At 48.2% G+C, this 71009-nt stretch overlaps 2 protein-coding genes and 1 pseudogene across 2 annotated transcripts; 2 read left to right on the top strand and 1 right to left on the bottom strand.

The window, feature by feature from the left end:
* Positions 1-24629: 24629 nt before the first annotated feature.
* LOC127214752 (G1/S-specific cyclin-D3) lies at positions 24630-30703 on the top strand. The gene is made up of 5 exons (XM_051175036.1): positions 24630-25025; positions 25883-26098; positions 28471-28630; positions 29056-29192; positions 29578-30703. Exons 1-5 carry the CDS (start codon positions 24828-24830, stop codon positions 29743-29745), a joined length of 879 nt encoding a protein of 292 aa, XP_051030993.1. The 5' UTR covers positions 24630-24827; the 3' UTR covers positions 29746-30703.
* A 1253-nt stretch (positions 30704-31956) lies between these two features.
* On the bottom strand, positions 31957-41780 carry LOC127214742 (bystin-like; annotated as a pseudogene).
* Positions 41781-42085: 305 nt separating this feature from the next.
* On the top strand, positions 42086-53520 carry LOC127214730 (mediator of RNA polymerase II transcription subunit 20-like). The gene is given in 6 exon segments (XM_051175030.1): positions 42086-42156; positions 45059-45213; positions 49867-49910; positions 49912-50121; positions 52121-52214; positions 52217-53520. Coding segments are annotated over 6 exon segments (636 nt in total). The 5' UTR covers positions 42086-42142; the 3' UTR covers positions 52336-53520.
* Positions 53521-71009: the final 17489 nt, after the last annotated feature.

Below are 71009 nucleotides of genomic sequence, written 5' to 3'. Positions count from 1 at the left end.
ATCTATTAAGACATGGCTTCTACAGTAGTCTCTGCTGTGGAATAATCCCTTTGTACACTGAGAAGACGTGTTGTTCTCGTTGTTAACAAGAAGCTGATTGGCTAATGGCTAGGCAGGATTTTCAGGGCCAAGAGAATCCTGGGGAGGAGAGAGTCAGAGAGACCCCATGAGACCCAGAGTGAGCAGGTTGGGAAGTACGGACATGATCAGCAGCAGGCAGCACATGGGTTAATAGAAATGGGTTAATTTAAGTCATAAGACTTAAGTTTAAGCTACCGGCAGAGCGTTTATAATTAATAGTAAGACTCTGTGGTTATTTGGGAACTGGCTGATGGGACAGAAAAGTCTGCCTCCGGGGCATTTCATCATGTTGATTTAATGATTCTCTTTCCCTTCAGTAGCTCACAGGGAACCTAGACATGGTCTTAGATTCCCAGCCACCAACAGTCCTGGCTCACAGGAGCAGCTCTGCATGGAAGCCACTGCATGGCATGGTCCTTGTCCTCCTTTCTCCACTCAGCAGTTAACTCATGCTTATAGGCTGCAGTGGACAGTCCCATTCTACAGACGAACCAACTGAGGCTCAGATTCCTATCTAAGTTCAAAAGTGGTGAGGCTGGCAATCAATCTTAGGGCATCCATGACAAACAAGCATTCCATTGGGTCTCTGAAAATGCTGAGTTGCTTATGTACTGAATTTCTTATAAGAAGTTGTTAATACCATTGTTTTTTGTCTTGTGCATATGGGTGTTTGGCCCGCATACATTTCTATGCACTGTGCATCATGTGTGTTTTCCTGATGCTTGAGATCAGAAGAAGTCACAGATGGCTGTGAATGCCATGTGGATGCTGGGGAACCTGACCTTGGTCCTCTGCAAGGGTAATAAGTGCTCTTAAGCCTTCTCTCCAGCCTCTGATGTCGTCATTTGCTTTTGATGAGCTGCACCGAGAATGAGGAAGCTAGGCAGTGGAAGTCACTGCTTCCTGGTCAGAAAGAGGAGCTGTGTGGAGACTTCCAGGGCAGAAAGCCCCCCTCCCCCCTAACCCAGCTGGGCTGAGACGCATGCGCGCACGCATACATACACACACACACACACACACACACACACACACACACACACGGCTACGTACACACACACACATACACGGCTACCCTGGCATGCACACACACACATACACACACATACACACACACACACACGGCTACGTACACACACACACATACACGGCTACCCTGGCATGCACACGCACACACACGCACACACACACACACACGGCTACCCTGGCATGCACACACACACATACACACACATACACACAGACACACACGGCTACGTACACACACACACACACGCACACGCACACACACACGGCTACCCTGGCATGCACACACACACACACACAGACACACACATGGCTACATACACACACACACACACATGGCTACCCTGGCATGCACACACACACACACACACACACAGCTCCCCATCTTGTCTCTTTCAAGATGTCCCCTGTGATTCAAGGAAGATACCAAGAGTCTGAAATCAGAGATGACCAAGAAAAACACAAATTCCTCAAAAATGTGTTCTTTTTCTGGAGGAATTTCCCCTTCCCATGACTTTCATTCTGTGCCAGGGAGTCTCTGCAGTCTGCAGGCCGTGGTGGTCAGCTCTGTGCCTCAGCCTGGGTTCCTGGGACTCTTTCGTCTCCCCTCTGACCCTCACTGGGCCTAAGAATAACAGCAAGCGTCCTTCTTCCTGTCCCTGATTCTGGCTGCTGCCAGCTCTGATCCACTTAGCTTGATCATTAAGTCCTTATCTTGGATCCCTAGGACCTGAGTTCAGATGCTATCTCCACCGCTTACAGGCTGTGTGACCTGGAGAGTTTGGTTGACTTCTCTGTGCTTTGGTGTACTCACCTGTAAAGTGAGGATAACAAAACAATACCTTTGAGCGTTAAAAGTCTTCTAGGGGCTGAGTTTGCTGAGAAAGATCCAATCTAGACTAAACTTATTTTCTGTTTAAATATGTTAGTATTCTTTTAGTCAACTTTAAATTATATATATTAAAGTAGGCGAGCAGTGGTGGCTCATGCCTTTAATTCTAGCACTTGGGAGGCAGAGGCAGGTGGATCTCTGTGAGTTTGAGGCCAGCCTGGTCTACAGAGCTATACAGAGAAACCCTGTCTGAAACACACACACACACACACACACACACACACACACACACACACGTAATATATGAAATACATTTTAAATATAGTATTTACATGTACATACCTCTATGGGTTCTGGGGATCGAACTTGGGTCCTTATGTTATAAGTCAAGCTCTTTACTTTCTCCCTGACCCAACAAATGAAGGCTGGAACAGGCACCCATGCGCACAGTTTTCCTAGTTGTGTTCTCACTAAGTAGAGCAGGCTAACATGAAGCTCATTGTGTAGACCCAGCTGGTCCCTCTGCGTCCTCATTTCTGGGACTAAAGACATGTGCCACCGTGGTCAACCTACGGTTTATTTTATTTTCATCTGTGTGTGTATACATGTGCACATTCATATGCATGCAGATACCATGTAAAGAGGCCAGCAGAAGGTGCTGGACCCACTGGAACTGGAGGCGCAGGTGCTTGCTGGCTTCCATGTGGGTGCCGGGACCTTCACTCTGACCCTAATGGCTGCAAATGCTCGGCCACTGAGTCGCCTCCTCAGTCCCCTTTTCTGTTTTCTCTCCTCTCCCTCTTCTCTTCAAGTCTTACTCTGCGGCCTAGGCTGGGACATGGGATACTCCTATGGCCGCAGTCACCTGAGTGATGGGACTACAGGTCTTTTTTCCTTTTGGAGACGGGGTCTCATGTGTCCCAGGCTGGCCCTAACACCTGCCCAGCTGGGGATGGTCTTGAACTGGTGAACTTCAGATGGCATCTCATAGGCATGAGTCACTATGCTTGGCTCCCTTCTCTTTTCATCTGTCCTAGCCCAATCCCAGAATTTTGTGAATTCTCGATTATTCATGCTGTGGAGAGCTTGGGGGACGACTGCAAAAGGGAGAATATATTAATAAATTAGGAAGCTGCAGCCGCCCTCGGATAATAAGATTATTGTTATGGACGCCAAGAGACTTGACTCAATAGATTGTTGACTCGAGAATAACGATGGCCAGTTTAGGAGGGAGCTACCCCTCTGGGAATTTCTGAGATGGGATGGATACATAGAACATCCCACCAAGAGGCAGTTTACTGATCCAGTAGATTGTGGGTGTGTTTGTTTGTTTTTGAGACAGGGTCTTGCTATGCATCTCTGAAACTCACCGTGTAGACCTGGCTGGCCTTGATCCTCCAGATATATATATCTGAGGATGACCCTAACTAAATCTCTGGTCTTTCTGCCCCTTAATGCTTAAGGGGCATCCATCACCGTGCCCAGTTGTATAAGATAAATACTTTATACAGAGCTACAAGAAAAAAGAGGGGTTTTTGCCTAGAAAAAGTCCTGTAGCTCTCAGCTCAGTTTCAGAATCTGACCTGGTGGTAGCACGTACCCATAATCCTACCACTTGGATTTCAAGACCAGCTTGGAATACCTAATAACAACATCATTACACACACACACACGCGCACGCGCGCGCACACACACACACACACACACACACGCATGCGCACACAAGCGTAGAGAGTTCAAGGCCAGCCTGAGCTACAAGAGACCCTGTCCTCGTCTCAAAATTACAAAAAAGGGAAAGACAGAAAAATAATCCCAATAGGGCTGGGGACATGGCTCACTGGTTAAGAGCGCTTGCTATGCCAGTATGAGAACCCGAGTTTGAATGCCTAGGACACATATAAAAGCTGGGCAAAGAGTCAGTTGGTGACTCACGCCTTTAATCCCAGCACTTGGCAGGCAGAGGCAGGTGGATCTCTGTAAGTTCGAAGCCAACCTAGTCTACAGCGTCCCAAAACAGCCAGTGTGACACAGAGAAACTCTGGCTTGAAAAACCTAAACTAGGCAAAGCATGGCTGTTACCCCAGAATTGAGGGGCAGAGATAAGGTGCTGTGGGGTGCTCATGACCAGCAATCCTAGCCAAAATGGTAAGCTGCAGGTTTGAGGAGAAACCCATCACAAGGGAATAAAGCAGGGACAGGGAGAGGCCCAGCATCCTTCTCTGACCTCCCCCATTCACACATATGGATGCAAAACTCAGGCTCATACACATGCATACATAAGCATACCCCCCATCACAAAACACATACCAATTCCAAAAAACAGTAATAGCCTTTGTAGAGCTAAAAGACTGGCTCTTGCGATAGAATGCTCTCTAGCATGTAAGACACCTAGTATGGGAAACCAGTCAGTCAATCCACGCTTCTGGATGTGAACTGAATTCTACCTCTTTCCCTTCCTACTGCAGGGTCTCACTGTGTAGGCCAGGGCTGCCGCAGCTTCTTCCTTTTCCTGCTCAGCCTTCATGACCTGTATCTCACCATAGCTTTGGAACAGGGCATGAGGCAGGAAAGGTAACTGCACATACTATGAACTGGACATTCTAGACCACCTCTACCTACCAGGCAGTTTAGATTACCCTGCTGTATAGACAAGAACAACATGCACCAAGACCAGCGTGCCCCGCACAGCCCCTACTTGACCCCAGCCCAGAGTCTACTTGGCATGTAAACGTGGTCACAACGCACGTCATCATGGGAAGTCAGTGCGGAGCCCTCTTCCCAGAAACTGAAATGGAGGTAGCTCACGTGTGTGTCCACACATAATGGGCCAGAGCAAAGATATTCGACAGATTGAGAGAGACACAAAGGCTGTGAGGCTGAGCAAGCCTCGACCTTTACCCTTTGACCTCTGTTAGCATATCTAAAGGAGGAATGTGTCCTGGGGTGGGCCTCTGAAGGGCAAGTTAGTCCAGCCTCTACTTGGAGATGTATCAGAAGGAGGGGTCCTGGCCCAGCCGCTCTGGAGGCCTTGTGTACCTTTGCCTCTGACCTCCTAGGCTGTCTGTGTCCTTCGATGGCCGCTTCTCCACCCCCTCTTTAAATGTAGACATTCCCTGCTGTCCACTCTCCCCCATTCCTTACAGGACAGCATCTCCCCTGGACTCAGCTTCCTGTGCCCAAGACTTCAGAGGCCCTGACTATGTAAGAACCAGAGAGAAATGTGCCCACACAGGATGACTTCATCTCCCAGCCCCCTCCGGTCTTAGTAATTTTCTGACCTGACACCTGGCAAGTTGGCTCAGTTGGTTAGGGCTCAGTTAGTAAGGGCACAGGCAGGTGTTTGAACCCCGAAACCCGTGTAATGGAAGGGGGAGAGTACCCACTCCTTCAAGTTGTCCTGACTGCCACACATCCAGTGAAGCGAATACACTCCCTTCCCCACACACAACGCGCAGCCCCTTTACACATGCACAAATGGACTCTGAAAAGAGAAGTTTCGCTGGGCTGTGATGGCTGGCGTGTGCCCGTACGCCTTTAGTCCCAACACTCTGGAAGCAGAGACAGGCGGATCTCTGAATTCCAGGCCAGCCTGGTCTTCAGGCTGAGTTCTAGGACTGCTAGGGCTACACAGAGAAACCCTGTCTCAAAACAAGGAAATGAGAGAGAGAAGGGGGAGCAGGGGCGGGGCGGGGCGGGGGCGGGGCTGGGCGGGGGGGATTCCTGGGGTGGGAGGAGGGGGGGGTCCCTGTTACTTGTTTTGAGATAGTGTTTTGCTGTGCACCCTGAACTATCAATTCTGTTTTAGCCTCCAAATAATTGGGAGCGTGGAGCCTTGGGAGCCATGGCGACTGCACTCGAATTCTTCAGGGTTTTATTTACTAGACCTTTTAATGGCTCTCCACTTATGTGTTCCCAGACCCTCAATGCTTAGAACTCCGTTTCTGGTTTTGATTTAAACCCTTTAACAAGTTTGCAATGTACAATAAATTACTGTTAACCCTTACCTGCTTGTGCTGTTGCATAGAGTGCTAGAACTGGAATATACATGTGGTGATATTGTACTGCAATTCGTATATGTTGTTTGTGTATTTTGAGACAAGGACTAACTCTATAGCCCTGACTGACCTGGAATTCCCTATGTAGTCCAGGCTGGCCATAGCCCTGCCTGACATGAAACCTCCTATGTAGCCCAAGCTGGCCTCTAACTCACAAATCTCTGCCTGCCTCTGCCTCCTGAGTGCTGAGACTGAGGGCATGTGTCCTTCGTTATACCTGGCCCAAAAGTGTCATTTTTTTGAAGTACTTGGGAGGTGGAGGCAGGAAGTCCCATAGTTTGCTGTCAGCATATGGGTTACCGTCTCAAAAGTCAAAATACATAATTTGCTTGTAGGCAGAGTACGGTGGTTTCCCTGGAACTTTAGCTTGGGTGGCTGATGAAGGAGGATTGTTGGATGGCCATCCTAAGATATGTAGCGGGTTCAAGGCCAAGCTGGGCCACACAGTGAGACTCTGACCCGAAACAAAAGTGTTCTGTTGCCTTTGGGTGTTGTTCAAATCCTCCTGCGGCCACAGCCCCCTCAGGATTGGTCCTGCCTTCCTGTCCCACCTCTGCCTGTGCCTCTCTCTCGTCTTGGAACTTGGAAGCTCGCCACCTTACCACGGTGTTGGGGTTTGGCCTCTGTCGTGAAGGCGAGCATAGGCGAGTTGCCTGGTAGGATTTGGTTCACTTGGTAGGTCTGACTTTGCTGCCGTGTTTCTGTGACCTTTATTAGAAACGGTTGGCGCCTGTCCTCCAGGCAGTCACAAAGAGCAAGCTTCTGTCAGGACTGAGCACAGGGCCCTGAAATACAGGCACTTGGCTGAGCCAGGGTCCTCTTCCTTCACCGGCCAGTCTCCATGGCGGCCCAGGTGTCACACCTCACCTTCCCTTCACATCTTAGCAGGGAGCTGATGTTCCTTGCAGGTGGCATTTCAGCTGGCCTTGAAGGAAGGGTACAGGGGCACTTCGAGAGGGAAGGGCTTTACACAGACAAAGTCTGTGAGCTAAGCAAACACATGAGCACTGGGCACATTCAGTGGCCCCAAGTCTAGATGCTTCTGCGTTAGGGAGGAGAATACAAGGCTGGAGAGAGAATTTGTAGCACAGCAGGCTGTTACCACCCCCACCCCACCCCCGCCCTTTTTTTTTTCTTCTAATGGCCTGCCTGCCATATTTCAAGCCAGCCCTCAGTGGGTCTGAAATTTAGGGAGCTCTGGACTTTATCCTGCCGTGGAAAGGGGTTTGGGGTTTTTAAGAAGTGAAGAAGGTTTTGAAAGACTGCTTTGGGGGGGGGCTGTGGGGACCACAGGTAGAGATGGTGATTGGAGACCGAGAGACGACTCCCAGACCAGGCGTTAGATAGGAGTGCCTGAGTATCAAGGGGAAAGACCAGATTCCAGAAGCATTTTGGAAGCAGTGGCGACAGGATTCGCTTGCAGACTGTTGTATCCACTGGTTCAGGAGCAGTTGAGAAAGAAGATTCCGGTTGATGGGTGCACAGAACAAAAGAGATAGGGCAGTGGGCTTTGAGGATCTAGGACATAGAGCATCAGTGTGATGTCTGCTGGGGATGGAGCTTGGAGCTTGAGAAATACGAGAGCTGGCTAATCGAATTGAACAGACAACTCGTTGAGGTGTACCCTACAGTACCCGAGGAGAGAGAGAGAAGCTGGGGCTTCGGCTTCATCTGGAAGCCAGTGGAGGAAGAGCCAGTGAAAGACTGGCTGAAGAATAGAGTGACAGGGTACAGTGGTGTGTGCCTGGCATTCCAGTTCTTAGGAGGTCGGGGCAGGAGGATCAGAAGTTCGGGGTTACCCTCAGCTACACACAGTTCAACACCAGCCTGGGCTCCACAAAACTATCTCCAGGGTGGCGGTGAAGAATGTGTTGCTCCTGGGCAAGCCTCGGCCATGGCCACTGCCTATCGGGGAGAGTAGAGCTGACCTTTCTCTTATCTGCTCAGAGACCAGATGCTTGTGCTCGGCCTGAGCTTGCTTCCATAGGCTTTCTTCCTGCCATGTGCTCAACCCTCTTCTGCCCAAAGGAAACTCATAAAAGTGGAGGTGCTCCAGCCTGGTCTACAGCGCGAATTCCAGGACAGCCAGGGCTACTCAGAAGAGCCCCGTCTCTAACAAACCAAACAAAAATGTGGGGCGGCTGACCCTGTAGTGAGATGGGCACCCCGCCTGCACCCAATGCACCGACCAGCCATCTTACTTCAGAGACACACAAGGAGCTCGCCACATGAGCACACAGCCTGAATGACCAAGCAGAATGAACAGCCGTGTGACCTCAGTCCCCTGCTTTGCCCGGAGTGTGCAGCTGCTCCAGTAGGGAACCATCCCACCTTTAGGCGTGGGTAGAAATTGCTCTGAATTTTGAGTTGTTTAGACTTCCTCATCCCTCATTCCATACATCTGTCTATCTGCTCATGCGTCTTGTATTCTGCCTAAAAGTTTATTTGGTTACCCTTACTGATCTGAGTGTGCAAGCACACGTCTGGGTGCCGTGTTGGCCTGTAGACATCAGAGGACAGTTGTGGAATTGCCTTTCTTCTCCTATCATGTGGGGCCCAGGGATTGAACTTGGGTCTTCCGTCTTGGTGGCAGGCGCCTTCACCCAATGAACCATCTGCTGCTTCTAAAATGTCATTTACACGTAGTCACACTTACTGTGGTGTGGATGGCATGTGTAGGGATGGGGTGTACACGCGCCATGGCACTTGCTGGAAAGAAGCTCCCACCCTTCCCTGGCTTTGAGGCTCAAGGTCAGGTTGTCAGGCTTGGACGGCCAGAGCCTTTACCTGCCAAGCCGTCTCACTGGCATGGCTCGGCACGGCTGCTGGGGCCCTGGCACCCTGTGCTGTCCCTAGTGTGTAGATGAAGAATCAGCTGATGTCCAGGTCACACTTGGGTGAGCAAGTGTCGGGTGGGAGGAGGGTCAGACCCAGGCTAGCCCCCTTGTCCTGCCAGTCACTCAAAGTAACCCCATGGAAAGGAAGTGACCCCTCCATTTGTCACCCAGACGGAAACATTCACTTTGCTTCGTTCTCTCTGTGTGGATGTGTGAGTGTGTGTTCGAGGGTGCACAGGCACTCACACACTTGGGGGCCAGAGCGGGTGTTGCTTGTTCTCTTTGAGACAGGGTCTCTCGTTACACTTGGCGCTTCCGTTCTTTGGCTAGGCTGGCTGGTGGGCCAGTGAATCCCAACATTCCTGCTGTGTCTATGCTTTGTCTCTACAGATGTTTAACTTTTTCTTTAGATGGGATCCCCCCCACACGCCCCCCCCCCTGTGTATCCCCGGTTGTCCCGGAACTCTCTGTGTAGCTGAGATTGATCTTAAAACCCTGGCCTTCCTGGCTCCTCCTCTCCAGTGCTGGGACAACTCGGCATGCGCATCAGCCCTCCAGCTCTGCAGACTTGCCTGTTCTGTTTGCTTCACATACATGGAATCCTACAGCATGTATTCTTTTGGGGCTCTGCCCTCTATCCTTAGGATAGTGTTTTCAGAGTCCATGCAGGAGGGAGCAGGGATTGGGGCTGTATTGTACGCTTGGGGCTGTTTGTGGGCCATGCTAAGGATTGGACTTGGGGCCTTGTGTATGCTAGGTAAGCATTCCAGTGCTAAACTAAATGCCCAGATCCTCTTTTTAACATTTAATTTTGAGATGCTCCTATAGTCATTTTAAAAACGTTTTAAATTTAATTACCTTCATTATAAAAACAAAACAACCAGGTGTATTGGCGCAAGCCTTTAATCCCAGCACTTGGGAGGCAGAGGCAGACAGATCTCTGAATTCCAGGCCAGCCTGGTCTACTGAGAGAGTTTTAGGACAGCCAGGGCTACATGGAGAAATCCTGTCCCATCCACACTCCCACCCCCATCCCCCCACACTCAAAAGCCAGGCATAGTGCATGTCTTTGATCCCAGCACTCTGGAGGCAGAGACAGGCAGATCTCTGAGTTGAAAGCCACCTGGCCTATATAGAAAGTTCCCAGACATCTAAGGCTACACAGACAGGTATCAAAAAATACAATAAAGCCACATATGGGAAGGCAGCTGAAAAAGACTTGCCTACAGTAAAATTTGTAACAGCAAAATAGCTAATAGAACACTGCTACTTCATTGAAACAGTATCTGATGTGTTGCTTTTCTGGCCCTCCCTAGTGAGGATTCCCCACACACACACACACATAGTAGGGATGTGTATATTCAGAGCTCACCAGTGTACCCCATCTGTCCAGTGGTGCCGTGAGTCAAATCACCACCCGGCTTATCAAATATATTTTTATGTACTTATTTACCACCAAAAATTAAAACTCCATAACAGAACTAGAAAAACAATCCTCTTTCATAACTTGTGTCCATTACCAGCTTTAGGTTTTAGAAAAAACAGTTTACTTTGGGCGGTGGTGGCACACACCTTTAATCCCTGATCTCGGGAGGCAGAGGCAGTTGTGTCTCTGTGAGTTCGAGGCCAGAAACCATAGTGGAAGGAGAAACCTGATTCCTCCAAAGTTGTCCCTTGACGTCAGTCAGTACCCATGCTGCACTCGGAGACACTTCCCTGTGTCTCATACATACAATAATCAGTACTTTTTAAAGATTAAAAGAAGGAAATGAAGGCTGGACATGGTAGCCATACCTGTAATCGCAGTTGGATGAGTCAGGAGGACCGGCCTGGGCAATGTAGTCTCACTCTCAAAGGAAGGATGGGGGAGGGAGACATGAACTGATAAAGACACTTGCTGCCAAACGTGAAGGCCTGAGGGCAACCCAGGACCCCCATGGAGGAAGGAAGAACTGATTACCACAGGCTGTCCTCTGACCTCCATCTAAAGTGTCTCTTAATCCAGGCAGGGCAGGCTTTTTGTCCTTTAAGATAAACCTGAGCTGGATGTGGTGGGATACCTCAGATCCAGAGCAGGAGTACTGTCCCTGCCCAGCGAGAGTTTGGGGTCTTCAGGTCAACTTGGATGACAGTGAAATGACTCAGCACAGAACACACATGGGCACACACATATACATCCACACAAATACACAGACATACTTATATACATACAAGTACACAGACACATAAACACACACACAAATACACATACACACACATACATAAACACACACACACAAGTACACATATACACACATATAGAGACACACAAATACACATATACACACATATATAAACACACACACAAATACACATATACACACATACATAAACACACACACAAATACACATACACACACATACATAAACACACACACAAGTACACATATACACACATATAGAGACACACACACAAATACACATATACACACATATATAAACACATACACAAATACACATATACACACATATATAGACACACACACACACACACACCCCACACGCACACACACCGTTGGTCATGGTGGCACACTTGGGAGTCATAGGCAGGAATGAGATCAGGATTTTAGGGTTATTCCTTTTTTTCTTTCTTTTTTTTTTTTTTTTTTTTTTTTTTTTTTTTTTTTTTTTTGAGACTGAGTTTCTCTGTAGCTCTGTAGACCAGGCTGGCCTCGAACTCATAGGGATCCTCCTGGCTCCGCCTCCCAAGTGCTGGAATTGCAGGTGTGTGCCACCACTGCCCTGCTGGGGTCATTCTTGATTGGGTAGAGCCTAGACTACATGAGACTTTCTTTAAAACACAAAAAGGTAAAAGAGCTCTTGTCCTATACATTTTTCATGGCTCCGAGATATTTTTAGGTTCAGTGGGGTCTCTATAAAGACTTGCCCAATGAGTCTAAGAATAAATAATACACCTTCCTGAATGAGAATGGGCTGCTTGCAGAGGTTAGTGAGTTTCAGGGAAGGTGTTAAAATTGATCGATCGGTTGATTAATTAGCTAATTAATTAAAATTAAGTCTTACTGTGTAGCCCTGACTGGTCTGAAACTTGCTATGTAGACCAGACTGGCCTTGAACCCACCTGCTTCTTCCTAAGTGCTGGGATTAAAAGCCTGAGCCACCTTACCCTCCCCTTTTAAATTTAAGTTGCATTTTTATTTTCTGCATATAGCTGTGTGTGGGTTCACCATTTCTACAGCATAGATGTGAAGGTCACAGGAGATCAGTTTGTTGGGTTCTCTCGCTCCACCATGTGAGTCCCAGGCATTGAACTCAGGTAATCAAGCTTGGTAGAAAACCCCTTTACCCACTGAGCTACCCATTTTTTTTCCCTTCTGTACAGCTTTGGAGCCGGTCCTGACACTAGCTCTGTAGACCAGGCTGGCCTCGAACTCACAAAGAGCCGCCTGCCTCTGCCTCCCAAGTGCCGATTAAAGGCGTGCGCCACCACTGCCCAGCTCTGACTAGTGTTGTAGCACACTAATAACTAATTTTAAATTGGATCTAAGGGAACGCTAAGTTAGACTGTGCAAGTATGAATGATGCCTGGCTTGGACCAGATAAGAGGGACTGTGTGTGTGGGGTATTACCTGAGCATCCATCTTCAGGCTCTTCCGACAGGCTAGCCAATTTTGCAACTACTCTCACCCCCACACAAGTTCCAGACCTTTGAGGACAAAGGATTTATTTATAGGAAACAATGAGAATACTTAGAAGAGCTATTAACTTGTTGTCCCTGATCTTTTGTCCTGCAGCCCTGAGCCCTGAAAGCGTCTGGAAGCCGTGGACCAGCCAGACCTTCAGGAGGAGAAAGGAGCATGGCAGTGGTGAGTGATAAGGCCCTAGGTGGGCTGAGTGCTGCAGAGGAGATAACATTGGATAGGGCAGCTGAGGCCTCGCAGAGGAGAACTTTAGAAGCCGCTGGCTGACTTATAAATTGACCCGATAAGCAGGTCCTTGGACTGGGATGAAAGAGGTGTCACAGAGAGATTAATCTGATGGCCTTGGGCCACCAGTTCACGATCTTTCTGGGAGCACTGTGACAGTGGGGTGCTCGGAGACTTTGGCAATAGCAACAGGGCCTAGCCTTTCAGAGGTGGATGTAACCCCCCCAGTGAAACCCCTCTGCCGCTTAAATGACAGGTGGCTTCCTTGGAGTTCATCTTCCTTAACCATAAGAATCCCAAGGCTTAGGGAGATGGCTCTGTGGATAAGGGTAGATGCTGTCAAAGCCAGCGGACCGGAGTTCAACCCTGGGACCCACACGAACATTGTGACATGTATGTCTTCCCAATAAATAAATAAATAAAAAAATAAACAGAATGAAAACATTTTAAAAAGAAGTAAAAAGACGTATTTATTTTTCTATTAGGAGCTGTTATTTATATATTGCAATTATTAGGGCTTTATCCTGGACCAAAATACAAAAATGTGCACTTCTCTTTTTCTTTTTTAAATTTTGTTTTATTTTTCGAGAACAGTCCTGACTGTCCTGGAACTCACTTTATAGATCAGGCTGGCCTTGAACTCACAGAGATCCTTCTGCCTCCGACTCTGCCTCCTGAGCGCTGGGGATTAAAGGTATGTGCCACCACTGCCCAGCTAAATGTGTACTTTTCTGATGAAATACCAGCTTTGCATGGGGCATGATCAGACCATGGGCTTGAGTTCTTAACGTCTTCTCTCTGCTGTGAAGGAGTTTACGGGGTGGCAGGTTTGGAGACATTGCAGTCTGTCAGGCGCTGGGATGGATAGCGTCACCCCAGCACTTGGGTGGATGCAAGAGGATCAGGTACTCACTCAGCTGCGGGAGATCCTGTCAAAACAAGCGAATAAACAAGCAGGAGTGGAGGTGCAGGAAAAGTAGGATCTAAGAGATTTAAGGGAGCTGTCTGGTTCTTGCTCTCACCAGGCAACCTTTGGGTCAGGAAATCAAAGCAAGGAAGAAATCCAAGATGGTACCAAGGCTTAAAAGCGAGGCCCTTGTGGGGCATAGTGGTGACTCCCACCATTAACCCCAGCAGAGGCAGGCAGAGCTCTGTGAGTTCCAGGCCAGCCAAGGTTCCACAGTGAGACTCCATGTCTCAGACTTACAACAAATAAATAATAAATGCAAAAATAAATAAACCCAGAAGTATAACGACAGGATTTCATGCTAGTTCCAGTTTAAAAAAAAAAAAAAAAAAAAGAAAAAACAATAAATCAACTTGTAGTCAACTTAATCACCATGTATTACTCTTTTTATTCATTTATTTAATTTTTACTTTTTGGAGGGGATGTTTGTTTGTTTTGCTTTTGAGACAAAGTCTCACTATGTAGCCCTGGCTGGAACTCTGTAATGTAGACCAGACTGGCTTTGAATTCATGGATATCCCCCTGCCTCTTCAGTACTGGAATTGTAGGCTTAAATTGCATTAATTAGTTAGCTAATTAGTTAGTGTGTGGGTGGGTGCCTTGATGTGAGTGTGTGGAGGTCAGAGGATAACTTGAGATTTGGTTCTCTCCCTCTACCATGGGTCCCAGGGATCGAACTCAGGTCCTTAGGCTTGGCAGCAAGGGTCCTAACTGCTAAGCTGTCTCAGCATCCCCAATGGCTACAGCTTTTCTATATCACCGGCATTCATTTGCTGGCATCTTGTTTAGGGCTTGCATCCGTGCTCTTACATGTACTTTTCTTTCCATATGCAGCTCTTGCCTCTTTCCCTCTGTGCTGTGGGGCTGATTTTGGAGCTCATAGGTAGGCTGGACTGGCTGGCCAGCAAGCTCTCTTGTCTCCGCCTCCCCCGGGGTTGGGATTCCAGTCATGTGCTACAGCATCTGCCTTTTACGTGTGCTAGGGATCCAAACTCATGAGCTCATGCTTGCATGGCAAGTACTTTGCTGACAAGACAAAGCCACCTCCCTACCCCAAAATGACCCCTTCCCCCCTGATTTCCCTGATCTTTCCCTCTCTCTCTCTCTCTCTCTCTCTCTCTCTCTCTCTCTCTCTCTTTGTGTATATTCTCAAACTCCCTACATAGACAACAACCTTGGGAACCTTGAATTTCTTCTTAAATTTTTTTAAAAATTATTTTTAGTGTGTGTGTGTGTGTGTGTGTGTGTGTGTGTGTGCGCGCGCGCGTGTGTGCGCGCGCACATGAGCGCAGGTGTTTGAAGAGGCCGGAGGAGTTGGATCCTCAAGGAGCTGGAGTTAAGGTGGTTGATAACTACTTGGTGTGGGTCTTGGGACTGGAACTCAGGTCCTCTAACTCCTGAGCCATCTCTTTAGCCCTTAAATTTATTTTCCTTTCTTTTAAAAAGATTTTTATTTTATTTTGAGACAGGGTCTCATTATGTAGCTGTGGATGGCTTGGAACTCAATAGTTGAGGCATGCTGGTCCCAGACTCCCAGAGATCCTTCTGCTCCTGGCCCCTGAGTGCTGGGGTTAAAAGTGTGCACCACCACGCCTAACTTATTCTCACTTGAGTGGAGGGGGTGTGTGTGTGTGCATGTGGGTATGTGCACAGGGATGCAGGCACCTGTGCCTACCAGACTTTCAGAGCTGGAGTTGTAGACGGTCGTGAGCCACTCGATCATGGATTCTCCTGGGAGAGCAGCACAGGCTTTTTACTGTTGAGCCATCTCTGCAGACCACAACCTTGCCTTTCTGATCTTCCTGCCTCTATATCCAAAGTGCTAAGATTATGTCAACATACCGTCATGCTTGTTTTACGTAGTGCTGGGAATCCACCTGGTTTCCTTCCTGCTAGGCAAGTGTTCTATCAACTGAACTAAATGCCCAGCCCTAACATGGCCATCATTTAAATTTTTCCTTTGCGTTTTTAAAGAAATTTATTTTTTACATTCCAGTCCCAGTTCCCCCTCCCTCCCTCCTCCCGACCCCCTACTTCCTCCCTACCCTCCTCTCATCTGCTCCCTCAGAGAGGGTAAAGGCCTCCCCCTCGGAAGTCTACTAGGTCTGTCCCATCACCTCGGTCGAGGCAGGACCAAGGCATCTGTCCACCCCCACACCCCCTGTGTCTAGGCTAGGCATGGTATAGAATGGGCTCCACTAAGTCAGTTTGTGCATTGGTGTTAGATCTTGGGTCCACTGCCAATGGCCTGTTTAATTATTTTTTAAGATTTACTTTTATTATTTTGATTATGTGCATGTGTGTGAGGCGTGTAGGTACAAGTGAGTGTAGGCGCCCTTGGAGGCCAGAGGTATTGGCTGCTTCTGGAGCTTGGATTACAGGTGGCTGGGAGCTGTATCATGTGGCTGCTGGGAACCAAACTCAGGATCTTGGAAGAGCAGGAGGTGCTCCTAACCACTGAGCTCTCTCCCCAGTCCCATCCCCATGCCCCCCCCTTGAGACAAGATTTCACTATGTACCCTTGTCTGGCCTGGAACTTACTATATAGACCAGGCTGGTCACAAACCCACAGAGATCCATCTGGCTCTGACTTCTGGGCTGAGATTAAAGGTGTTCACTACCATCTACAGACCCAAATAAATAAAAGTTAATAAAGCAAAATAAAATTAGTAGAGAAGTCGCCCCTCTTGATATTCTCTGAGTTGGTGATTACACCTTTCTTAAATGCTTGTGAGACTGCCTGTTTGCTGCTGAAGGCTAGCCCAATGTGCAGGTGAAGGCTAGCCCGGTGAATCAAACTTTTACTTGAAGAGAAAGTGGTTTAAAAATAAGGAAGAGGCATTACTCCACTCATCACAGGAAGTCCAGAGGCAGCCTCAGGACTGCTCAGTCAGGAGCTCAACAATGACACCCAGGAGGGAGATCCATTCTGGTAATCTACTAGGCCCCATTATTCACTGCAAGATGGCAGAGATTCCCCCAGCATCGCAGCCCAGTGGTTAGGAATGTAGCGCTGCGGTAGCATTTATCTGTGACCTCTCTGCTGAAGCAAGAGCATTGGCAGCCCAGGGTACATAGTGAGTACCTGGTAAGTCAGAGCACACAGCAGAATCCTGTCTGAAAAAGGTACAAACAAGACAAAAAGTGGGCCATGCATAAATGTGGCCTGATTGCTACAGTGCTTACCTATTTGCCTAGCATGTGAGAAGCCCCAGGTTCCATCCCTAGCAATACATAAACTGGCAATGACCTACTATTCCTGCACCGGGAGGCAAAGGCAGAAGGAGCAGAGGTTCCAGGCTGGGTCAAGTTTAAGTCTAGCCTGAGCTACATGATACCTTGCCTCAAAAGAAAAAGAAGTTCAAGGTTATCCTCAACTATCCACCAAGTTAGAGGCCAGGTTGGGCTCCATGGGATGCTATCTGAAGAAAAAAAGGGCAAGCCAGGCGGCTCAGTGAGATTGCTCAGCAGTGGGAAGCACTTACTGGACAAGCTTAACGACCTAGGTTTGAGCTGGGTGTGGTGACGCCTTTAATCCCAGCACTCTGGGAGGCAGAGGCAGGCGGACCTCTGTGAGGTCGAGGCCAGCCTGGTCTACAAAGTGAGTTCTGGGACAGCCAGGGTTGCTACACAGAGATTCCCTGTCTCAAACAAAAGACCTGGATTTGATTCCTGGAACTCACAGTGGAAGAAGAGGCACACCAGAAAATGTCCTCAGGTGTAAACACACACACACACACACACACACACACACACACACCAAATGTAATTTGAAAATTTAATTGAGCATAGTAGTTCATGCCTTAATCCCAGCACTCAGGAGTCAAAGACAGGTAGACCTTTGTTAATTTGAGGCCAGCCTGGTCTACCTAGTGAGTTCTAGGAGATCCAGGGCTACATAGTAAGGCCTTGTCTATAAATAAGTAAATAAAGTAAATAAATCATAACACCATATAATGGGGCCTGTAATATGGCCAGCAAGCAAAGACTCTTGCTGCCAAGCCTGGTGACCCGAACCTACGTAATAAAAAAAAAAAAAAAAAAAAAAAAAAAAGAGAGAACTAATTCTCTCATGCTGTCCACTGACTCCTACATATGCTGTAGTATGCACATGCATGTCAGAATACACATACATTTAAAATAAAACATAACCGTTTTAACATGGAGGTAGGTAGGAGGCCCTGAGTTAGTCCCCAGCACTGACTGAACTGGTCACAGTGGCATGTGCCTGTAATCCTAGAATTCAGGACATAGGGTCAAGGGGGATCAGAGGTTCTTGGGCATCTTCATCTACAAAGTGAGTACGTGGCTGGCCTGGACTATAGGAGACACTGTCTGAAATACACCTATGGGTATAGATATCTTTGCTTTACAGCGGGCACATGGTAGTACATACCTGTAACCCCAGCCCTGGGAGGGCAGAGGCAGGGTGGCCATAGGCTTGAGACCAAATGTGTTCACAGTGAGTCTAAGCAGGTAGACCTTGCCTTAGAAGCATGAACAAAAAGACAACACCAGTTTTTATTTATTTGAGACACAGTCTTTCACTAAAACTAAAGCTTGTTGTTTAGACTAGGCTAACTAGCCAGGAAGCCCCACCTGTCCTGAATTCTACCCCATCTTTGCCATGCTGGGGTTATAGACACCTGCAACTGTGCCCAGCGTTTATGTGGGCTAATCAGATCTTCCTGATTTCCAAACAAGTGCTCTTAGCCACTGACCCCAGGCTAGAATTAGTTTGTAGTCATTCTTTCTTTCTTCTCTTTTGTTTATCTCAAGTCAGGGTCTTACTATAAATAGCTCTGGGTGTCCTGAACTCACAAGATAGATCAGGCTATCCTGGAACTCACAGAGATCTGCCTGCCTCTGCCTCCTGAGTGCTGGGATTAAAGGCGTGTGTCACTATACCCAACCTTCCTTTCTTCTTCAAATTACATTTTATCTATTCATTGTACTCTCCCCCTCTCTCTCTCTCTCTCTCTCTCTCTCTCTCTCTCTCTCTCTCTCTCTCTCTGTGTGTGTGTGTGTGTGTGTGTGTGTGAACACTCGGGGACCCTGGGGATTGAACTCAAATGGTCAGTTATTGTATTAAGTGTCTTTACTTCCAGAGTCATATCACTAGCTCCAGAGTTTCTTGATCAATAGGGAAGCCTGCCTGGAGGCTGGATGATAGTCTTTGTCATTTAAGATTGGGGTGGGAAGAAACATTCCTGTGTGGTTTTGTCTTGTTCTTTTAATATTATGTTACATGGTACATTGTGTGTGTATGTCCTAAGAACAATATAGGCGTAGTTTGTTTACTTATCTTTTGAGACAGGGTCTCACTATGTATTCCTGGGTGGCCTGGAACTCACTCTATACCCTCTTCTGTTTTTGGAGTGCTGAGATTAAAGTCATGCACTACCATGACTGGCCAGAATGTATTTTTTTTTTAATTAGCAAAAATATCAGTATTACCAAAAGCTTCTGGAGTATTGCCTCTTTGTAATTCTAGAGTCGTTTTGCTATGAAAATCTCCAAAGTATCTGTCATTGAACTTTGTCCATAGCCATTCCAATCCCCTCAACCTCCACCCTGCCTTCCTCCCAAGATTTCCATGTTTTCTTATCTTCTGTCTTTCCCTCCCTCCCTTTGAGATAGGGTTTCATGTAGTCCAGTCCGGCTTCAAGCTCACTAATTAGCTGAGTGTTCATGTGCTCATGGAAGCCAGAAACATTGGATCCCCATGAAGCTTGGTCCTGAGAACCAAACTTTGGTCCACAAGAACTCTTTGTTGTTTGTTTGTTTTGAGACAGGGTTTTTCTGTGTAGCCCTGGCTGTCCTGGAACTGCAGACCAGGCTGGCCTGGAACTCAGAGATCCACCTGCCTCTGCCTCCTGAGTGCCGGGATTAAAGTTGCCTTTGTTTTTAAAGGCTCAGTAACTATTTTTGTTTAATGGATTATTCTAGCTCATGTTGGCTGGGAATTCTATAGCCCAGGTTGTCCTTGAACTTTGGGAGATTCTCCTAGTAGGATTTTATGTCTGTGCCCAGCTTATGGCATAGTGTTTATTTCTCAATTAAAAAAAAACTCTATTTTTATTTTATGCATAGGAATGTTTTGCCTGTATGTATCTATGTGTATCACATGCATGCCAGGTGCCTGTGGACACTAGAAGACAGCATTAGATCTCCTAGAACTAAGATCACAGATGGCCATACAGGTGCTGGGAATTAACCTGGGACCTCTGGAATAGCAGCCAGCGCTTTTAACCACTGAGCTATCTTTTCAGCCCCCCCCCCCCCCATTTCTCAATTGTAATTAACGTTTGTAAAAACAGTTATAGAAATGGGCCATAAGGAACACATGTTCTTCCACACAGGAAGTCCTGGGTTCAGTTCTAGCCGCTAGTATTTGTTGATGGTTGTAAATATCCGTGAACAAGTTTGACTTTTTAAGTACCATAATCACAACTAACTTTTTTTTTTCTTCCTGTGGGTCTGTGGATTGATCCTAGGGACCTTATAAATTCTGGGTAAGTGCTTTACCCCTGAGCTAAACCAGCTCAGAGAAGGGAAACTTTAGAAAGAAAGAGAGGGAAAAGGAGAGAGGGAGAGAGAGAGGAGAGAAGGAGGGAGGGAGAGAGAGAGAGGAGAGAAGGAGGGAGGGAGAGAGAGAAGGAGGGAGGGAGAGAGAGGATTGTTATTACAGAAACAACTTTTTTTTTTTTTTTTTTTTTTTTTTGGTTTTTGTTTTTGAGAGGAATTAAGAGGACAGGCTACTGTCCTTGAACTTGCTGGCCTTGAACTCGCAGCAATCCTCCTGCCTCAGACTCGGTAAGAGCTAGGATTATAGGTGTGGGCCACCACAGTTAGTCTAGTAACTACTGCCTTTGCACGTTCACTTCACCCCAGTTGTCTGCAAGATACTTTCGGCCCTTTGGTCTTCAAAGCACCCCTGTAGGGGAGGGACCAGAGTTACCACCCACCCGGAGGAAAGAGGAGCGCATGGAGGAGGACAGTCTTGCCTCTGAGTCCCGGGTGTGGACCCAGATTTTGAACTGAGTGCAGCCTTTGTCCCCTTCCTGTTTGGGGTGGTGTCCCCTCATCGGCTTGTCTCTCTCCTCATCAGTTCAGTGATCTGAAGCTACTGAGATGATTGGCCTCACCTGTCATCTGGTTGCCCCTTCTGGGTCTCAAATGGAGACATTCCGGTGATAAAGAGGCGTGGGGGTGTGAGGAGGAAGGAGCCATGGTGTCCCTCTTCCTTGGGGCTTTGCCTCTGGCCTGTGACATTTCATTCCAGTTCTCCACTAATTTGCCATTTCATTGAGTAACTTTTTGTAATTGGATGCACCTGGCCCGGAGCTCCTCCATTTACCCCCCCCCCCCCCCGGTCATCTGCCATCTACCTTCTTATCTTTTCTCTTTGTGAGACAAGCTCTCCTGTAGCCCAGGATAGGTTTGAATTTGGATCTTCCTGCTTCTGCCTCCAGAGTGTTGAGATTACCAGTGTGTGGCATTACGCCCCGGTTTACCCTGTCTTTTTCTTCCTTTCTGGGTTAAGGGATCAACAAGGGATAAATCAATACACACCCTTTGGGACGGCACAGGAGACCTGGGGATGAGGTGGGCAAGAACTGGGGATGGGGGGAGGTGCTCTCCAGCTTCGACTGCTAAGCGCCCACCGACCTTCCTAATTAAAAATGTTTAACTTTTTCTTTCCCTTCCTTCCCTTTCCCAGATTCTTAAGCACGTTTGCCCTGGCACTCTGGGATTGCTCCTTGTTTTATTTCTTTTGGCTTTGTTTTCTGATTTCTCCCACCCCATTTCTACAGTTGCTTACAGATCTTCTCCATTGCTGATGCTAACTCAAAAGGCATGGCTTTCTCTCTTCAGTCCATCTCCTCTTCCTGGCAGCTACCTTCCTTGTTTTTGTTTTTCAAACAATGTTCCTCAAGCTTGAAATTAAAAAGAAGCTTGGGGGGGGGGGGTTAGAGATGTAGCTCAGTGGTGCACTGTACCTACACTGGTACAGTGCAAACTCCCGGCTTTGAACCCCAGTGTCTCTCTCTCCCTGTCTCCCTCCTGCCCCCAACCCTGCTGCAAGGGCATGAGCTCAGGAGCAGACTGGACGGCAGCCTGCCTCCATCACTTGATAGCTATGCTACCTTCCCTGGTTATTTTGTCACTCAGTCTGAGTATTAGCACCCAGCCCTGGCTGAAAGGGGCAAAATAGCCAGGCACTGGTGGTGTGTTTGGTTCTGGAACATAGTACATGGACCCCTTACCGTGGTTGGTGTTTTCAGGGAGGTGGTGAATCCAGAGGACAGGCAGCCACACAGGACTTTGTCTTTGCCCTTAAGGACAGGAAGTTTGGTGTGCATGCCTGTAATCCCAGAATTTGAATGGAGCAGGCAGTAGGACTGTTGCAAGCTGGAGGCTATTCTGCTCTTCATAGGTCAGAGCTAGATAGCAAGACCCTATCTCAAAAAGCTAACAGGGGCATGCAATTGGAAGGTAACGACAGATCAAATCCAGCGTTGATTATATAGTAAATTCAAAGTCAGCCAGGGTTACCTATGACCCTGTCTCAAAAAAGTGTCCACTTACCAGTTGTTTTTTTTAATTATTTACTTATTTACTTATTTTTAAAATTTTGTGTGCATTGGTGTTTTGTATTTGTCTGTATGAGGCTGTCAGATTTTAGCGTTACAGACAGTCGTGAGCTGCCATGTGGGTGCTGGGAATGAGCCTAGGTCCTCTGGAAGAGCAGCCCATGCCCCTAACTGCTGAGCCTCTCTCCAGCCCCCACTTCCCAGTTTTTTAAGTGTACAGTTGGTAATATAAGCATGGTGGTACACACTTGGGAAACGGAGACAAGGAGCTGGAAAGTTCAAGGTCAGTGTGGGGCTATACGTACAGTCAGACAAGGAAACCACTCAACAAAGAGATGACCTTCAGTGAGCTAATCCCATAGTGCCTCATTAGGGTGGATTCTGAGCCCTTGCTGGGTGCCCAGCAGGAAGATGGCCTCCTGCGTATCCATTGTCCTCCCTCAGGGATCAATCCCTGTCTTCTCTCTTCCCCTCCTTTTCTCTCTCCCTTCTCCTTTTCTTCTATTTTTGAGAGTCTCACTGTATAGCTCTGGCTGGCCTAGAAATCTCTACTTGGACCAGGATGGCTTTGAACTCACAGAAATAGACCCGCCTCTGTCTCCAAAGTGCTGGGATTAAAGGTGTGCACCACCACACCACACCCCTGCCTTTTATTAAGTTCTCTCTCTCTCTCTCTCTCTCTCTCTCTCTCTCTCTCTCTCTCTCTCTCTCTCTTTCTCTCCTTCTTCTTGAGTCTTCCAGGCTCTGGCCGGCCTGGAATTGTCCACAGACCTCCTCGGCATGTGCTGTCATGTCCAACTCTGCAATATGATGATTTTTTGTTTGTTTGTTTGTTTTTGTTTTTTGCCTTTGTTGTTGTTCAGAGACAGGGTCTCATTCTAGTCCAGGCTGGTCTGAAAATTTTATTGTAGTTTTCGCAACCTTTGAAGTCCTTTGTAGCCCTGGCTCTCCTGGAACTCATAGGTCAGGTTGGCCTCAAACTCAAGAGCTGTGCCTGCTTCTGTCTCCTGAGTGCTGGGATTACAGTTGTTTGCCATCACTGACCAGTGACCTTGAATTTCTGATCCTCCTGTTTCCACCTCCCAAGTGCTGGACTTACAGGTGTGGTGTAGGACACCATTCCTGGTTCTACAGTGCTGGTGATTGAACCCTGAGACTTGAGCATGCTAAGCAGGCACTCTACGAACTGGATGTATCCTCAGCTTCTCCCCCCCTTTCTCCCACTCCCTCTGTCTCCCCTATCTGGCTCTGTGTGGGGGTGGGGAGTGGCAGTCTCATCAAACCCAGGCTGGTCTGAAGTGTCTGTGTACTGAATCCTGCCACCATTTTAATGCTTCTGGAATCACAGGCTTGCACCATCACATTCGGCTCCATTTGGCTTTTTGTTGTTGCTGTTCCTTGAGACGGGGTTTCTCTGGGTGTCTTGGCTGTCCTGGAACTCACACTGTAGACCCACCTGGTCTGTAACTCAGAGATCTGCCTGCCTCTGTAGTGCTGGGATTGAAGTGTTGATTTCGATCAACACTGCTTACACTTCAATTGTTTCACAAATCTGCAAACAATGCAGTGCCTCATTCAGCAGACCTGAGAAACTGCCTTTGTTCTTACATTTTTCATTTATTATTTGTGTGTGTGTGTGTATGTGTGTGTGTGCGCGGGCCTGTTGCAGCGTTAGTGTGGAAGTCAGAGGACAATTTATGGGAGTTGATTCTTTTCTTCCACCATGTGGTTCACAGGGATCACACTCTGGTTGTCAGACTTGGTGACATGACCCTTTACCTTCTGAGCCATCGAATCGGCCAGAAACTACATTTCTGCTCAGCTGCCAGATGCTGCTGCTGCTGCTGCTCAGGTCAATGGAATTCATTTTAAGAAGACAAAATTCTGGGGGCCAGGTTTCCCTGGACTGACAATGAGATCTCTTCAACTACTACTGTGCTTCAGTTTCATGGTCTGCAGAATAAATCCCTGGAATGCACCTTGAGGTGGGAATGACCCAGATATGCAGCTCCTAACACATTCCCTTAAAGCCACGAAGTAGGGTGCAAACGTGAATGAATGAATAACTTTGGGCGACTGATTCTTTCCTGGGTGGCTAGAGTCAAGACAGGGCCCATTGATGGGGAAGAGGGCACTCTCCCAGAAAGTTCTCTCCACCCTCTTTGGTCAGGAGGGCCCCGAGGGCCCGGAAGCCTGCCGAAGCCGGCGCCCAGCGAACCAATGGGGCTGTAGGGAAGGAGGGGATTATGCCCGCCAGCCCTTTCCGCCTGCGGCCCCGCCCCTTGGAACGTTGTGACGTCGGAGCATTCCACGGTTGCTACATCGTCGCGAGGGGCGGGGCGCCTGTCAGGGAAGCGGTGCGCGCGGGTGGCGGGCGGGCTGGGGCTTCTCCGTACAGTGCCAGCGCCAGCGCCAGACCCGCCCGCACCCCGCGCTCTCCCTCGTGCTCGTCGCCTCTCCAAGCACTTGCGAGCCCGCACTCCTGCTCTCGCCCGTGAGCCGTCCCAGGATGGAGTTGCTGTGTTGCGAGGGCACCCGGCACGCGCCCCGGGCCGGGCCCGACCCAAGGCTGCTGGGGGACCAGCGTGTCCTGCAGAGCTTGCTCCGCCTGGAGGAGCGCTACGTGCCGCGAGCCTCCTACTTCCAGTGCGTGCAAAAGGAGATCAAGCCGCACATGCGGAAGATGCTGGCGTACTGGATGTTGGAGGTACGGCCCGGACCGGTCCCCTCTCCTTACCCCACCCCCACCCCCCGGCTCTGGGCTAATCGAAGTTGCCCCGTCGGGGCATCATGAATCCGGACCACAATCTTCAAGATGCTTTGGCGGCCCCGACTTGAGGGGCCTGGCTTTTCACACAGGCACCCTAGCCAGCTGCCTGCGTTTTGTCCCTTTCCCTTCCCCAACCCCGATCAGCTTCTTCTGTGGCTGCCAGTCACTTGGCACTGCAACTAAACTTCGCTTCAGGCCGGGAAAGAGGGCTAAGGGCCGCTGTTTGCCCTCTGGCTTCTTTCGGTGTCTCCTGCTTCCTTCCTCGCCCGGTGTTCTCGGAGAGCGTGTTTGGAAAACGCTGGGCTCGACCGCCTTCGCCCCAGAACTGGTTCCTGTGTCTGTCGCGGGGTTCTGGCGGGGAAGCTGGTGGGGGTGGCGCGCGCTCGGTTCCGGTCCACAGGGAAATGAAAAGTGCGGGAGACCGCGGCAGGAGTTCCCTCCCTTCCCCTTGGGAGTGTGTGTGCTGTGGGTGGTAGTAATGAGGCTAAGGTCCCAATTCTCTCTAGGTGACCCTTGCGTCCCCCTTCCGCTCGCCGTGGGGGAGGGAGTCTGGAATCCTTCGTGAGCATGGGCTCCTCTCCTTTACACCCCCACCACTCAGGGGTGGGGAGGCCAGGCAGAGGAAGTGGGGGGTCACCTTGGGGAGGGCGCATCCTCCTCGGTTGATACTTGTCACTGTAAGTCTATCCCCTCTCTGTTTATTTTTTGCTCCACATTCCACTCTCCCTCCACCCCCGAGCTGCTAGGTTTCAGTCGGTCCCTTCCCTACCAATGACTCGCGCGCCATCCCTCAGGTGTGTGAGGAGCAGCGCTGCGAGGACGATGTCTTCCCTCTGGCCATGAACTACCTGGATCGCTACCTGTCCTGTGTCCCCACCCGAAAGGCACAGTTGCAGCTCCTCGGTACCGTCTGCCTGTTGCTGGCCTCCAAGCTGCGCGAAACCACGCCCCTGACTATTGAGAAGCTTTGCATCTATACGGACCAAGCTGTGGCTCCTTGGCAGTTGCGGGTGCGTGTGGAATCCCTGGTTGCCCCTGCTCTCAACATACTGTCGCCCTATGTACTAGAAAAAAGGAACGCCAAGCTCACCCCCTCACTCACCAGCCCTCCCCTCGCCCCAGGCCATTATTTTGGAAAAGAAGTAGGGTGGGACAAAGGCCAAGTAAGCGTGGTAGTTGTGCTTTAGTTGCAGGCTTAAAACCAAATGAACCCCCCCTTCCTCTGACCATAGTGGCGTTCCCCTCCTAACTCCTCTTTACCCCGGATAGCAACAAGTCCAGCTGCCGGTCTATACAGCAGTACTTTGCCTCTGGGTTTACACAGCCACCGTGAGTTATTTATTGGCAGCAGCACACCCCCCACCGGAGTGGAATGTGCTTCACGTGGGGGAGGGGGCTGCCTTGCACGAGTCTTTATCCCCGGGTGGACTTTGTGATGGAAAAGCCTCCCAGAGCTGATTAAAGCCAGGCCGATTGCGCGGGAAGGAAGTGCAGAGGTGTTTTCTTCCCTTTCCTCTTCTATTCCCAAAGACAGAGCCCCTTCCCTACCCTCCCCTCCCTTCCTTGTCTTCTGAAAAGCTGCAGCAGCTGCCCTGGGTCGGTGGAAGGCTTTCTCCCTGAGAGAGAGAGACGGGGAGCTGAGCCCGGCTGCTTCGATGTGATAATGATGCTGGTCCCCTTGCCCTCCCACTCAGACCAAGGGCTTTCATAACCCTGTGGGGAGCTGCTGTCACTCCTGTGGTTTGGGAAGTGGCTCCTTGGGGCCTCTTGCTGGGAACTTGGGCTGGGCTCCTCCAGGCGGGGCAAAAATCGGTTGGGTTCTGCCCTGCCCCGGAGGAGTCTAGGGAGGAGGTGGAGGAGCTGCTTGGATCTGGAAGAGAGTCTGAACATCATCTCCCACAGGGTCTGGGGGAGAGGGTGGGTGAGCTGGCACCTCCCTCCACCTTATTCTGTGGCTGGCCAAGCCTTCCCTGACCCTGAAAGGAGTCTCTGGGCCCCATCTCCTAGGGAGGAGGGCAACAGGCAGACTAATGTGATTGGCTGGCTGGGAAGCTAGGGTACTGGGGCCCTGACTGCCTTGAGTCGGGGAACTGGATTCCTCTCCCTGTCAAGCAGCTGATGGGAGGCCTGAGTTGGGAATCCGGGAGGCCCCACAGCTCTTTGTGATGAATCTGGTAGTTTCCAGAGCCAGGGAGCAAGATGTTTTTGAGGGATTGAGGCAGGGAGGTGGGAGACTTCCTCTTTGTGCAGAGATTAGGGTGGTCTCCATTAGAGTGTGTGAGGAGAGGTTTTCAGAATAGGCAAGTCCTTCTCCTCGAGGCCTGCGCTGAGTGGCCTGCGGTCAGAGAGTTGTGAGGGACCTCTAAGAACCCCAGCAGTCTAAACCCTTGCACAGCAGAGGCCCGAGAAAGGAGGGGAAAATTCCAACTGCACGGCACTGACCAGAAAGCCTTAGAGCCAGTGTGCTGCCGGCCATGATGTTCTGGAGGTGGGGCTGGGATCCTCACGTCTGGATATTGGGGAGGGTGGCCACCTTCCCTCAGTGAGGACCCCACACATTCTGGTTGCCTCTTGCTTCCTTGGAGGCTGGATGCTATGCTATTGGTTGCGGGGCAAACCTCTGCCTCACTCCTGGCTGTAGCCCAGGCTTTTTCTGTAGGCTCTTCTAAGAAGCCTGAGGCTGATACCTAGGTCGTGGGACAGAGAGGGACAGCTGTTGCTGGGGTCCTGGAAGAGGTTGGGTGGGGCTGACATTTCTACCTCATTGAGGAGTCAAACCCATGAGTTCCTTCCTGAGATAAAACAATGAAGAAATCCTCGTGTGTGCAACTCGGAAATGCAAGTCAGGCCAGGACTTGGAACCCCAGACAAATGGGCTGGGGTTGGGGCTCCTAGACTCCTACTAAGATCTCTCATTGGTTATGTAGTTTTGGGCAGGTGCTTCAAGGGTCACATGGATTCATCCTGTTTGGCTTGGTCTCCGTGTCTTGAGACAGGATCCACCCCTGATGTCCCACAGAAGGGGTGTGGGTGGGGTTGGGTAAGCTCCCCTTTGAGGAACCTCAGGAGTGGCTCATGCTCATTCTGTCTCTTTAAGAGACTTGGCTGAGATAGATGCAGGGCCAGGGAGGGATAGGCTAGTGACCGTAGACCTTGCAATTTAGTCTTTCTGCGTCAACTGATGCTGGCCTGACATTCATGGGAAGATGGGGGATGTCATGTCATTCTAGCACCCAGGAATGATAATAGATGCTCAAGAAAATGCCCTGAACTCATCATCCCAAGGTGCCAACCCCTGCGGCCAGAGGCAGAACTGCTCCTCTTCTGCCGTGTCCTTACCCCTTTGCCAGCCACTGACTCCATGCTCACGCCCTTTCCCCAGGAGTGGGAGGTGCTGGTCCTGGGGAAGCTCAAGTGGGACCTCGCTGCTGTGATTGCACACGACTTCCTGGCTCTGATTCTGCACCGCCTTTCTCTGCCCAGTGACCGTCAGGCCTTGGTCAAAAAGCATGCCCAGACCTTTTTGGCCCTCTGTGCTACAGGTGAGAGCCTTGGACATGTTTTTCCAATCTGGGAAAATCAGGATTTGAAGGCTAAGTAGTAACCAGGAGATTGTTTCCATACTCAGACCTATTTATATGGGATCTTGGTGATCCTGGGATGGAGGTGAGGTATTGTACAATGGGAGTGACTTGCCTAAGGTCCCCGCCCTAGGGTTTTGGGCATTCTCTAGTTCCTGGCCAGGTCCAGCCTGGGTAGATGGAGACTTTGCTGTCCTCTCAGATCTCAGGTTGGGTGGGGTCAGATGCCAGCACCATGCACACGCACCAAACCCTCCCCTTGTCCCTGAGTCACCCCACCCACCACTGAAGATTCCCAATATGCTGCATTCACGCAACCTGGCACGCTGTAACAGGGAATAGGAAGTATATGATGGCTCTTCTCACGGCTCCTTTTCTCTTACAAGATTACACCTTTGCAATGTACCCTCCATCCATGATCGCCACAGGCAGCATTGGGGCTGCAGTTCAAGGCCTAGGAGCCAGTTCCATGTCTGCAGATGAGCTCACAGAGTTGCTGGCAGGAATTACAGGCACTGAAGTGGTAAGTCTCAGGCCCCATTCACAAAAAGCAGTGCTATCCCCCAAACTCCCAGAAGAGGGCAGCATCCAACCCACCCCCAAGTCCAGTTGTACAACCTTGCTTCTGTGGCCTTCCATCTGCCTCTGGAGAGGACCGGGTGGGGTGAAGGGCACACATGTAGCTGCCCCTCTCTTGCCAGTGGCATGCTGCGCCAGGGGGTGGGGGACTTGGCGTCAGGTGCAGGGCTGCTCACACCCTTGCCACATCCTCTCGCCAGTTTCTGAGAACTGAGCCCCGATTCCTGGGCTGGGCTGTGGCCTAACCTCCCCGACTTCCCGATGTGCAAAGGGTTCGCCTTTCCCTCCTTGTACCTGCCTGTCGTCCCTGACCCTGCTGTTCTTCCTAGGACTGCCTGCGGGCCTGTCAGGAGCAGATCGAAGCTGCGCTCCGGGAGAGCCTCAGGGAAGCTGCCCAGACAGCCCCCAGCCCAGTGCCCAAAGCCCCCCGGGGCTCTAGCAGCCAGGGGCCCAGTCAGACCAGCACTCCCACAGATGTCACAGCCATCCACCTGTAGCTTGGGACAGGCCCCCTCAGCTGGCCACCAAGCAGAGGAGGGGCCACTGCCACCCCCTCCCTTCCTCTAGGAACAATCCATGCCATATTTGAAGCCCTGAGGGGGGGGGGAGCCTTCTTCCCCTCACAAAGCCCAAGGGGCCAGGTCCTGCCTATCCCCAAGGCTGTGCACTAAGGTGCTGGTTGGCCATGAGGGCTCTGCATGGCCAGTCAGCTCCTCCTCCTCCCCACTTGACCAGCTCAGCTGTCCTGGGCCAGGCTGGTCAGAGAAATCCAAACAGGTAAAGTCCACGCACCAGCATTCCTTTTTGGGTCCCTCCTCTCTCTGGGGCTCTAATCTTCTCAGTTGCCAAAATGCCCTAGTAACCTTCCAAAGGTGTGGCCCCCTCCTAGGGCCAGTGCGTTTGGATTTGGGTCCTTCAGGCATCCTGATAGCCGTGCATGAGGGACCAAATAGATGGCTGCTGTGTACTCCACGCTCCCAGCTGCTCTTAGAGGGAACAGCCTAGGCCTTGGTCAGAGGGCCGAGAACCTACCAGTTCTAGCTTTGCTTCCTGCTTAGCTTCTGTGGTTGAGGGGTCTCGAGGGGTGCTGATGGTCATTTTAATTTATTGCTTTGAATACAACTGTAAGAGGGTACAGTGAGGCCTGTACCCACAAGCGGTGGTAACCCTGGTGGTTGCTGTTCCCCTGCCCTCTGCTACCGCTTTGTGGTCCAGGAGCTGCTACAGCCTGGGATGGGGCCCTGCCTTCCTCTCCCGAGGCTCTGTGCCTCATCTTCCAGCAGAGGGCTTAAGCAGGGATGGATGCTATGGAGGACAGAGCCTGTCTGGAGAGGTCAAGCCCTATTGACACAGGTCTTTCCTTAGGCCACAAGGTTTGGGCTGGTGGCCCATTTCTATCATGCTGCCTTAATAAAAAGATTCCAGAATAAAACTGGCTTTGGCTCTTGCAATGTAGAGGTAGAGAGCATTTCTTCTTGAGTGCTTAGGCAATGTAGCCCGCTTTACCTGTGCACTTCTACAAATTACGGTGTAAGGAGTGGCCACCATACCCCGGAGGGCTCATGGGAAAACAGGGCTAGACAGTTTCAACAAAAATTTTGTTGCACTCTGGCATGGTGGCCTATTCCTGCTATCTTTGGAAGCACTCACAGGGCACAGGAAGCTGTTCTAGGCTAGCCTGTGCTACACGGCAAAGTCCTGCTTCAAAAACCACATGGACACTGGAGCAGTGGCTTAGCGGAGAGCACGGCCTACTCCTGAGAAGGAGGATTTGACCACAACCATCCATCAGTCTGGGGGTCCAATGCCATGAAGGCACAGTGCTTGCGTACATTAAAGAACATGTGATGAATGGGTAGATATGTGTCTGGAAATAATTTCTCTGGTTCCCATCTGCTGTACTGCGAAGAGGCAAACTGCTAGAGATGGCAATACTGTATGAGTCATTTGGCTTGGCTGAGCTAGGTGTACTTTTCTTGCCATTTACCTGCTGTTTCCAAGATGACCTGAAAGTATAAGCAGACCCGATTGCCTCAATAGATTGAAACTGTTTCCAGATACATAAACTGGATTGCAGCAGACACACGCTCAAAAGCAAAAGTGACATAGCACGGTGACGACTTGGCGTTGTCAGCTGTGATGCAAATGGGTGGACCATGGGCGTGCCCCCCACCTCCCCTTTTGAGATAGGGTTTCACCGTATAGCTAGTCCTGGCTTAGATCCATGCCTGTCTGCAACTAAAATTTCATACACACTTCAAGCCATTAGAAGAAGATTGTTCTTTGCTCATCAGCTATACAAACAGGCATTTGACCCTGGTTTGTTAATCAATCTAAAGCTCTTGTTCACAAAGCAAGGAAGAAACTGGCTAGACTTTTGAGTTTGTTGGTCTCATCCCAGAGGGCTCACTCCTGCAGCAGTCTCCACTGATGGCAATATGGCAACCATGACCTTTCCAATGGACTACTCTGGCTGCAGAAGCTGGTGTTCCCCCAAAGTAGCCCATGCACATGTCATTAGTGGGCAGAGCGCGCGCACAGGGGCACATGCGCGCGCACACACACTGTGGAGAGCAAGGGTAGGGCGAGGGCTCTGTGACGCTAAGAGCCCTCTCCCCTGAGAATGACAACAGGAAGAGCCATGAGTGCTCCCACCTCTAGCTACAGGGGAGGCAGGGACCTCCAGGGACTGGGCTACAACACAGAGCTCCAATAAATGACTGCCTCTGTTTTATCCACGTCCCAGTGAACTGACATAGTAACGAGAGAGCGGCCCTTATACCAAGTGCCAGCTGGGTTGTGGGAGTGAACTCGGGGGACTCCAATTAGCTTCCACAAGTGAACAGGGACCAAAGCATCGGATGGCAGGAAGAGCCAACCAACCAGATCAATCCTGCCCAGGACTGGAGCCACAGATGCCATCATAAGCCTTTGGTGCCTTAACCTAGGTCTTTAACTGTATCTGTAGTCACCAACTGGGCTCCTGGTGCCCTCCCATGCTCCCTGGACCAAGCTGGGGATTGGTGTCATTCCATGGTGACAGGAACATCTTCCACATCTCTGGGGACGGCATTCTGAAGCTCACGTCTGATCTCAGGAGACAGCTGTGGGTGGGGCTGCAGCCGAAGCAGTTCTAGGAGGGCCTCCTTCTGCTCTGTGGCCAAGTCGGCCTTGTACCGTTGTGCCAGTGTCAGAAGACACTGGTGCCAGAGCACGGGCAGCTGGCGCTTCTCCGTCCGGAAGCCCAGAAAATGGAAGACCAGGGCATCTAGCACCCGGTAGGGCAATGCGTACTTCTTGTCCAACAGCAGGCGCAGGAAAATGCTGTTAGCACCACTGTATTCCATCTCAGCAATCTTCAGCATGGCCGCACTAGGGAGGAAGGTGGAGTTAAGGACCAGGGGAGAGGTGTCTCCCCAGACTGACCCTAACCTAGAGCATTCCCGAGGGTGTCTCCAGGGCTCCTCATCTACTCCTGGGATTGATTCTCATTACATCTGTCTGCATCCATCCCACACCTCTGCCTCTGCTCGGACAGCAGACAATCCCTGCATGCAACTACAGAGAACGTCTGAATGCCCACCACCTCCACCTCCTGTCACACTTTCCCCTTGGTATCCACTCACTCATACTCATGCCACCATCCAACATTTACTGAACATCTATGTGCCAGCTCCTTGGACCCTGCTCTTGACGGGTTCTATTGGACTGGAGCAATCATACACCCACTGGCTTACAAAGTAAGCCTCTAGGTAATCATGGCTTACTCTCCACTCTGGCCCCCCTGCCCAAGCTGTGACCTCTCTACTGCATGGCTCTCCACCTCATCGACACTACCTGGAGTGCAACACGGGGATGGAGCACTTAGTGATGATGCTGCCCACGATGATGGCTTCTCGGAGGGTACAGGTGCCAGACTCACACAAGGGGATCAGGATTCCTAGGCAGAGTCGTACACAGTGACTTTCAGTCTGTGGTGAGGGAAATGAAGCAGTGCCCCGCAACCCCACCATCTAAAGACCACCAGCAGAGGCAGCCTCTCCTTCTCTCCGCCTTCTGGGTGTTTACCTTTGAACCAGGCTCCGGGCTTGAACAGAGCCTTCTTGAGTGCCATGTAGAGGTGAAAATTGAGTCGTTTGTACTCAGCGATGTCATCTCGTACTCGGGGAAGCAGGACAAGGTTGTAGAAGCGCTGAGCCATCCGTTCCTTCAGGTTAGAGGCAAAAAATCCTAGCAGGGTGGGAGTTTTCAAGTCACAACAGCACGGGCTGTCTCTGGTGTTTTACATTTTTATTTTATGTGTTTGCCTCCTTTGCCTGCATGGATGTCTGTGCACCATATATGTGCCTCATGCCCATGGACGCCAGAGGAGAAACCGGGTTTCCTGGAGCTAGAGACGGTTGAAAGCCTCCCGGTGGATGCTGGGAATTGAACCCAGATCTTCGAGAAGCGCAAGTGCCCTTAACCATTGAGCCACCTCTCCAGACCTAGCGTTTTTCTTTTGTTTTTCTTTTTTTTTTTTTTTTTTAAACACACTCTCTTGTGTTTCTGTGTGCAGTCCTAACTGTACTAGAACTCACTCTGTAGACCAGACTGGTGGATCAGGAGATCCACCTGCCTCTGCCTTGTGAGTGCTGGGATTAAAAGTGTGTGCCACTACCACCCGGCCCCTAGTGGTTTTCATAAAGTGCTGTTGCTTGGCTCCATGGCCTTCTGTGCATTATTTCAGCTAGGCACCTCGAGCTACTTCCCCAACCCAGTTTTTGCTGGCTACTCAGCTACATGCTCTCCTTGCTCTACTACGGGGAGCCTGAGATCACCCGGAGAATCAGAATTCTCAAGCTACTCTCTCACACCAGGGCTGTATCCTGGGAGCTGTGCAAGCCATTCCCATTGAAGTCTACCATGGGACTTCGTCCTGAAAATGCAGAGCCTGCACACCCACACCCTGCACCATAGGTCAGCCACCCTAGCCCATCTACACTACCTGGTGGCTTGATACATAGCAGCTGCAGTCCAGGCCTCAGGCTCGGTGACATAGAGGATTTGTTCCCAGTTGGACAGGGCCGGGATGATCTTAAAAGCCTTGGGCAGTTTCCCACTTCGGTACTTGGATAACACCTGGAGACGGGAGGCAGAATCATCACACCCATGCTTGAGGTCCTGGCCCCTCCCCTGTGTTTCCATGCGCCGCCTCACTTACCTTCAGAGCAATCCAAAAAGCCTCATTTCTCAGGAGACCAGAGTCTAGTGACTTCCAGGTAAGAGGCAGCGCAAGAACCTGAGCCCACTAGCTCCGCCTCACTCCTTCCCTGCCCTGGCCACCATGGCTTGCTCGTCAGGTGCCACGTGTGAGAGCCCTCCTGTTAGGATGCACGAGTCCTCATAGCCCTTACCTCCCGCACGCCTCTGTAGACCTCAAGGACTCGGGGGTCCAGCTGAGGCACAGGGAAGCCCGACACCTCTGACATGACAGTCTCCACCTCTGTCTGCTTTTCCGTCAGCTTCTCCATGATGATGTCAGCCAGAGTGCGCCTACGGAGACAGAGGGAGAAGGACGAAGACCTACGGTCACCGCCCGGGAAGCTCTCACCCTGTTCATGAAAGGGAGGGAGGGAGGGCAAGAGAAGAAAGAAGGAAGGACGGACAGACAGACAGCAGCAGTGGCACGAGCCCTTAAGGCCAACACTTGGGAGGCAGGCAGAGCTCTGTGAGGTTAAGGTCAGTGTGGTGGTCTTCATGGGAATTCCAGGTCAGTCAGCTGGGACTACAGATTAAGGCCCTGTCTCAAAGGAAAAAGGAGAGCCACAAAACAGTCCCCCAACAAACCAGGAATGCTGCACAAACCAGCATGCCTTCTGTGCACAGGGTCACACCAGTCTGTGGTGTTGTTCCAGTTTTAGCACACATGCTGCTAGAAGCATCTCCTCTGGATGACGACAAACGTCACCACTAATTGCTGCAGAGAGGGGAAGGACCTCCGCGCCACCACATTTCAGACAAAGCTAGCAGCGGTGTGGAGTTAGGTCCTTGGACTCGGATGTCAGTTCTGCTCAGGTGTCACTCTCCTCTCCCTGATGACCTCGGGCTTGTCACTTTACTCCTCCGTGCCTCGGAGCTCCGGCCTGGTGGGCACACCACACATCTCTATCCCTTGCTAATTCATGAAGGAGACTACAATACCACCTTCCTCCCACTCACAGAAAAGCCCTGAGACCAACTGCATCCTCCCTAGCCTCTTTCAATTACTCCTTAAACGTGATTATTATTGCCATGTGCGCATGTGCAAGTCACAAGAGCACTCTGTGGAGCTGAGCTTTCCGTCTACCTTGAAGTGAGCTCTGGGGATTGAACTCAGGTCCCCGGGCTTGTGCAGGAAGTATTTCACCTGCGGAGCCGTCTTGCCGCCTCCTCATTTTCAGCCTCTTTAAACAGAAGCTATCAAATGAGGATTCAAAATTACCACAGCCTGAGGCTGGAGAGACACTTAACTACTCATGCACATCTTACATCATCTGCTCAGTGGAGGTGACGCCTCATGTTCTCCTGACCTTCACGGGCACCAGGAATGCACGTGACATATATACAAGCAGGAAACATACCCATCTACATTAAGTAAAATAAATAAAAATTTAACAGAATTACCACCATAGCAGGTTAGTTTGCTAATGGCATCTTCAAGGTCACTGATGTGTACTTAAAATTGCCCCTCAGTTGGGGACGTCACTCAGTGATTAGCACGGATGAGACCCTGGGTTCTAGGGTTCTAGCCTCCAGCACTGGAGGAAGTCAGACAACATTGTTCAGACTTTCCAGATCAGTGTCCTACAGTCTACAGTACACAGATGGAAGAGCTTTCCTTCCTTCCTTCTCCCCCACCCCAAGACAGGGTTTCTCTGGGTAGCCCTGGCTTTCCTGGAACTAGCTCTTTAGACCAGGCTGGCCCAAACTCAGAGAAGCAGCTGCCTTCTGAGTGCTGGGATTAATACGTGTGTCACCACTGCATCTGATGGGAGATGTTTTTATTCCCAGACATACACCTGGGCCTGAAACTCAGAGGTTAACAATCCAACTACGGTCTTAAGGCTTTATCGGAGACGGAGAAATTGCAGTCCTTCGGCCGCAACTTTGGGTGCTGTCTTGTTACAGCGAATTGCAAAAACCCAATCTGCTACCTTTGTCAGAACCATGAAAAAAGGTATGATGCGGGCCTGAGAGCCCTCTTGGGACAGGCACACAGCTCAGACCCACACTCTGTGACCCGTGCTTGAGCCATCAGACATCCATGTGGGAGGGCTCTTCCCTCCTTTCTACACACTCAAGGCACTCATCATGTAGTTAGTCTCTCATCACGTCACACTTGTGATGAGAGACGTCCTATGCCACACTCTGAAGGACTGAGAACAGCCACACATTATGCAGGGTCACAATAAACTGGTTGAGGCCCTTTGCCCTAAACTTACTCCCCTCCACTGGGCCAGCCGCATCTGCCCAAGAATCTGACCACAGGCAGCCTAAACACCTGAAGGTTTTGGAAGCAGTATTGAAAGAAGATGGGGGTGAATCTGTGGTTTTAGCTGGAGGCCGTTTTACCCCCATGGTAAGATTTAGCAATGCCTGGGATAATTTTTCATTATCACTACTGGTATCTAGAGGGGAAATGTTAGTAACAGCTGCAGAACATCCTCAGGTTTGAGCTTCCACCCAAGCCCAAATGCCAGGGCTGAGACCAGAAGCCTGGGATTAAAGGGAGTCTAAGGTCCCAGAGCAACGTACCAAGAGCAAGCACACAGGACAGAAGGAGGAACTGGGTAACCCAGGAAGCTCTGGGTGGAGCCCATCCAGACGGTTTGCTCAAGACAGTACTCTATAACTCCCAAATCCCAGCTTGGCTCCGGTATGCTACCTCCCTCAAGCCCGGAGACCACACTGGTCCCAGAATCCTACACAAACCCCTTTGGAGCAGGGTGGCCTGCAAAATTAGCAATCTCCCCCTTGTTCCCACAGCCCCAGGGAGCCCTCCCGCTGCCACCAGCGTGCCGGGCAGAGAGTCCTTGGGCCCAATTCTTGAAGCACCCATTCCTATGCAAGGGGCATTTTGAGTCCCCTACCCCCACACCCCCAGCCTTCCCTTGGGACTTTAAACCCTGCTAAGACAGGGGTTGAGGGGTGGGGTGGGATCTGGTAGGGGCAGGACAAAGGGCTAGGGGACTCCAGACATCAGGTGAGGACTCCTAATACTGCCAAAGGGTTTAACTTTAAACAGCCCCTATTATATCCCCCCATCCCTCAAAAGAGACAAATGGGCGGGGAGAGGGGGCAAGAGTCCTTTTTGAGGGCACCAACCACCTCCCACTGTCTCCGACTGCTCCCCAGTTTCCCACACGTATCCAGCTTTTTAGTTAAGCTTTTTTTTTTTTTTAAAGGTACCATCGTTATAAATGTCTACACAATGTTGGGGAAAAAAAGCTGGCCAGGGAACTAGCTTGTGGGAACTTTCTACCAGGGTCTACTGTCCCAACTCTTAAGTCCTACCTGACAGGAGGGTTCTTATTCATGAACATTTCAATGGCACGTTCATCTTCAGGGTCCACAACTACCTCTGCTTGGTGGCCGACCCCAGTCATTTTGGCTGCCTTCTCCAGGGTGGGCCATTCCTCATCCTCATCATCATCCTCGGATCCATCCTGGGGCACGTCCAGCCCTAAAGAGGGAAGACAGAATCGTAAGTATGGAGGACAGGCCCTTTTGAGTTAGTTCACTGCCATGTACTGCACGCCCAGGGTGTTGGAGATGCCGCCCAGGGTGTCGGAGATGCAGCCCAGGGTGTCGGAGATGCAGCCCAGGGTGTCGGAGATGCAGCCCAGGGTGTCGGAGATGCCACCCAGGGTGTCGGAGATGCAGCCCAGGGTGTCGGAGATGCAGCCCAGGGTGTCGGAGATGCAGCCCAGGGTGTTGGAGATGCCACCCAGGGTGTCGGAGATGCCACCCAGGGTGTCGGAGATACACACGGGCACAAGGAAGGAACAGAGAGTTACAAACTATCTTTCTGTCCCCAGAGACTTGCAATCTTGAGAGATAAAGTACAACACATGGAACAGAGTGATGCCAGGAAAGAGGATCCGTCCTACAGTACACACATGTAACAGCTTAGTCCAGGTAACCTCAAAAGTATCCAGTTCAAACCCTACAGTACACACACATGTAACAGCTTAGTCCAGGTAACCTCAAAAGTATCCAGTTCAAACCCGATTCACTGTATCCAGTTCAAACCCGGACAGAAAAGCTGACTGCCCATAGTCCCCACTACCTTTGCCTTCTTCCCCACTACCGCTGCTTGCACAACAGAGCTGCGCCATGTGCTAAAACTAAAACCATGGTAGAGGCAGGGTGCACCACAAGCACTTAGATTAGTGCAGAGGGTGATGAGGCTTTGGATGGGCAATTTGGGAAAAAGTGTGTCTCTCATATCCTAGAAAAGCAATATTATTACTGTTGGGCATTAAGGAGCCAGAGCCTGAAATAGGACCATACGACCAGGACCAGGTTGGGGCCAACCTGGAAGGCCCCAAGGCTGGGCAGGGGTATCTGTTCTCTAATCAGCTAATATGCATAAACTTACTGACTTGTAGCAGCAGGCTTTCTTGAACTTCCAGCCCCCAAATTATGGCATAGAGACTTATTATTGATTATTAATGTTTGGCCTTAGTTTTAGGCTTGTTTTTGTTTAGTTTTTTTTTTTTTTTTTAATCAACTCATTTCTGTTAACCTATGTGCTGCCCAAGCCCCTGGGAGAGTCTAACAAACCAAAGGAGTTGAAATATTACATAACAACAGGTCACTTGCAACAGAACTGGACAAAGGATATACACAGCTCAGGAGGGATTTTTAAAAATTGTTTTTGATTTACATATACTGTTTTATGTGTATGCCCGTGAGTCACAGGTGTGCCAGGTGCTCACAGAGGTCAGAAGAGGGCACCTGATCCCTTGGAATTGGAATATAGCTAGCGGTGGTCTGCCACATGAGTACCTGGAATCAAACTCTGGTCTTCTGAAGGACCAAGGGCTTTTACTGTTTGTTTTGTGTTTTTCAAGACAGGGTTTCTCTGTGTAGCTCTGGCTGACTGGAGCTCACTGTGTAGACCAGGCTGACCTCGAACTTGGAGATCTACCTGCTTCCACCTCCCAAGTGCGGGGATTAAAGGTGTTCGCCAACACTGGCCAGCTAAGAAAAAGCATTCTTAAGAGCTGAGGGCAATGATTTCGTTTTACCTCTGCTCTCTACACAGATCATGGCATGCACACAAAATAAATGTTAAAAGAAACAAAAAATAAGTGTCATGAAACAAATAGGGCAGAGGTGGATGTTGACATTTGTGAGGTAGGTATTTTAGTGCGTGCGTGCGTGTGTGCGCACTTGCATCATGTGTGCAGCAGAGGTGAATCTTGAGTGTTAATCCTCAGGATCTGCTGACCTTTTTTTTTTTTTTTTTTTTTTTTTTTTTAAAGACACGTTCTGGCTGGGACATGGGGTTAGCTGAGCTCAGTGGGCCCAGGAGATCTGTCTTCAACTCCCTTGCTCTGGGCTTACAAACTGCTTTAAGTCAGGGCCTCATGCTTTCAAAGTATATATTTCACTAACTGAATTATCACCTCCCTAGCTTGTGGTCAGACTGTCAGCAGAGGTGGACCTCTAGCTGTTGAATCGACCACAGAGGTTATAGAACACAAATTCCGATGCTCTTGCAGTGATTCAGGGGAGTGACTGTGGCCCTTAAACAGGAGGATGCTCCAAGCTAAGGAAAGTGATAGGGTTCTGGATACATCCTCAACACAAAATCATCAGGGTTTACTGACAAATTGGATGTAGAAAGAGGCGCATTGAGCAAGGGGAGGTTAATGTGCTAACAGACTCCATGGAGGACGCAGAGAGGTATCAGGTAGACATGTGGACAGAAGGATGCTAGTTTGTTGAAAGAGCTATGTCTGGGAGAAAAAGCTGGGTGTAGTCATCGGAAAGATGGCTTCTAACTGGAATCTGACAGCTACACAGGAGGACCTAAAGCTCAGGCCTGTCTTGGTCACAGAGCAAGTTCAAGTCCAGCATGAGCAACTTAAGGAGACACAGTATCATATTTAAAAAAAAAAAAAAAAAAGTTTAAAGGGCAGGTGTGGTGTCAAACATCCATACTGCCATCACTTGGAAAAACAGAGGCAAAATCAGCAGTTCAAGGTCAGGCTCACATACACGTGGAGTTTGAGGCCATCCTGGGCATGAGACCCTACCTCAAAACACCTTAAAAAAAAAAAAAAAAAAAAAAAAAGTAAAGTTACTATGTCCCTAAAGCTATATTCAATCATCTCAATAACAAGTAAGAATGCAAAACTAAGCAACTGGAGGTGAACATTTCCACCCTAATGAGAGAAATATCAAGCATTTTCCCACTCATCTCTGCCACCCACCCCCACGTGATTCTAAGCTGTTTTTTCCTCCTCCGCTAGTGGAACATTTCCCATATGCTTTTCATATCTTTGTCAGAGGCATGAAACTTGGGGTGCCTGTCCTGTAGGATTACTGGCAGTTTTTTTGGTTGTTTGTTTGTTTGTTTTGAATAGGAATATATTCACTTTCTTTTACTCTCTTGCCAGACAAGGCTATACCACGTAGCTCAGGCTGATCTGGATCTTATTATGTAGCTCACTTGGACCTTCTTCTAGCTTAGCTTCTCGAGTGCTGAAATTACAGGCGAGCACCGCCGCTCCTGGCTGGAATATATTACTCTATTTAATGTTCTCTCCTTTGGGGTAGACTTCCGATGCTAAAAGCAGGGACGAGTACATTGTTTATTTCGGTGTCAGAACTGCCTAAACTCTTAGCACAGTTAAAGGCATTACACAGGTAGCACACAAATACTTCACAAGCCCAGAGAATAAATATCAGAACTTGGTGTGAGTGATCACTTCCTGTTGGAACTCTGAGGTTCCGGAAGCTCTGAGCTGAAGTGAAGGACCACGCGGGAAAGAAAAACTGCCCCTTCTTTGTAATTCCACACCAGTATCCGGATGGACTGCGTTTGCTCGGCCCAACCCACCACTCCACCCCTTGTCACTCACCCAGCCGCGTGGCGCGTTCTCGCGGTTTCGCAGGCTGGTCTCCAGTCCCGTGTTCAGTCTCGAGCTCCTCTTGCTGCTGCCTGGCTTGCTGCAAAATCCGTCTGCTCAACCGGGGTCCCACATACTCTTCCTCCTCTTCGACCCCGCGTCCCCGCCGTTTGTCTCGGGTCCCCGCGCGCACTGCATTCCCAGCCAGAATCTGCTCGGCCAGAGGTGCATGCCTCTCCTGATTCCCGGCCCCACGGGCCACCTTGAATTTGGGCATTTTTCTCGAAAAACTTACCCACAAGATTTACACGTGGGAAGCCGGCTGAGACACTAGGACTGCGCTTGCGCCTTGTGTTCCGGTTTCCAAGAGGTCACTGACAGTGCACAGCGCCTCCCAGCGTCCGGAGGCCGGAAGTGCCTCCTATACCGCCACCTCTCGAAATGCTCCGGGGACGGGAGCTGGACTCCCCAAATCCCCAGGTGATCTCATTGGATGGAAGCGGCGCATGTGCGAGTCACCTTTTCCAGAATTCATGATCGTAGCCTAAGGAGTCCTGTCAAAGCAAAGCGCGCCTTGGGGGCGGAGCCTGCCTGATGACGTAAGGTGTGTCATCGCCGGAGCGTCCGGACACGCCCCCTTCCTGTGTGCGCGCCGCTCTGGCGCTCAGATTCTGCGTATTTCCCGAGCCCGTTCTCCTCCTGCATCCTGCTTTGGGTGGCTACGCCGCCTGTGGGCCTCTGGATTCTCCCGAGTTCGTGTGTTTGAAGTGCCACTTTTTTACCCTGCGCCATGGGAGTGACTTGGTAGGCCTGCAGGGGCTCTTGGGGGATGGAGGTTGGGGTCGTGAAGGTCCCGGGAGGGGGATCGGGACCGAGGTTGTGGGTTCCTCGCGGCTGACAAAAGATGTCCTCGGGTCTTGGAGCTAGGAACGTGGTGCTTCTTCTTCCCAGACACATTCCTTTGGCCCAGCGAACGCTTCTTTCCAAGAACCTGCCAGGAGTTGTACCTTCTGGTTCTTGGTACTTTTTTTCTGTACGTGAGGCCATAGTATTGTCGTGAGTAGGCACTAAAAGTTGGGAGTAGGGTTTCTGCACTAGGAATTATTTGCAGGCAACGATTTGACAAAAGGGGGGGGGCTCTAGGAGAAAGTGACTTTTACATTTTTCTTGCAGTTATAACAGCCTGGCTTTAACTTGGTCACTTTAAGATGTTGGTCTAATTGTCAGAGGGAGGGAAAGGGAGTTGATGGAGGCCGAGGTTTCAGGTATATTAACTATTCAGCAACCACTTCCTACACGTTTGAGTCAGTTTTGATTGAATTTTTCTCTCAAACATGTTTTAAATTTCACTTGGAAAAAGAGGTGGGTGGTAACGTCTGGACACCGCGCTTTTCTGGGCATTAATTCCGAAGTATTAGGTTTCAGCATGTTAAAGAATCTTGGTATTGGTGTGCATCTCCCCAGCTAGAGAGTCCTGGCGGCTAGGGTGCCTGAAGTCACTGGCCACAGGTTTGTTCTGAATAAGGTGTGTGTGGCAAGTCCTTCAGCTAGCCCAGGCTCTTGCGGACATTATAGTGACTGCTGTACGTGCGAGCAGTTGACACGAGGAGCCTTATCTCAACCTCATCTGGGCTGCCCACCACCTGCCTCTGGCCCCTGCATCTTGGGATCACAGGAGTGCTCCATCAGTTTCTGCCCGCCTTGGGTTCATTGTACAGAGAAAAGGGTTCCCTGCTTACTAGTATCCATTCAACTCTCTGAGTCCCAGAGTTTCTGTCACAGTGGCAGTTTAGTGACTTCTGTTTCATATATTGCTTATTGGTGCTTTTTTTTTTCATATAGAGAACAGTTTTTAGTGACAGCACGGTCCTCCCTTAATAGATTTATCTAACTGATTGATTGTAAAGTAAGTCAGGGTTTTGTAAAAATACAGCAGTTTGGGAAACGACTTGACTTTTTCACGCATTTAACTATCATCGGTGTTATGATTTATTCACTGTGATTATGTAATGGGTCTTAGCCAAGTGTGTTTCCGTAATCCCAGCGAGTGGGAGGCTGAGCAGCAGGAGGCTAGGGCTAATGTAGTGACTTTCAGATCAGCAATGGCTACAGTGAGTTCCCAATCTCCACCAAACCTCTTTAAAAACTTTCGAGCAGATTGCTGCCTGGGCAGTCATTGTGGCACACGTCTTTAATCCCAGTACTTAGGAAGCAGAAGCAGACAGATTTCTGAGTCAAAGGCCAGTCTTGACCCTGGTCTGCAAATCTGAGTTTCAGGGTAGCCAGGGCTACACAGAGCAGTCTTGTCCCAAAAAACCAACTAAGGAAATATAATATAAAAAATATTAGCGGACCATGACATCCCTAGAGGCAATGTAGGAGAATGGTTAAAGAGTACAGTTGAGACACTCGGGAGGCGGAGGCAGGCGCATCTCTGTGAGTTCAAGGCCTGCCTGGTCTACAGAGGGAGGTTCCAGGACAGCTGGGTCTACACCAAGAAACCCTGCTCAAAAATAAATAAATAAATAAATAAATAAATAAATAAAAATAGCAGAGAAGGAGCCGGGTTGCATGTCTCTGAATCCTGACTGTACCATCCATCAACTGTATGACCTTGTGCAGATTGCTTAGCTTTTGTATTTCAATTTCCCCATTAGAAGATTCAGTGTATCCATTTGAAGGGGCACACCTTTGATCCCAGCACTTGGGAGGCAGAGGCGGGAGGATCTCTGAGTTCAAGGCCTGCCTGGTCTACATAGTGAGTTCCACGACAACTGGAACTATATAGTGAGACTCTGTCTCGCAAAAAAAAAAAAAAAAAAAAAAAAAAATCTGAAGGCTTTCAGATCTTGCACATAGCTGGCGCGTGACAGTAATTGCCTGCCACTCCATAAGGTGGGAACCTGGAAAAGAATTGAAGTCCTTGAAACGACTATTGTGTCTCTTCTTGTAGGCTTATACACTCAAGGGATGCTTTCTCTTTGTTTTTAGCGCCGTTAAATGGAACTCTCATAGTGGGGGGAGTTCTGCCCACAATGTCCAGAACATTGTCCTCCAGCCTCCTGGGGCGCATTACCTGACAAAAATAGCTTATGATAGGGTTTATTTTGGCTCACTATTTGAGCCAAAAATAGCATGAGTTGGCTGGTTGCATATAGTCAGGAGGTAGGTGTGTGTGTGTGTGTGTCACTCTTCTGTTAGTTAAATAAGGGTCTCACAAACAGGGTCAGGACTTGTTAAAGAAGTAGGTCTTCGCAGAGTGTACCGCTATAATTCCAGCACTTGAGACCACGACTGCTAAAAGAGTGAAGTCAGCTCGGTCTGATGTAGTGAATTCCAGATCAGCTTTGGCTGCACTGTGAGACCCTGTCTCCAACACATAGTCAGTGACTCTAGGTACAACCCAGTGCTACTGAATGTGTGCAGTGTGTCCCACCTAGAATCAACACGCGCCTTACTTGGGAAAGCTGATGTGAAAGAAAGCTTAACACCCCCGTGTGAGACACTTGAGACCTGTGCTCTGCCTCTTAGAGGAACTCTTGCAGACGGTGGGCCTCTTGCTCTCTCAGTTTAAGGGGCAGGAACCAGAGTTAGTGCTGTCTAAAGTAATTCCTAGCCCCGTTGATCTGCTAACTGTTTGAGAATGAGTGGCTCAGCCAGAGCACGTGGTCTCTGGACACTGCTGATTTGGTGTTCTGTTTTTCAGTGTGTCCCAGATGCCTGTGGCTGAGGGCAAGAGTGTCCAGCAGACGGTGGAGCTCCTCACCAGGAAATTGGAGATGCTTGGGGCAGAGAAACAAGGAACATTTTGTGTAGACTGTGAGACTTACCACACAGCTGCCTCCACTCTGGGCAGCCAAGGTCAGTAGATGATTGTGAGCAGATGGTCGGACGCTGGCTTGGAGTCCCACACATATTCAGTCATTGGTGTCTTTATGGTGGGCGGATTGCAGTTTGAACCTATGTGTTTAACTACATTTTTGTTTTCAGTCGTGTGTGTATGTGTGTATGCTCCAGAGCATGTGCACGCCGGTGCAGGTACTGTCGAGGCGAGAGGTGTGAGACCCTCTGGAGCTAGAGCTACAGGTGCTTATGGGTACTGGGAACTGGGTTCAAGACCAACTTGGGCTAGAGAGTGAGAACCTTTCTTCTTGGGAAACAAAAATTGTGTACATCCACCACAAGTGCTTTCTTTATTAAAGAGTAGTGTTGGGCTGAGGTGATGGCTCATCAGTTGAGGGCACTGGCTGCTCTTCTAGAGAACCAGGTTTGATTCTCAATACCCACATGACAACTTACAACTTTTGTAACTCCAGTCCTAGGGGAGCCAATGCCCAGTGCCCTCTGTGGACACTTGGTGTGCAAGTAGTGTGCCAACATACATGAATAGCAAAAACAGTTGTACACATAAAAACAAAGATATTAAAAGCAGTATCCTAAGAGTTGATGCTATAGCTCAGTGAGTTGCCTTTAAAAATTTCAGGGCAGTGCAACTTCATGCAATGTGAATCAGATATGTGATTACAGGATGTAGACCTGAGAACAGAGTAAGATCAGCTGACTCTGAGGGCTGACATGCTACTAACTGAATTTGAGAGAGATGAAAGGTGTAAATTGGCAGTACAGACAGCTGGCTTGGTGCAGAGCCTGCTAAGTTCGGCAGGTGGCAGCAGAGAGGCCAGTGCAATACAGGGAAGCTTGAGCTCCCCAACTGCTGCCCTCCCCTCACTCCATCACTAACTTTAAAAAAAGATTCGTTTGTTGTGTATACAGTGTCCTGCCTGCATGCATTCCTGCACACTTGAAGAAGACATCAGATCCCATTATAGATGGTAGTGAACCACCATGTGGTTGCTGAGAATTGAACTCAGGTCCTCTGGAAGAACAGGCAGCACTCTTAACCTCTGAGCCATCTCTCCAGCCCCCATCACTAACTTTTTAAATAAAGGATTTGTTTTATTATTTGGTTGTTTGGTTTTTGTAACTGGGTCTTACTGTGTAGCCCTGGCTATTCTGGAATTCACACCGTAGACCAGGGTGGCCTTGAACCCACAAAGATCATCTGCCTGCCTCTGCTTCCCACATGCTGAAATTAAACAAGCACACCACTATACCCAGTTTTATTTTATTGTGGAGCTGGATGCCTGTAGAGGCCAGCAGGGAGTCGAGGATCCCTTGGAGCTGAAGTTGCAGGCACTTGCAGGCAGCCCAATGTGGGTGTGGGATCTGAACTCTAGTCTTCTGACAGAACTACTGTGGTTCAGAACCATTGAGCCATCTTGACAGCTTCCTGTTACTCTTATCCCTGCGAGAGTACCAATTTTCCTGCCCTGTGCCCTCCTTTAAGTCGTTTTTCCTTTGATCTATTCTTATGCCAAAGTCTTAGACTTCCGGTCCCTTTCAGGTAATGACTCTTTAAATTTTTATTTTGTATTAATTAGTTAGGTGTTTGAAATGAGGCTTTCTGTAGCTCAGGCTAGCTTTGAACCTGCTTTGTAGCTTAGTGTTTCTGATCCTTCTGCTTCTACCTCTCTAGTGCTAGGATCACCACATCCAGTTTATGTGGTTCTGGAAATAGAACCCAGGTGTTCATGCGCTCATGCGAGCGCGCGCACACACACACACACACACACACACACACACACACACACACACTTAGCCTTTTATGTGTTTTGTTTTTTTTTTTAAGACAGGGCTTCTCTGTGTAACAGCCCTAGCTGTCCTGGAACTAGCTCTGTAGACCAGGCTGGTCTCAAACTCACAGAGATCTGCCTGCCTCTGCCTCCCAAGTGCAGGGATTAAAGGCATATGTCACCATTGACCAGCTAACCAGACCCTTTTTATTCATCTGTTTTGTGTGTGTGTGTGTGTGTACTTGTGTACATGTGTGCATGGTTGTGTTTTCCATGGCATGGGTATGAAGTTCAAAAATAGCTTTCTGGGATCTGTACTTTCTTCCAAATACAATATCAGACTCAAATATATCAGGCTTAGCAGCAGGCACCTTTACCTGCTGACCTATGACTAACCCTTATTTGTGTGTGTGTTTTTGGGGTGTGTGTGTGGGGAGCCGGGTATGGCCTTGAGTGTGGGTAGAAGAGCTTTTACATGTCTGCCACTGTCCATCTATCTCTTCTCCCAATGCTGTGGTCACAGGCATGTACAGCCTTCCCCAGGCTTTTTACCTGGGTGCTGGGGATTAGAATTTAGGCTCTCACTGAGCTATCATCCCAGCCCCTACTCCCATTTTAAAAAGCAGATTTGTGCATCTATTTATCTATATTATAGCTAGTGAGGCTCTCTTACCATCGTATGGGTCCCATGGATCAAACTCAGGTTGTCAGACTTGGCAGCAAGAGCCTTAACTTATTGTGTTATCTTCCTGGACCTGATTTATTGTTTTCAGTCAGGGTCTTTCTGTGTAGCCCAGGCTGGCCTCAAACTTGAGGCCATTATACTGCCTAGGCCCCTTGAATACACATGAGCTGCAGGGTGTGTTTATTTAGACACTAGGGCTCCTTTGTAGCTCTCCCCAGTCCCAACCTCAGCCCCTCCAGTGCTAGTGTTACAGGCTTGAGCCACTTTTGTTTTATGTTGTGGAGTTCTGACCCTCTTTGAAGAAACTTTTTTTCTTTTTTCTTTTTTTTGGGGGGAGAAGGGGTTTTGATAAGCAGTGTAGCAGGTAAAAGTGCTTGCCACTGAGTTTGACACTTTTAGTTTATCCCCAGGACCTACATGGTGGAAGGAGAGAACAGATTCTCCCAAGTGTCCTCCTCTTAATCTTACACGTGCCATGATACACATGTGCCCCTGCCCCAAACATAAATAAAGGTAAATTAAAAAAGTAAATTGGGGGGGATAGAGAGATGGCCTTGTTGGTAACCTTCTTACCTTGCAAGCATGAGAGTTTGAGTTTGGATCCTTAGGATCCACTTTAAAAGTTGGGTGCAAGCCAGGCATGGTAGCTTAATCCCATGGAAGACAGGTGGATCTCTCTGAGTTTTAGGCCAGCCTGGTCTGCAGAGTGGATTCTAGACTATACAGAGAAACATAGTTATTATTAATACCCTGTCTTTGAAGAAAAAGAGTCTAGAAAAGCAGTAGAGTCAGTGAGTGGGCCGTTCGGTGGAGAGCACTAACCTAGCGTGTGCAAGACTCTGGGATCTGTCTCTGGCACCGCACAAGAAGTGACAAGGAAATCAAGCCAGCTTTGGTAGCACGCTCTTGTAAGCCCGGCATTGGGGAGTCACAGTCACATTCCAGGTTTTCCTGGGTTATAAAGCAAGACCCCGTTCCAAGAAAACCAAACCAGCTGGGTGGGAGATAGAGGCAGGGGAATCCCTGTGAGTCCCAGGAGTTCTGGCACAGCCAGGGCTATACAGATAAGCCCTGTCTCTAAAAACAAAGAAGGGGGAGGGGGTGGCTGGAGAGATGGTTCAACCATTAAGAGCTCTGGCTGCTCTTCCAGAGGATCTGGTGTGATGACATCTCGCTTGTACAAATAAAGCCTGTCTGAAGGTCAGAGAATGGAGCTTGCCACTAGCTGACCATGGAGGCCTACACAGGCAGACAGGAAGTGAGACAGCTGGGCAGAAACAGGAGATAAGCAGAGGAAAACTCAAAACCAGGCACCCACATGGCAGCTCACACTTGTCGGTAACTCCAGTTCCAAGGCTTCTGACACCCTCATACACATACACACAGGCAAAACACCAGCGAACATAAAATAAAAATAAACTTTAAAAAAGAAAGAAAAAAAAAAAATAAACCAAACCAAATCTAACCAACTGGGACAACAGTACATCCTAAGGAAACTCACTTGACAGAGACTGGAAAGGGACTGAGAGGCACAGCTTAGGGTCCTAGAGGCCAAGTCCCTTCATGGTACACTTGCTTTCCTAGCTGTCCACTCACATTTGCAAACAACTACCAGCTTTTTAAGGCATGGCAGAAAAAACTTAGCTCTGCTTGGCCTATGGTGCTAGCCTAATGTTCACAGGTTTCCTAATCAAAGCCTCCATAAGACCATTTGGATTTCGAAGGAGGCATCAGCTGGGGGCCAGAGAAATAGATCAGATCAGATGCTGTTCCTTCTGTTTTAGTTTTACTTCTATGTTTGAGGTTTTGGGGGGTGGAACTTAGGGCTAGGCCAGTACTTATTGCCAAGCAACACCACCAGCCTTTAGTTTTATTTATTACAGATGATAATGTAGAAGCGAGTCTGTGTATGGATTATTAATCATCATGAGAAAGTAGCTACCTGTGAACTCACCACACAACTGTTCTCAGCATCCCGAGAATCCCATGGTGTTCTTCAGGTGTGTTTAGTCCCTGTTCCGTCCCTGGCTTTTCCAGATGCCTGGCTTCTCTGGAAAAGGGTAGCATTTAAGGATCCTTTCCCTTCTCAGACTGCCAGGGTACTAACTGCCAGCCGGTCTTGTTTGCTGCACTTGACCTACCCTGGGGCATGTTGGCAAGCGTCCTGATCATGAGTGGGCCATCTGTCCCTTGCAGGCCAGGCTGGGAAGCTGATGTACGTGATGCATAACTCAGAGCACCCCCCTGAGCTGCTTTGCTCTCTTTGAGAATGGGCCTTGCCTTATCGCTGACACCAACTTCGATGTGCTCATGCTGAAGCTCAAGGGCTTTTTCCAGAGTGCCAAGGCCAGCAAGATTGAGACCCGGGGTACTCGCTACCAGTACTGTGACTTCCTGGTGAAGGTGGGCACAGTCACAATGGGGCCCAGTGCCCGTGGCATCTCTGTGGAGGTAAGACCTTGGTGAGGACAAGCAGAATATGCTGGAAGTTTTCCCAGCCCTACTTAGTATCTCTTCTGCCTCTACTACAGGGATCTTTTGTTGGGGGTCAGGAGGCAGACTCATGTCTCAGGCCTTGAACTTACTGTGTAGCCAAGGATGATAAATTTATGGCCCTCCTGCTTGGACCCCCAAGCACTGAGGTCACAAGGGTGTACCGATATACCCAGCCTCCTTCTATATGTCGTTTGTTTAAGATAGTCTCATTCGGCTTGAACTCTGGGCCTTCACCTCCGAAGTTCCAGGGTTACAGGTGTTTTTCACCATGTGTTTGTTTTTTTGTTTTGTTTTGTTTTGGTTTTTATCCTGAAGATGCAGCACAGGCTTGAGAGGGAGTGGGGGGAGATGGGGGGGGGTCTTAGTCTAGCGTGGCTATGAATCCCTGTAATCCTTCTTAGCCTACAAAGTGCTGGGATTATAGGAGTGAGCCAGCATGCCTGTTTCCCTAAGAGATTTTTAGGTGTATTTTTTATTTGTGTGTATGGGTATTTTGCCTGTGTGTGTCTGTGTGCCACATGTGTTCAGTGCCCACAGCGGCCAGAAGAGGGCACCTGATTGATGCCCTGGAATTGGAGTCAGACTTTTTTAAGTTGTTAGTCACCACAGGTGCTAGGAGCCAACTCCAGTCCCTAGAGCGCCAAGTGATGGCAGCTGTTGAGCGCCTCCCAGCACCCCTCCAGGATTCTTTTGTCTTTTCTTAGCCATTCAGTCTCTGGCTTGGCATTGAAGTGGATTCACATCAAGTCAAAAGCTTAGAGAGGCTTGCTTGCTGGAAAGCTGAAGGCATGCATAGTCCAGGAAAGCAGAGGAGTAAGGATGTAGACACCCCAACCACCCTTCCCAAGAAGGGCGTTCTGAGGGGTGTTTGGGAGTGGGATGTCAGTCATGTGCCTGTGTACCCTTTCTCAGTGTGTTATGAGAGGCCTCCAGAGCTGTGAAACAAAACATATTATACCTTTCCTTTTAGCATTTGTCAGTTTTCATGGTGGACAAGAATATGCAAATGAGATGCCTTCATCTAGTTGTTTTTTAGTCAAAAATATTGCTACGTTTGTTTATTGTTGGTGTAGCTGTATATATGCACAGTGCCTGTGAGATCAGAGCAATTAGTTCTTTCTTCCTACCATGTGGGCCCTGGGGATTGAACTTAGGTCATCGGGCTTGGTGGCAAGCTTCTTTATTGGCTGATAGCCTTCATCTTTGAACCTAAATAGGTAAGGATTGAAAGTGGAATGTGGGGAATATGGTGGTAGGTAGTTATAGAAGTGAAAGCCCAAAGCCTATCATGTGTCCAGTAGTAACTGAGATTTAAAAAAGCAAGGTAAGACAGATAAGCTTGCAGGCAGTGGTGGCATACACCTTTAATCCCAGCACTCAGGAGGTAGAGGCTGGTGAATTCCTTGAGTTCTAGGCCAGCCTGATCTACAGAGCAAGTTCCAGGACAGCCAGGACTGCACAGAGAAACCCTGTTTCAAAAACAACAACCCCCTCCAAAAAAAAAAAAAAAAAAAAAAAAAAAAAAGAGAAGAGGGAAGGAAATGCCCTGGCTTAGGGATTGAGGGGTTCAGGCTGTTGAGAGGCCTGCTGAGTGTAGTTGTGACTTCCTTGTAAAGCAGTGTAAGGAATAAGGAGTCCCAAGGCTGGGAGAGCTGGTACATGCCTCCTGTCTCCGTACTTATGAGGTGGAGGCCAGAGGGTTCTGAGTTTGAGGCCAGCTTGAGCTGCAGTTAGATCCTGTCACAAAGTAAAAACCAGAGGAAAGTGGGTCTGGGACGCATCCTAGGTTACTTCACAAAAGGACCAAATGGCAGTTGTTGTTTTTAAGGAACCTCCAGGGACAAGATTGTCTAAGTCTGTTCAGTTGTGACTCTCAGTGGTGCAGTGGCAGAGGGAGGGAGAGAAACAAGCCTCACCCTTGTCCTTACCCTTGCTGTCTGTCCTTCCGTCCCAGGTGGAGTATGGCCCTTGTGTGGTGGCTAGTGACTGCTGGAGCCTCCTGCTTGAGTTCCTACAGAGCTTTTTAGGCAGCCACACACCGGGGCCCCCACAGTATTTGGGAGTAGACACGATGCTGTGTATGGGCCAGCAGATACCATGATACAGTACATGGAACTCTTCAACAAGATCCGAAAACAGCAGCAGGTGCCAGTGGCGGGAATTCGTTAGTGATTGGCCGCTGCCCACCTTCTGAGCGGTCACCAGAGTACTGCCCAGGAGGAGCAGGTGCCGTACACAGGGCCCTGGGGCCCTGGACTCTCCCTGACCCCGTCACAGCTGTTTTTTACTTCATGCCTTAACTGGATGTGGCTTGTCCTCAAGAATGGAAATTGTGAAGAATGGAGAGGTGTGGGCTTTCCTGCTGTAGGGTAAAGGTACGACAGGCTTGCCCCTGCCAGCCCTGAAGGTGAAAATGGTCTGTGTCCCCGGTCCTAAGGATCTGGTATAGCCCGCAGTGGCCACACGGTGCAGTGTGGCTGTGCCGGGTGGAGTCCCCTTTAGCTTGAGGATGTGGCTGGCCTCTTCTGGAGATGGTTGGGTGACGTGACTGGATTGCTCTCCATGTCTGCCCTGTTGGCTGCAGTGATCTGAGAACCAAGTCAGTTGGAGTGTTGCTTTCATCCTTTGAACGCTGATGGTTTCCCTTTCTGCTTTGATTGTGTGAACTCATAGGCTAAGGGTTCTTACTGCACATTTTACTTCTTACCTAATAGTTTAGAGGCTATCAGTTCCTCAGGGCGGAATTAACTCTAGGGTTAGCACAAACTAGGCCTCTCATGTCTGTTCGGTTGCCCCAGTGATGTGGTTCTGACCACAGGGTGTTAAGCACACTCGTTGGCTCCACATTCACATCCACTGAGCAGAGAGGGGGTTGCTCAATCACTGCAGGCATGCTATCCTGACTCTCAACACTCGGTCTGTTTAGTTTTCTGCACCATGCCTCACAAGTGGTCTTCTCGTCACGGTTGAGCCTTGGAGTCACTCGTTGATACCATTGCTTACCTGCCTCACACCTGCTACGGAAACAGTGAACCAGGCCAGCATTTGAGATCTACATAGATAGGCTTGAGGAAATTGCTAATATACCAAGTGTAGTGTGTCACCGAGGACTCTGTCCTCAGTGGACAGCTAAGCAGACTTTCTGGAGCATGTTTCTACAGCAGCTGGGATATGCTGCTCATGTTTACCCTAGCGATGGCTGCCAGGAAAGCTCAGTATACCTTCCTGGCTGGAGAATCTGTTGTCCACATTGTTCACTGTTACTTCCCTTTGCTTTTGTTGTTAATGTTTGTTTATTTTTGCACTTTAAAAATTGAGGTATGTTTTAGATATCACAATAAAATCTACAAATATATTTTGGCCTTCTGTTCCATATTTGGTCTTATTTCAGTCTATCTACTTTGTACTTTCTATAGGTTGCCTCCTATCTTTTGTGGATGAGACAGTGAGCAGGCAGAATTTTGAACATATGTGTTCCTAAAAACACTGAAGTTAAATGCGGTAAACATGGACTCTAGGCTCCTATATAAGAAGCGGCTCAGTTCCTAAAAGATAAAGAGAAGCATGCACAGGCAATGTCTTGTTAGTTGTAGTTGGCTTCCTTGCACATTTCCAATATTATTCATTTTAGTGGTTTTCTTTTTTGAAGATTTTAAGTGTGTGTGTGTGTGTGTGTGTGTGTGTGTGTGTGTGTTGTGTGTGTGGTGTGCATGTAAGTACAGTGCTTGAGGAAGCCAGAAAGAGGGCATTGGATCCCCTGGAGCTGGAGTTACAAACAATTGTGAGCCTTTTGACATTCCTCTAGAAGTAGACACTTAATTCCTGAGCCATAGACTCTTTTTTGGTTTTTCGAGACAGTTTCTCCGTGGTTTTGGAGGCTGTCCGGGAATTTGCTCTTGTAGACCAGGCTGGTCTCAAACTCACAGAGACCTGCCTCCCCCCCTCCAACCTCCCCATGCTGGGAATAAAGTCGTGCGCCACCAACACCCAGCACATAGACTCATTTTTAAGGGTAACTTAAATTATACTGAACTTTCTTTGGAGTCCATTCAAAAGAGAATTTAGCCCAGCACACCTTAAATCCCATCATTCAGGAGGCAGAGACAGGAGGAGCTCTGAGTTTGTGGCTAGCCTGGTCTACATAGTGAGCTCTAGTACATCCAGGACTACATAGACACTGTCTTAAAAAAAAAAAAAAATAACAGTAAGAAAGAGACTTTAAGGCCTGCAAGGTGGCTTGGCAGGTAAAGGTACTTGCCACTCAGCCAAGTGATCGAGCTCAGTCCAAGTGAGGTGGAAAGGGGGCCGGCTGGGCAAAAATGCTGACTTCACCAGGCACAGCGGCCATGTGTGTACTTAACTCCCCGTATGCACACTCGAGAGCGTGCATGTGCACACACACAGCGAGTGCTTTAAAAGGGAAATTGCCTAGGTTGTCCTGGAGCTGAATTTAACAGTGGGAATCTTGTATGGGAAAGGCAAGGCTGGGGTGGTGACAGGTGCGCAGGGGCTGCCAGTTGAAGGGATGAGAACGCTGGTTTAGGAGCTAGCTACAGTACTGGGCACACACATGTTGCTGTGAGGGGGCAATGTCTGAGAATTATTTTTCCTCCATGTAGTCCCTGAATCAAATCCAGATTGCTAGGCTTGGTGGTGTTTCATAGGCTGAACCATCTTACCAGCACCAACCTTAAATCGTGTGTGTGTGTGTGTGTGTGTGTGTGTGTGTGTGTGTGTGTGTGTTGTTTACTGTGTGGAGGTCAGAGGACAACTGGCAGAAACCTGTGCTCTTCTACCATGTGCACCCAGGGAGGGACCTGAAAAGGCAGGCTTAGCCTCAAGTGCGTTTACCCACTGGGCCATCATGCCTTTTTATCATCAGTGCAAATGGCATTCCCACAACAAAGACCGACTCCTTTCAATATTATTTTAAAACTAACTTGGGTCTCAGGGAAGCTCTGAAAGGATCTTAAGAATCTGTGCGTCCCCTGTGGCACAGACTCTGGGAACCACAGGTGTAATGTGTGCATACAGTTTCCCTCCTAGCTCTACTGAGCGCACGACTTCCGCAATTAGTGGCTTCCAGACGCCTCACTCAGAAAAGCACCTTGATAAGAACACTGAATAAGATACTAAACTGTCTTCTCCAAGACAGTTGTTGGGAGCTGGGGAAACAGGGGGAAACAGCTTTACAGTTTTTATTATTATATTCACTTAAGGTAAGGAGTTACAACTTAGAATTCCATAAAGAGAACTATTAAAGTTAACATGGCCTCCACCATGGGAACTGAACCCTCAGCTCCCTCCCAGGAGGCGCTCTCCTCCTGTGCTACATTCTAGTCATGGACTTGTTGAATTTACCATGCAGTCTATAGAGTCTTACTAACTCAATGCCGTCTTCCTGCCTCTGCCTCTTGATTGCTTTGATTACCGCGATCGGCTTTATTTTTTAATCTTGCCGGTTTTGCTTCTTTACTTCATATTTACAGATGTCAAGCCTTGAACCACCGTAGCACATAAATGTACATTTATTTCTTTTTATTTTTCTTAAACTTATAATGGCGTTACCCGCCTTAGCCTTGTCGTGGGCGTTGTCACACTGTTTATCTTATTTGGAGGGATCCTCCCCCGCAAGGTCTGTCAGGACAGTGTGCCCATGAAGCTTTCCTACCTTGCAAGCGAGTCTTTCCTTTCTGTTTCAGAATGGACTTCATCCTTCTCGGAAGTCCTTAGGGCCACTGTCACCTCGGTCTGATTTATTTCCCAGTCCCCATTTGGATTTTCACAAAACAGCTGAATCCCGCGTGGGTCATCAGTGGCAAAAGTCCACACACGTGTGCTTGTCTGGGTGCCAAGAGTAACTAACTTGCAAACGCTGCCTTAAGAAACTCCTGGCTGCCGCTGCTCCGTAAAGAAAATACCAAACCCCCAAAACAAGCAGAGTGGGAAAGGCCTCCTCGGAGCGGTGAGCCACAGTGAGGTAAGCTTCAGAGTAAGCGGAACCCGCGCTGAATTCCTTTACAAATCCCAGGGAAGGGGTGGTGGTCTCGGGAGAGTGCCTGGCCCTTTAAGGAGGAGGGCCAGACACTAGACTCTGCACCTTTAAGAGTCTCTTTGTCTAGAAATCTTCTGTACCCTCCTGTGCCTCAACCGAACTTTGCCGGCGACTCTCCCGCGCTACTCCGCGCCCGCCCTCTCCCGCCGGCCGGCCGTCGGTCGCGCGGCCGCGGCTGTCCCGAAACTCGGTGCCCGCGGCGCGAACCCGCGGAGAGGGCGCCGGGGCCAGGGGTCGCGGCCGGGAGGCGCGCCGTTGGCGCAATGCGGGGTCCTGGGGGCGGGGCTCCGGCAGGCGGGCCAATGGGCGGCAGGGGGCGGGGCCGCCCGCTGGTCTCCGCGCCCTGGTGACAGCTCGCGCGTGCTGATGATGGCGGTAAATAGAGGGGGGCTGGGGAGGGGGCGGAGGGCCGGCGGAGCGCCGAGGGGGCGGCCCGGGGGGCGTGGGGGGCCGGGGGCTGGAGCCCGCGCGGACATTCGGAGGCGGGGACACCGCGGCCCCGGCGCGCCGGCCCTCCCCCTTTCACCCGAGAGAAAAACCCCCGCACACACCGGGTGAGGGGCGACAAAGGCGGCGCGCGCCTGGCGGGCGGGAGGAGCGGCGGCAGGGGGCGGGACCGCGACGCCGGCGGGCCTGGGGCGCCCGGGGCGGGGACGACGGGCGGCGACAGCGAAGGCGCGAGCCCCGGCCGGCCGGCGCGCGGGCGCTGCGCGTTTTGGCGGGGTGGGCGACGTCTGGGTTCTGAGGTGAAAGCCTTGAGGGGAGAGAGGGGAAGGCAGGCTGCGGGGAGGGAGGGGGGCGGCTGCGGAGTTGGAGATGAGCAGGGTTAGGAGAAAGGGTTAGAAGCCGGCGGACGCAGGCTGGCCCCGGGATGAGCTTAGGAAGCCCGGGGCTGGGAAGAGGGATCCGGGGTCAGGGCTAGGAGCAGGGGTCGGAAGAGGCAAGGCTTGGCAGGTGGGCGGTGTTGGGGTGAGGGCTACCGAGGGCAGAAGAGTTGCAAGTGGAAGACAAGGAGCAGAACCGCGTAATAGTTGGGAGTAGGAGAGAGAGTGATTAAGAGCCAGACGTGACAAGGGTGTGAACTAGTGCGGAGCCAGGGATGAGCTGAGGGGCTGGGATCCGCTGGGGTGGGATCCACAGGGTGTAGGTCAATTGCTGGATGATGGGTGTAAATTCTGCAAAGTGAGGGAGACAGGAGACCTGGATTACAACCAGGTGGAGTCGGAAATCGGAGCGTTAGTGGGAGGACGAAAGGAAAGCCAGCGTAGAGCTGGGCGTTAATAGGACAGTTGTGGGAGAAAAGGAAGCTGAAAGGGCGCTGCGAGAGAGTGTCAGGAATCACAGTGCTCTGGGACGGAAACGGGGATTGTTTAGTGAAGAGGTCCAGCAAGGTAAAGGTAGATAGCAGAGTGCAAAGACGGGCTGAAAAGCAGCCTGGGAAGATGGGCAGGGAAGAGGTGGGCCCTGGAATTTCAAGGATGGAACGGGAAGTAAGGGAAGGGAACCGAGTGTAAAGGAAGCTGGGAGAGTCCTGATGGGGGTAGAACCGTGGTGGGCCGCACAGGAGTGGGAACCGAACGTGCATTTTGCCAACCGAGGTGCCCCGGAAGGTCTGGAAGGGGGCAGGGCACAGGTGGTATAGTGAAGAATCCAGAGTAGAGGCCTTTGATGCAGAAGATAAGGATCATGGTGAGTGAAAGGGCCCCTGGACACAAGGGTAGAACCTGCAGAGTAGGGGCCCAGGTCGGGGTGCAGCAGAGCAGTTCTTTGTTAGGAGAAATGTGTATTGCATTTGTGAGTTCTTTTGTCCCTAAAAGTAGGAAATTCCAGAAACCTTTTTCTCTCTTCAAGGAGTCTTGGATCCCGATTCCATCTTTCATTGCTAGAAAATTCACTTTCATGTCCCCTTAGAAGAGATGAGATCCGTTTTTACTTGATTTTGTTCTTGTGTAGTAGAAAAAGTGGCAGCGTTAGGGGCCTAGAGACCATTGATTTCACTGGTGTGCTAAAGGGTAAAAGAGTTGTGTTTGTTTAGTAAGTGCCTGTGTGCTGTGATAGTTTGGGTGGGTCCTGTAGGACTTTTGTACCTGACGAGTGCCGGGCAGGGTGTCTAATGACAGCATTTTCTCATCTATTAACCAGTTTGAGTGCACCACTGGGGCAGAGAAAGATAAGACTCTTTTTGTTTTTACTAATCAGCCAGATTTCTGCTTCATTATTTTCAGGGACTGAAGGATAAGGAGAGACCATTCAGAAAAAGGTGAATAGCCAGCCAGGGAAGTTTCCTGAGGGGGAGTTTGAAGTCAAAGCTCTGAGGGCATTTCGTTTCATTCCTAAGCTGCTTTCAGCTTTGTGTGGGACATTTTTGTGTAGTTGCTTACTCCCCAGTTTTGCAGACTGTAAAAAAAGGATGGGGTGTAGAGCTGTGGAGAGTTTTAGAGCCATGGACTCATCTTTTAGATTACATAATGCATTTATGAGTACCTTTTATGAAAAAAGGTCTGTAAGGTAAGATTTCAGTTCCTCTGCCTGCTTTATTCATGATTGTGAATAGGAAGGACATATTAATACTCTTTAGAACCTTTTTGATTGTAAGATTTATTTTTAATTAAATATTTATATTTATTAACTTGTCTGTATGTGGAGCACATGTGGAGGTCAGAGACAGCTTGCAGAAGTTGGTTTTCTCTTTCCATCATGAGGGTACTAGGGATTGAACTCAGATCGTCAGGCTTGTCAGCAAGCCATCTCTCTGGCCCTGTAAGGCCATTTTGGAGATTAAAAGGAAGATTAGAATTTGGGACAAAATTTAGGTTATTCTCCCTTGGTAGTGTGTTTTAATGATTTCCATTCTAAAGTGTTTACAGTTAGCTAAGAATATCGAGTATTTTATTTTTCATTTAATAATGTGAAAGATAATGTATAATCTCCTTTCAGGAGGACAGAGGTTGAAAACTACTCTTGAGGATCTTTTTTAAAATTTTAATTTTATGTGCATGGGTGCTTTGTTTGCATGCATGTGTGTCAGTATACTACATGCATGCCTGGGGCCTGCCGAGGTGTACTGAAGAAGAGGGAATCAGACCCCTGGAACTGCAGTTACAGACAGGTGTGAGCTGTGCGTGGGTTCTGGGAATCTAACCTGGGTCCTCTGGGAAGACCAGTCAGTGCTCTTAACCACCGAGCCATCTTTCTAGTCTGGAGACTATTTCGTTGGTGTACATTCAAATACACAATGATACCTTTCCCCCTTGAAGTCCTGTAGAGGTTGCACATGTCATGGATGATGGAACAAGTACTTGCCTAGCATATGCAAGGCCTTGGGTTGGTCCTTAGCACTGCAAGCTAGACAGCAAACCTCAACATCCCCTATTCTAGGGACTCTGGATGTAGCTCGGTTGGTAGAGTGCTTGCTTAGCATTCATGAAGGCCTGGGTTTGACTCCCTAGAACTGTATGGTAGTGCATGCTTATCATCCTAGCACTCCCAAGGTAGAGGGTTCAGCCTTGCCTACATGAGTGAATATGAGGCCAGCCTGGGTTACATGAGACTCTGTCTGAAACAAACAAACATAAGGAGAGGCAAATACTCTCTGGGATTACCACTATCTCTAAAAAAAAAAAAAAAGCCTCACCCTCTTTTCCAAAGTTATGATTTTGGATTTCTTTTATTTGGTGGATGTTTGCATAAGAAGCAAACCTTAGGTTCCTGGCTTTAATAAGGGTTAACAAAGTTTGCTTTTGATTTGTGGATATCAGAAACATCACAGATATACAAATACATATTTTATTTGGATAATTTAGAATGTGAACTCTGGGTTCAAGGTATGTGCACAAGCCTCCGTAGCTGTGTTTGGGCTGGCTGTACTCTGTTTAAGGCATTGCTATCTTTATGATGCAGTTGTCAAAAGGTCTACTTACCTGTCTGTCTGAAAATACAAACTATAAGCTCAGTCAAAGGAAGGAGCTTATTTGCGTCCTTGCTTTGTTTGTGTTACACTGCTGTAGTGTGTTAAAACGCTTTTGTTGTTGTGAATGGTTGTTTCACATTGATCTCTCTCCCTTTTTCCTTTCTCCTTCCTTCACCCTGCTTCTTTTCTATTTATTTCTCTATGCTGGTAATGACTGCAAAGCATTACACATGCGAGGCAAATAGTCTTACCAAGGAGCCATACTTTCAGCCCTCAGTTCATGTCTAAAACTGAAAATGGGTGATCTTTTCTGTTTGTTTGTTTGTTTTGTTTGGCTTTTTGTTTTGTTTTATTTTTCTGTTTTGAGACAGGGTTTCTCTCTATAACAGCTCTGGCTGTCCTGGATGGAACTCACTTTGTAGATCAGGCTGGCCTGGAACTCACAGAGATCCACCTGCCTCTTCCTTCTGAGTGTTGGGATTAAAGGCATGCGCCACCACCGCTGGCCTTGATCTTTTCTGTTCATGAGACACTGGTCTCACCATGTAGCCCTGGCTGACCTGGAACTTGCTATGTCCACCAGGCTGGCCTTTAACTTACAGATCGTTGGCCTCCGTCTGTTCCCATTATGCTGGAATTAAAGAAGTGGGTCACCATGCCTGCTGAAAATGGATGATCTTTTAATACAGACACCATCTCCTAACATTAAAGACTCCAATGTTAAATTTAAGCTGCGTTTCCTTTTGTTCCTCAAGTAGAAATGTTTTGTTTTGAGACAGGGTCTCACCGTATACCCCTGGCTGGCCTAGAACTGACTAGATAGACCAGGCTGGTGTGAACTCATAGAGACCCACCTTCTGCCTCTCCTGTGCTGGGAGTGAGCTCTACCACACCAGCCTGGCGTGTTGAAACCCACTGTATTCTAGCCTAACCTCACAGCTGTGTGGGCCCTCCTGCCTAGTGTTTGAGTGCCAGGGGTTACCGGCACTAGCTACCATACCCAGCTGCCAATGGAACGTAACTTTCATTCTGGTTATTATCTTATTTGCTAAGAATAAAACTTATTTATATCTTTAGATTTGGATGAGTAGGGTGAATATAATTAATTTTTTTTTCTGGTTAATCTTAGAGACTTTGGACGGGAAGAGACCTTGAAAGGACCTTGGGTTTACCCTGCAGCTTCAGTCACTATCCCACCTAAACCATCCCAGGTAGATCAAAACTCACCCTATTTCCTTGTGAATCTTCAGTGGCAAGAGGGCAACTGGAAGTAATCTCTCCTAGCACTTTATTATTTCCAGCTGATTATTTCTCTAATCAGCACACTCTTAATGCTGTACTTATATTTATTTATTCTTGCCTTGTCCTCAATCTTTTACTAGGGAAAAAAGTCTGCTTATTGTGGTATTTATAAAATCTCTAGCTTGCATGGTAACCTATGCCTGTAATTCCAGCATTCAGGAAGTTGAGGCAGGAGAATTTCCAGGAGTTTGAGCCTAGCCTAGACTATGGAGTAAGTTCCAGGCCAGTTTGAACTAAAAGGTGAGACATTGTCTCAAAAACAGCAAACAAGCAAGCAAACAAAAAAAAAAAAAAAAAAAAAAAAAATGAAAACCTTACTTATTCACTGGTAGCAGAAGGTATCAATGAGATGCATGACCCTCTAGTGCCAGATTCTGTTGTGAGTCACCTCCCCACAGTGACCCAGTGGCAGGGGTCTATTTATTGTATTGAAATGATGTGTCCCTTGAGATGAAGTGACTTGCCTATTTTTGGACGTGTTTGTTCATTAATAATCTTTCGGCACAAATGCTAATTTCCCCCACTGTTAACCCAACGATGTATTTACTCTTTTCTTGTTGGTGATGGGGATTGTACCCACTGCTTCGGGCACGAGCTTGTGCTCTACTACTGATAGCCCCTCAGCGCCTCAGTCTTGTGTGTGCAAGTATAAGTGCATGCTCTTCCTCAGCCACTCACTCCCACCCCTTTCTGGGACAAGCCTGCTGGCAGGAGACAAAACTTTGAAGGGGTGAGGAAGAGGAGCTGGCCATCTTGGAAACTTGGCACCTTTATTACCTACCTACCTGTGGTCCCTCTGTCTGTCTGTCTGTCTGTCTGTCTGTCTGTCTAACTTTGGTTTCTCACTGCCATAACCTGCACAACTGTTTTTTTTTTTTTTTTTTTTTTTTTTGATGACCATGGGTTTTATTACAATTTTTCAATTTTGAAGAAAGTTACAGAAATGATAAGAAGAGGTTTTAAAATTTATTTCAATTTATTTTTGTGTGCATTAGTGTGAAGGTGTCAGATTCCCCTGGAACTAGAGTTACAGACAGTAGTTATAAGCTGCCATGTGGATGTGGGAATTGAATTAGAGTCCTCTGGAAAAGCAGCCAATGCTATTTAACCACTGCGTCATTTCTCCAGCCCTGGTACAAAGAGATTTTGTATGCTTTTATTCAAAATCACTACTTGTTTTCACTCACCTGACTTGCCGTACTGTTTTCTAAGTATTTTTAAATGAATAAAATAGGAGGAAATTAATATGAACACATTTGTTTTAAAACAAAAAAAAAAAAAAAAAAAAAAAAAAAAAAAAGAAGAAGAGGGAACCAGGCAGTGGTGGTGCACACCTGTAATCCCAGCACCTGGCAGGCAGAGGCAGGCCGGTTATTGTGAGTTTGACGCCAGCCTGGTCTACAGAGTGGGTTGCAGGACAGCCTCCAAAGCTACAGAGAAGCCCTGTCTCAAAAGAAGGGAGGGAAGTGATGTGAGATGAGGCAGTGGTTAAAAGTACTTACTGCTCTTGCAGAGGACCTGAGTTCAGTTTCCAGCACTCACGCTGCCTGTAATTCCAGCTGCAGGGGCATCTCAACACCTCTGGTCTCTAGTCATATGTACAGTCATATGTACATACCCACATACTCAGGCATGAATAAAAATAAATAAAACTAGGCTCATTGGATAAGAGCACTTGTTGCTCTTACAGAGGACACAGGTTTGGTCTCCGTAACCACATGGCAGCTCACAATCACCTGTAACTCCAGTTCAAGGGAATCCTGTGACTTTTTATGGTTTCCAGCATCGGCAGGCTTGCATGTGGTATACACAGTAAAAACAGGCAAACACACTCATGTGCATAAACAAAAATAGAGGCCAGTTGTGGTGGCCCATTCTGGAGGCAGAGGCAAGATCTCTGAGTTTGAGACCAGCCTGGTCTATATAGTAAACTCCATAACAGCCAGGGTTACATAGAGAGAGCCTGTCTCAAAAAAAAAAAAAAAAAAAAAATATAAAATTAATATCTTGGGAAAAAATGAAAGGGAATAAATAAGTTTGCTATATATTTTATTTTAGTCAAAGCCTTTAGGGTGAAATAATGTCAAGATTGAATTTAGAAGTCAGAGGTTTTGGTGCAAAGCTCAGAATCCCAGCACTCAGGTTGGGACGTAAGGGTTATCATAAATTCCAGATGAGCCCTGGCTACATTATTTCTGTCCTGCTTGGGCTTACAGTGAGACCTTTTCTCAAGAAACCTAAATAAATAAATATTAGGAGGACTTTGTAAGGTTATACAGTGTGCTTTCTTTAGCAGATGCTGGGGAAGATTCTGTCACCTGTAAATGGCAGATGTGTAGACCCCTACTATTAACAAAAAATTGTGTTGTCAAATGATTTTCTGTTGGGAACTTCTTGGAACGCACATCTTTAGGATACGGTACGTGCTAACATTGCACGATGATGATTGTGTGAGAGACAGGGCACAAGCCATGCCATGAATATTTGAGATGAAATTCCTACCTTGAAAATTTTTATGCAGCTTCAAGTAGCTAGAAAGGACCAATGTACCCAAGGTTCTGCTTCCAAAACATGGGGATTTATACAGATAGGTCTGCCTTACGGTGAGCCGTTCCGTAGAAGTCGTACCATGGCCACCATCACAAACCTCAGTCTTGAGCCTTTTCCATTGTTTTCGCTTAGGTAAGTGGACGGACCCCATCTCACCTCCAGTCAGTCTCCAGTGTTTAAGATGTTAAATGTGCGAATGCAGACAGGCCTGTCTAACTTAAGCCAGGACTCTATTAGCTGCGTCCTGACAAATGTAAAACAGAACTTGTGGGCTTCACCTCCTTTTCTCCCCCTCTTTAAGCTGTTATCAGAGCTATGAAATATGGCTCCTTATAAAAGCTGATTGTAATAATTAGAAACACTTCCCTTGCATAAGGACGAGAAAATTACAAATTATTTGGGAAGCATTGTTTCTAGTCATGTGTTATTGTTTCTGAGACACGAACAGTTTTTAAAGACTATAATACCATTCCTTTTCCATTCACATGTTAATAGAAGTCTGGGAAGTAAGGACTCCTCTGAAGTGCTCAGAGTTGTTTTTATTATATGTCAAGTTGTAAACAGAGTTCTGTGACAGGTATTTTCTCTCTTTGTCTGCCTTTGAGCTAATTAGTAATTTACACTCTAGTGGCGTCTCTCCCAGTGTCACTGTGAGAAAATGCCTGCTACCCCGTGCCTTCCGTGCAGTGGGGGCTGGCAGAGGGTTGGGGGCAAGTGTTGGCTAACACATCAGAAGAATCAGGGTGAAACTCATTTTTCATGTTTGAAAGGGCTTTTAAATTTGTATTTCTTTATTTATTTTGGTATGCATCTCTCTCCCTTTCCACCTTGCCCACCTTAGCCATAAAAATGTTAGGAACGCTTGAAACACAGAGCTAATGCCTATGGCTCAGTTTGATAGTTCATGTGCTGTTTCCCACCCCCACCCCTGTGCTGTGGGATTTGGGGAGGGTTAGCACGACGCTCAGGAAGAAACTGGTCTCTACTGCTCCTTCCCCATTAGGTCACCAGCAGTGCCACACTAGCTGGCCAGGGACTGCTTGGTGGGAGGGCAGCAGACTTGCTGGTGTGTGAGGGAGATACTTATGTCTGCTGCTCAGCTCTCCAATGGAAAGGCGGACCTGCCATGGCCTCAGCTTTTTCTAAAGGCAGCTGAGTGACCAAAGTATAAATTAAGCATGTGTCACGTGGAGGTCCTGTTCTTCCCAGCCTCTTACTCTCTCCCTTCACTCCATCTCTAACATGGGGAGGATGTGTAGAGCCATTTGTGTGTTCCCTTGCAAGGCCCATGTGGGGGTGTTAAACCTGCAAGAGCATTTGCCTCTAAAATAGCCTGAAGGACCCCATTATCTGTGAAAGTAAACTTGAAAATGAAAGCAAGGATGGGTAGAGGCTTATTGGTTTATCAGTTTTGAGCTAAAACTCTTCTAGAATGGCAGATAAATTATGGTACTTATTTTTATAATAATAGTTACTGATTTATCAGGATAGTAAGGTCAAAGTCCCTGTTAGAGCTAATTCGATTCTCTTTGAAAAAAAAAAAAAAATGTTACCTGGAGATAATCATGAAGAAAAATTGGGTAAGAAAATGTGTGAATAACTTATTCAACCATCATTGCTAATAGGTGTATCATCATAGACACTGAGCCTTTGACAGTAGCAAATCAGCACTTGTGAACAGAGGTCGTCTCATTTATGTGGGCACTTACAAGAGTGTGTGGGTCTGAATTAGTGTTTTGTTTTCATAAACCCAGCCAGGCATGGTGCAGTCCCAGCGTTGGGGAGGTGAAGCAGAGTGAGCTAGAATTCAAAGGTATCTGCAGGTGTAATACCTAAGCATCACAGGAGCTCAGAGTTTGGCTCTAGGACCCAGGGTGGGGTCTGAAAACTATGTTACTCTAGCTCCAGGGGATCCATTGCCATCTTCTGGCCTCTGCTGCACATTAACCTAGTGCACATAACCCCCACTGCCTGCCCCCAGTAGTAGTAGTAGTAATAGTAGTAGTAATAATAATAATAATAGACTGGAGAGATGGCTCAGTAATTAAGAATTCTTATTGCTCTTCTAGAAGAACCAGGTTTGGTTCCCAGCATCCACTGTCAGTTCACAACAGTCTGTAATTCCAGTTCCAGGGACTCTAATGCCTTTTCTGGCCTCCTCAGGTGCCTGCATGCATGTAATGCCCATAAACTTATGCAGACATGTATGCTTACGCATAAAGTAAGTAAATCCTTGAAAAAAAAAAAAAACTCTTTAAATCTATTAGTCATTCTATTGCTGTGAAGACACACCACAACCATAGCAACTCTTATAAAGGAAAATATTTAATAGGGGCTGGCTTATGGTTTCATGGGTTTGGTCCATTATCTTCCCGGCAGGGATCATGGCTACACACAGGCAGACATGGTAGCTGAGAGTTCTACATCTGAGTCCAAAAGCAGCAGGAAGAGAATGAGCCCCCCGAGCCTAACTTGGGCTTCTGAAATCCTAAAGTCCACCCCCATTGACACACTTCTTACAAAAGTCTGTACCTCTTTAATTCCTCTCAAGTAGTATCACTCCCTAATGACTAAGTATTCAAATATATGAGCTTATGGGGGCATTCCTATTCAAGCCATCATTAAGGAAAACTCCCAGAATGTCTAGAATATACTCATAGGTAGCCAATGCTAACATTTAATCCTTTTTAAAAATTGTTTCATGTATTGTGTTATTTGCATATGCCACAGATTATTAATGGAAATCTCCTATTATGTGGGTTTCAGGGATCAGACAAAGGTCTTAATTAAGGCTTGGTGGCAAACACCATTACTTACCACTGGGCCATGTTGGCTGGCCCCAACATTTATTTTTCTGCTCTCTTTTTCTATGTTCATTACAGCTACCTTATATCTGAATCTTATTAGATACTCAGGGTTAGACACTAATTGCATGTTTATACGTTATAACATCTAGAAAAGACTACTAAGGTGCCATCAGAATGTATTGATCAGAGAGATGTCAGTAAAGAAGAGATCTAAAGGCTAGAGGTGTGTAGTTCAGCACTTCCCTAGCAAGTGCAAGGCCTGGGGTCTGTTGTCAGACTGGCAAAATAAGTCAGTGCATAAAGACAGGAAAGTGAAAACATGACTGTAGAACCAAGTGCAGTCTTTGTTTGTTTAGTTTTGTTTTTTGCTTGTTTGAGACAGGGTTTCTCTGTGTAACAGTCCTGGCTGCCCTGGAACTCACTCTGTACCATCAGGTTGGCCTCGAACTCACAGAATTCTGCCTGCCTTTGCCTCCCAAGTGCTGGGATTAAAGGCGTATGCCACCACTGCCCAGCTCTAAATGCACTCTTAAATGTTCCAAATGTGTGTCAGAGCCTAATGAGCTTATCATCACATTTCAAGTGAAAGGCAAATAAGTATGCCTTAATGAGACATCTATGTCATTTGTGGTTGATGTTATGGCATACCCTGTAACGTGTGGGTCTTTGTCCTAGCCGGTCCCACAGCCCTTTAGCCCCAAGTAAACACACACAGATGCTATATTAATTATGAAACTGTTGGCCAATGACTAAGGCTTCTTATTTGCTATCTCTGTCTTAATTGTGTTAGCCTGTGATAATGAGCACATTATAAGGCACTTACGTGGTGTCCGCATATCTGCCTTTGAAGTCTCACAGAACATGGGAATCTGCTGAGAATGTTTTTGTTTTGTCTTTTTATTGAGGGTTCTCCTAAAAGTAGTTGTTTCCCAGTGAAAGTATGAGGGAAACTGTCTTCCCTGTGGACTGAGGTATGGCTATCACTGGAGCTTTAGAGTTGCTTTTGTATCTCATCCCAACTTGTTTAAAGAACCTGAAACTGTCTTTTAGTATTTCTATGTAGCCCAGGCTGATCTTGAATTTGCTATGTAGCTAGGACTTGATTTCTTGATCCTCTGTCTTGGCCTCTCAAGTACTGGTGTTAAAAGTGTGAGCTACCATATTTGGCTCTCAAAATATTTATTGCTATTTTATGAAAAAAATTGAAGGATATCGCTTAGTGGAAGATAGCACTTGCCTAGTATGCATCAGGCTCAGGTTTGATTACAGCTTCATTTGGTGAAACAGTTTTAAAAATGATGAATCCTGAGGCTGGAGAGATGGCTCAGTGGTTAAGAGCACAGACTGCTCTTACAGAGCCCTAGGGACCAGTTTTAGGGTATCTGATGCCTTTTTCTGACCTCTATGGGCACACATGTAGTATATATATACATACATGCAAGCCAACCGCTCATACATATAAATAAAGTAAATAAATCTGTTTTTAAAAAAGGTATGGCTCTCGTGGGGTTACTTACTCAATAAAGTGCTGTCCTGTGAGCATTAGTTCCTTCTCCAGACCCACAGGAAGAGCCAGGCATGGCGACTTTCCCTACAGTCCCAGTGCTATAAGGTGGGGAGTAGAGAAGCTCATTAGCCAGCCAGCCTAACCAAATCATGAGTTTCAGTGAGACTCTGGCTCCAAAATTAATAATGGTGGCTCGTGATCAAGGAAGGACACCTGGTGTTGACCTCTGGCCTCCACATGTGTATCCACACACACATACATGCAAACCCATAATAACAGGGACATACAACACACATATTTACACATGTTGAGCTTCTTTCGCACTTGACAGTAGTATATATAATTTAATTTTTCTCTATATGTCTATTTAAACATAAAGAGAAGATGCCATGTAAGAGGTATTTAAAAGGTTTTATTGCATAAATTAATGTATGCATGAGTACAAAAATGGTTTCCAAGTTTTGGGAGGTTTTCATTTGTTTTGGTTTGGTTTTTTTGAGACAAGAGTTTCACTTTGTAGCCCTGACTGGTCTGGACCTCACTCTGTAGACTAGGTTGCCCTCAAACTCACAGAGGTCTAGCTACCTCTCACTCCTCAGTGCTGGAATTAAAGGCTTGTGCCACCACACCTAACCCTTCAAGAAAGGGGTGTGTGTGTGTGTATGTGTGTGTTGGAGGATAACTGGGTGGGAGTTGGTTCTCTTCTACTGATACAGCCTAGGGATCAAAACCAGGTCATCAGTCTTGGGGACAATCACTTTTACTCTCCCATTGTTTGGGTACCCTTGCTTTGGAGGACAAAGGCCTTCTGTTCACCTTTCCCGTATTCCTTCCCTACAGAATCTTCCCTAATGTGGCTTATATAAACTCTTAGTTCTATATGCATCTTTGTAAAACATTTAGTAATATAGCTTGTGCTTATCTTTAGGCACAAAATACCTGTGGTTCTACACTGCTCTTGTTGAATTTGGCTTTAGAATGTGCTGGAAATGCCACCTTCCTCTGGTTTTCACTTTGTTTACTATTTGAAGGTCTATTTATGCTGGATGCAGACCTCACTAATTGGTCTTAACTGTTGCATAGTATCCCATGGTGTACATAGATCCCCATAGCAATGGGTATCTAGGCTACTGTAAATAATACTGTCAGAGCAGTCTTGCAGTGTCCAATACAGGTGTGTTTAGAATTTCTGGGATACAGACCCAGGATTGCCATGATGGCATAAGTACCATTAGGAGCTGAATGGATGTATCACTTTACACCCCACGAGCATGGCATTTCTGTACTGCGCTAATACTTAGTCTACTTTTTGTCACTTAGTAATAATGTCTCAGTGTAGCTTGTGTAAGGCACTAATGAGCTGGAGCATTTCTTCATGCTTCCCTTCTGTGTGTTTCCTCCCTCTGTATGTTCTTTGTTTCCTATAGAAACGGGAAATTATATATGATTGTGATAATCATAAACTTAATAGCTAGACACAGTTGCGCAATCCCTGGTTGGTTTTGAGCTATAAGAATATCATCTGAGTATCATCTCTTAAATTTGTGTTGTTCTTCATTGAATACAAATGCTTGAATTTCATGTAGTCAAAGCCATGGCTTTCAGCTGTAATATGTTTTCCTTATTAGTGCTTTTTGGACTTAACTCTCTCAGGTTGTCTCCTAGATTTCTTTCTTTTAACTTTATGGGTTTACTTTTCCTGTTACATTTAATGTATATGGAACCATTTCTTCTTTTCCTTCATTTCTATCTACCCTTCCTTCTCTTCTTTCCTGGGCAAGGGGACCTGGGAAATTTGTGTACGATGCTAAGCAGGCCCTCTATAGCTGAGATATTCTCAATCTCCTGTTGTAATTTTGACTGACATTGTTTAACTTAGGCTAATTTAGCAAGACCTGACATCTCTCTCTCTCTCTCTCTCTCTCTCTCTCTCTCTCTCTCATGTTTCTCCATTTATGAGCATGAAAGAATAAACAGGTTTTATTGTTTTTAAGCTAAGACTTTTAAGGGCAGTAATACAATTTCTCACATTTAAAAAGGGAAACTGACTTGGTAGTGCACATTTAGAAGCCTCAGATATTGGTGAGGCTAAGATAACATTGCTTTATTATTATTCTTTTTATTTCTTTAAAAACATTTTTTGAGATGCTTCACTTTGTAGCACTGGCTGATGTGGGTCTCCCTATGTCCATTAGACTAGCCTTGAATTTACAGAGATCTGCCTGCATGTGCTCCCTTGGTGTTGGGATTAAGTGCAGATGCCACTACACGTAGGTTTTCCTCCTTCCTCCCTCACTTCCTTCCACGCAGGCCAGAAACTCACAAGAGATCCACCCACCTCTAACTCCAGAGTGCTGGGATTATAGATGTGCACCGCCGAACCCGGCTAAGTTTTTTTTTTTTTTTACTGTATATTTGTGTGTGCATGATGTGTTGTGTGTGGAGGTCAAAGGACAACGTTCCTCAAATTCAGGTAGCTAAGCTATGTGACAAGTGACTTTACTCACTGAACCATATACCGGCCTAGGAGGGTTTCTTGAACACAGATTTTAAGGCCAGCTTGGATAACATAGTGAGAGACCCTCAAACAGTCCAAAATGGGGAGATCACACTTTGTGATCCTAGGGGAAATTATTCCCTTACATGCTCTACTTAAAGGCCATAGGGTTTGCTACAGTCACTCCCACATGCTCTACTTAAAGGCCATAGGGT

Source organism: Phodopus roborovskii, unplaced genomic scaffold (genome assembly GCF_943737965.1).
Source record: "Phodopus roborovskii unplaced genomic scaffold, PHOROB, whole genome shotgun sequence".
Lineage (NCBI taxonomy): Eukaryota > Metazoa > Chordata > Mammalia > Rodentia > Cricetidae > Phodopus > Phodopus roborovskii.
Note: the sequence above shows the minus strand (reverse complement) of the source record. Positions and strands in the feature narration are given on the sequence as shown.

Bases quoted from the DNA above. Each gene is read 5' to 3' on its own strand.
- LOC127214752 (XM_051175036.1), top strand. From the start codon at position 24,828: ATGGAGTTGCTGTGTTGCGAGGGCACCCGGCACGCGCCCCGGGCCGGG. The intron at 26,099-28,470 runs GTGCGTGTGGAA...CCCTTTCCCCAG, and splicing joins TGGCTCCTTGGCAGTTGCGG to GAGTGGGAGGTGCTGGTCCT. The intron at 29,193-29,577 runs GTAAGTCTCAGG...TGTTCTTCCTAG, and splicing joins GAATTACAGGCACTGAAGTG to GACTGCCTGCGGGCCTGTCA.